The 72,089-nt window shown below is 37.5% G+C and overlaps 1 protein-coding gene across 2 annotated transcripts; it reads right to left on the bottom strand.

Annotated features, from left to right (window-relative positions):
* Positions 1–25,094: 25,094 nt before the first annotated feature.
* PLPPR4 (phospholipid phosphatase related 4) lies at positions 25,095–68,065 on the bottom strand. 2 transcript variants are annotated; one of them, XM_043575650.1, is made up of 7 exons: positions 67,725–68,065; positions 44,934–45,119; positions 36,914–37,043; positions 34,667–34,862; positions 32,983–33,040; positions 32,041–32,214; positions 25,095–28,981 (listed from the first exon to the last, which is right to left on the bottom strand). In XM_043575650.1, exons 1-7 carry the CDS (start codon positions 67,944–67,946, stop codon positions 27,656–27,658), a joined length of 2,292 nt encoding a protein of 763 aa, XP_043431585.1. In that variant the 5' UTR covers positions 67,947–68,065; the 3' UTR covers positions 25,095–27,655. The 2 variants fall into 2 exon arrangements, with proteins under 2 accessions (XP_043431585.1, XP_043431586.1); XM_043575651.1 differs by lacking the exons at positions 36,914–37,043; positions 44,934–45,119; positions 67,725–68,065 and adding an exon at positions 35,557–36,805.
* Between the last annotated feature and the right edge of the window lie 4,024 nt (positions 68,066–72,089).

Here is a 72,089-nt window from a genome sequence, read left to right as displayed (position 1 = left end):
ATTTTTCCAATCCATGAGCAGGGAATGTCTTTCCATTTCTTTAAATCTTCTTCAATTTCCTTCAGAAGCTTTCTATAGTTTTCAGCATACAGATCCTTTACATCTTTGGTTAGATTTATTCCTAGGTATTTGATGCTTCTTGGTGCAATTGTGAATGGGATCAGTTTCTTTATTTGTCTTTCTGTTGCTTCATTGTTAGTGTATAAGAATGCAACTGATTTCTGTACATTGATTTTGTAGCCTGCAACTTTGCTGAATTCCTGTATCAGTTCTAGCAGACTTTTGGTGGAGTCTATCGGATTTTCCATGTATAATATCATGTCATCTGCAAAAAGCGAAAGCTTGACTTCATCTTTGCCAATTTTGATGCCTTTGATTTCCTTTTGTTGTCTGATTGCTGATGCTAGAACTTCCAGCACTATGTTAAACAGCAGCGGTGAGAGTGGGCATCCTTGTCGTGTTCCTGATCTCAGGGAAAAAGCTTTCAGTTTTTCCCCGTTGAGGATGATGTTAGCTGTGGGCTTTTCATAAATGGCTTTTATGATCTTTAAGTATGTTCCTTCTATCCAGACTTTCTCAAGGGTTTTTATTAAGAAAGGGTGCTGGATTTTGTCGAAGGCCTTTTCTGCATCGATTGACAGGAACATATGGTTCTTCTCTCTTTTTTTGTTAATGTGATGTATCACGTTGATTGATTTGCGAATGTTGAACCAGCCCTGCATCCCAGGAATGAATCCCACTTGATCATGGTGAATAATTCTTTTTATATGCCGTTGAATTCGATTTGCTAGTATCTTATTGAGAATTTTTGCATCCATATTCATCAGGGATATTGGCCTGTAGTTCTCTTTTTTTACTGGGTCTCTGTCTGGTTTAGGAATCAAAGTAATACTGGCTTCATAGAATGAGTCTGGAAGTTTTCCTTCCCTTTCTATTTCTTGGAATAGCTTGAGAAGGATAGGTATTATCTCTGCTTTAAACGTCTGGTAGAACTCCCCTGGGAAGCCATCTGGTCCTGGACTCTTATTTGTTGGGAGATTTTTGATAACCGATTCAATTTCTTCGCTGGTTATGGGTCTGTTCAAGCTTTCTATTTCCTCCTGATTGAGTTTTGGAAGAGTGTGGGTGTTCAGGAATTTGTCCATTTCTTCCAGGTTGTCCAATTTGTTGGCATATAAGTTTTCATAGTATTCCCTGATAATTGTTTGTATCTCTGAGGGATTGGTTGTAATAATTCCATTTTCATTCATGATTTTATCTATTTGGGTCATCTCCCTTTTCTTTTTGAGAAGCCTGGCTAGAGGTTTGTCAATTTTGTTTATTTTTTCAAAAAACCAACTCTTGGTTTCGTTGATCTGCTCTACAGTTTTTTTAGATTCTATATTGTTTATTTCTGCTCTGATCTTTATTATTTCTCTTCTTCTGCTGGGTTTAGGCTGCCTTTGCTGTTCTGCTTCTAATTCCTTTAGGTGTGCTGTTAGATTTTGTATTTGGGATTTTTCTTTTTCTTGAGATAGGCCTGGATTGCAATGTATTTTCCTCTCAGGACTGCCTTTGCTGCGTCCCAAAGCGTTTGGATTGTTGTATTTTCATTTTCGTTTGTTTCCATATATTTTTTAATTTCTTCTCTAATTGCCTGGTTGACCCACTCATTCGTTAGTAGGGTGTTCTTTAACCTCCATGCTTTTGGAGGTTTTCCAGACTTTTTCCTGTGGTTGATTTCAAGCTTCATGGCATTGTGGTCTGAAAGTAAGCATGGTATAATTTCAATTCTTGTAAACTTATGAAGGGCTGTTTTGTGACCCAGTATATGATCTATCTTGGAGAATGTTCCATGTGCACTCGAGAAGAAAGTATATTCTGTTGCTTTGCGATGCAGAGTTCTAAATATATCTGTCAAGTCCATCTCATCCAATGTCTCATTCAGGGCCCTTGTTTCTTTATTGACCGTGTGTCTAGATGATCTATCCATTTCTGTAAGTGGTGTATTAAAGTCCCCTGCAATTACCACATTCTTATCAATAAGGTTGCTTATGTTTATGAGTAATTGTTTTATATATTTGGGGGCTCCGGTATTCGGTGCATAGACATTTATAATTGTTAGCTCTTCCTGATGGATAGACCCTGTAACTATTATATAATGTCCTTCTTCATCTCTTGTTACAGCCTTTAATTTAAAGTCTAGTTTGTCTGATATAAGTATGGCTACTCCAGCTTTCTTTTGGCTTCCAGTCGCATGATAAATAGTTCTCCACCCCCTCACTCTCAATCTAAAGGTGTCCTCAGGTCTAAAATGAGTCTCTTGTAGACAGCAAATAGATGGGTCTTGTTTTTTTATCCATTCTGATACCCTATGTCTTTTGGTTGGCGCATTTAATCCATTTACATTCAGTGTTATTATAGAAAGATACGGGTTTAGAGTCATTGTGATGTCTGTATGTTTTATGCTTATAGTGATGTCTCTGGGACTTTGTCTCACAGGGTCCCCCTTAGGATCTCTTGTAGGGCTGGTTTAGTGGTGACAAATTCCTTCAGTTTTTGTTTCTTTGGGAAGACCTTTATCTCTCCTTCTATTCTAAATGACAGACTTGCTGGATAAAGGATTCTCGGCTGCATATTTTTTCTGTCTAGCACCCTGAAAATCTCGTGCCAATTCTTTCTGGCCTGCCAAGTTTCAAAAGAGAGATCAGTCACGAGTCTTATAGGTCTCCCTTTATATGCGAGGGCACATTTACCCCTTGCTGCCTTCAGAATTTTCTCTTTATCCTTGTATTTTGCCAGTTTCACTATGATATGTCGTGCAGAAGATCGATTCAAGTTCCGTCTGAAGGGAGTTCTCTGTGCCTCTTGGATTTCAATGCCTTTTTCCTTCCCCAGTTCAGGGAAGTTCTCAGCTATGATTTCTTCAAGTACCCCTTCAGCACCTTTCCCTCTCTCTTCCTCCTCTGGGATACCAATTATGCGTATATTATTTCTTTTTAGTGTATCACTTAGTTCTCTAATTTTCCCCTCATACTCCTGGATTTTTTTATCTCTCTTTTTCTCAGCTTCCTCTTTTTCCATAACTTTATCTTCTAGTTCACCTATTCTCTCCTCTGCCTCTTCAAGCCGAGCTGTGGTGGTTTCCATTTTGTTATGCATTTCGTTTAAAGCGTTTTTCAGCTCCTCGTGACTGTTCCTTAGTCCCTTGATCTCTGTAGCAAGAGATTCTCTGCTGTCCTGTATACTGTTTTCAAGCCCAGCGATTAATTTTATGACTATTATTCTAAATTCACTTTCTGTTATATTATTTAAATCCTTTTTGATCAGCTCATTAGCTGTTGTTATTTCCTGGAGATTCTTCTGAGGGGAGTTCTTCCGCTTGGTCATTTTGGATAGTCCCTGGCGTGGTGAGGACCTGCAGGGCACTTCCCCTGTGCTGTGGTGTATACCTGGAGTTGGTGGGCGGGGCCGCAGTCAGACCTGATGTCTGCCCCCAGCCCACTGCTGGGGCCACAGTCAGACTGGTGTGTGCCTTCTCTTCCCCTCTCCTAGGGGCGGGATTCACTGTGGGGTGGTGTGGCTCGTCTGGGCTACTTGCAGCCTGCCAGGCTTGTGATGCTGGGGATCTGGCGTATTAGCTGGGGTGGGTAGGCAAGGTGCTCGGGGGCAGGAGGGGCAGGCTTAGATCGCTTCTCCTTAGGTGAACCACTTCAGGAGGGGCCCTGTGGCAGCGGGAGGGAGTCAGATCCGCTGCCGGAGGTTTGGCTCCGCAGAAGCGCAGAGTTGGGTGTTTGCGCGGAGCGAGCAAGTTCCCTGGCAGGAACCGGTTCCCTTTGGGATTTCGGCTGGGGGATGGGCGGGGGAAATGGCGCTGGCGAGCGCCTTTGTTCCCCACCAAACTGAGCTCTGTTGTCAGGGGGCTCAGCAGCTCTCCCTCCCTTCGTCCTCCAGCCTTCCCGCTTTCCGAGCAGAGCCGTCAATTTCTGACCTCCCAGACGCTAAGTCGCGCTTGCTGTCGGAACACAGTCCGCCCGGCCCCTCCGCTTTTGCAAGCCCGACTCGGGGGCTCTGCTTGGCCGGCGAGCCGCCCCTCCGCCCCGGCTCCCTCCCGCCAGTCCGTGGAGCGCGCACCCCCTCGCCGCCCTTCCTACCCTCTTCTGTGGGCCTCTCGTCTGCGTTTGGCTCCGGCGACTCTGTTCTGCTAATCCTCTGGCGGTTTTCTGGGTTATTTAGGCAGGTGTAGATGGAATCCAAGTGATCAGCAGGACGTGCGGTGAGCCCAACGTCCTCCTAAGCCGCCATCTTGCCGCAACTCCCCGAAGCTCTTTTTTTAAAAAGTGCTTCAGTTTTGGATGGATATGAAATTATCCTTTATTTTAAATTCTCTCATTGTGCAGATGAAAATTTCTCAAGCAGCCACAATCAATAGTGCCACACTGTAATTTAAGATTGTCTCATACCTCCAATCTGATAAGGGTTGGGAACAGATTTTCTTTATTTTGTTTGCTTATACCTCTTTCCTGGTAAGATTCCCATATTTTCTTTGTGTTGTAATTTGTATTGTTTTAGATTCTCCCATGGTTTTTACAAATTGTTATTATTACTGGAACTTTCTGATGTAAGCAGTTTCTAATTTTCCCTTATATATAATTTATCTCTGTGCTCTCAGAAGCTTATACAATATGCTGACTCAGATTAGCAGTGGTCAAATTTAAGTAAAATCAGATACCATTTTAGATATTACATCTATAGATAAAGTTTGTATTTAAGTTCTGCTTCTTTCATGCAGTCTAAGAATAGCATATTCAAAAACTCTTCTAGGAACATGAATGTTTACCAGTCTCAAGTACATGATAGTCATACTTAAAAAACTAAAAATTCGGGGCACCTGGGTGGCTCAGTTGGTTGAGCTTCCGACTTCAGCTCAGGTCATGATCTCACAGTTGATGAGTTCGAGCCCTGCATCGGGCTCTGTGCTGACAGCTCAGAGCCTGAAACCTGTGTCTGATTCTGTGTCTCCCTCTTTCTGACTCTCCACCATCATGCTTTGTCTCTCTCTGTCTCAAAAATAAAGATAAACATTAAAAAACAAAACAAAAATTATTGGTTCACATCTCTCCATTTCCTTTTCTGTCATTCCGATTCTTTAAACCTGCATAAATTGGACTTCAGAGTGCTTTGAAGGAAAGACAAGTTTTGAAAAGTTAGCTTCTTGGGCCAGGGCCCATGTCTTTGTATTAAGTACGTTCCAGGTACATGAGCTGCCCAGTAAATTCTTGATGATATAAAGTAAATAGAAAAAGAAATGGGAAAATACTTTGGAAATTGAGGGTGGGAGAATAAAAGTAATTCATAGGTCTGAAAGTAAATCTTAAAAAGCAGAGATGTATGAGCCATGTGACGAGATTCAAAATAGAACTTAGAATGCATCAAAGTTCAGATTATGTAATCAATGTTCTATTCTATAGGGAAATTGGGATCTGGAATATATGCTCAGCAAACCTAGTTGGGTCCACACATTGGCAGAAGCAGAATCCAGGGTTCCAAGACAGAGCCAGGAGACTTCTCTTTTAGAGAAACTGGGAACATCTTGAGAGAAAATAGTGGTCAGGGGACCCAAACTACAAAGAGCCTGGGTGATTGAGAAGGCGATACTGTCATGGAAATAAATAATGCAGAGCAGGGAGAAACATGATGGCAAATTGTATGTGTCAGAGTGAAGCGTGGAGACTGACATTTGTAACATCTCTTCTGTACTTTCTACTCAGACATCTAAGAGGTCAAAGACATCTGTATAATATGATGGATTCTGATGGTCAAGATGGGAAAGCTATCCTGTAGGGGAACACTACCTGAGGAGGGTGAAGAGAACCAAGACTATGAGTGGAATACAAATCGTGGAACAGAAGTTTGGCCTTAGGACAGACACAAATAGGATAAGGCATATAAAGTCTATTCAAGAAAGATGTCCTAAGCTTTCTATGACTTGTGAACCTTATGGGAAGCAAATAGTTTAATATTAAATAAAACCTCACTTTAAAGAGGGTTCCCATAGTACATGACATACTTTTGGGCCAGTGAAAATGCTGTTGTTTTCACTGAGAAGGTAATATTTCTGTACTCTAAAATGCTCAGAGAGATAAAGGGCTGGACCATGTACAGAGAAGAGTATGTCAATCATTAAAAGAAGTCCTAGCAATGCATAGTTACCAAAAGGCCACTTTTACTGGCATATGCACAGACCAAGGAGCAGGGTGCAGCCAGTCAAAAAGCAAACTGGAGAGAAAGTAAATGGGAGCCTTTTGATCTGCCTAGAAGTTGACAACATTGCAAATATGGCATCAGAGATAACATTTACATAACTAGAGCACTAGGGAAATAATCTAATTTACGGTAGGGATATGTCTTGTGATTTCTAGTTTCTAGAACTACTTATTTCCTCACAGATATGAAGGTCTGCTTTGCAGCACAGCCACAACCCATTCTTCTGGTCATTACTCTTCTGATAATTTTCAAATGAAATACTATTTGTATGGAAATAAATGGAATATATTCTGCTGTAGCTATCTACCACTTGTCTGAACAGATCAAGAAATGGACAGCATTGCTAATATTTGATTATTGATACTGTGTTTTCTTTGCCATACTTCCAACAACGATATATTTTAAAAACACTGCTGTAGGCATTCCAAATATTATTGTTTGAATAAATGGCTGAGTTTCTTTAGCACCAGAAATATATATTTAAGCATAAACTACTGAACATCAAAAATAATATCTTTATGATGTAACCAAATCTCATTTTTGTTATAATGAAAGATACTTTGTTTAGTACAAGGTATAATTACTTCACTTATTAGGCATCTGATAAGGTCAGCTTATGCTTTTAAATACGAAGGAAATGAATAGTCTGACAGACATTAAATGTCTGACATACATTTCATTACACAATCTCCCCTGCAATGAATGCAAAATCCATTCATCAATGGAACATTGTCCTGAATGCAATAAAATGAAGTTACTTTCTTGAATCTTCTTTATGTGATTGCAACCATTCTCTGAAGAAACCTCAAAAGAAGTGATTCGTGTGAATCTGAACTTTTAGGAGTAATTTATATGTGTCTATCCTAACACACTGTCAGGAATATCTAACTTACATTTGCTATATTAAAAGGGCACAGACAATACAACTTACTGATTTGTGTCATGAAAACCACCCAGAAAGTACAATGCTAATGATAGTCACAATCAAATTCTAGAAGAAAAGGAAAACTTGACAAGTATTCAGACGATATTAGTGTTTCATTTCAAAGATTCTTTTCTGGAAAAATAGACATTTTTGAGCATAATGTTTTTTTTTTATCTTTCTGTGCCTTTATGTGCAAGATACCTGCAGATTCTGATTAAACTGAAAAGAGCCCCTTTTTCTGTTGAATGCACAATCATTTTTACAAATAAAAAGCATTTAGGAATGAGACCAAATATGGTATAAAATTGCAATATTTTCAAAGCAGAGAAAATTTCATAGGTTTCAATCAAGCTGTAGGCTTTTCTTTGTTGACTAAAAGTAATTAGGGTGTTAAGGATTGATTGATTGATCCAACAACACAGACTGAGTTCACTGGGTGGGCCTGGTGACTGAAAGATATTTTGAATAAGGTGGACCTACAGAATTTAAGGAGCTCATAATTCAATGAAGATTATATCATGTGAAAATTTATAATACATCTTAAATCAAGGAAAAGTTGAAGTTGATAATTTTTGTTTAAAAATATTAATATGTTATTTTGTGGACTTAGAGTCTGCACTCTGTCTCTAGTATTAATGCATTAACTGGGACAGAAATGTACAGACTCATATACATTTATTGTCTCTCCCAAAGATTTGGTACATATTTAGATTATTCCCCAAAGTGTACAAAACTGTATTTATGAGATTTATAAGATATGTGGGTAGAAAATGAAAGCATATATTAGTAAGTCTTTAAATATATATTAAAGAACCAAAAAGCCAATAGAACTAATACAATAGTGCAGGTAGGGGGTTAAATGCTAGATAAATATGCTAGCATTAGCAGCATTAATTACAAGAAGGAAACAGAAAAAAACTGAAAAAATATTCCACATACAATAGCACAAAAACTATAAAATTCTGCATTTTTCTGAGCAGGGAATAAAATGTGACTTTACTGTTAAACATAAAACCGAGCAGAGTAAATGTAGACATTTCCTGTGTTTCTGAACGGGAAGACTAAATGTTATATAGATGTACCTTGTTCCTGAATTAAATAATAAACTAAGTGGAAACAGTAATGGGGATTTTATGGAACTTCAGGCTGATTCTAAAGTTCAAACAGAGGGGTAAATAAACAGAATACTAGCACACACCTGAAATATACTACTATATGTTAAAACAAGCAGATATCAGTGTAGGAATAAAACAAATAAATGAAGGACCATAATACACGGTCCATGTGTAAAATATATCCATGTATATTTGAAATTTAATATTTGATAAATAGGGCATTAAAATTATCAAGGAAATGATAACTACCTATAATTCAATTAACAGTCTATAAAAAATAGAAACTCACCCCACAATAAACACAAAAATAACTTCCAAATAGATTAATAGCATAATATACTTTTAAGATTATTTAAGAATAAAAAAGAAATACAAGGGAATGTTTTTATAATCTTGTAATAGGACAGGCTTCCTAAGTGAGACACAGACTCAGAATCCACAGAAACCACTGACCTATTTTAAATTTTTTGGAGGGGAGGTAAACTTTAGGCCTAATGTGGGGTTCAAACTCGTGGCCCTGAGATCAAGAGTTGCATGCTGTCTTGACTGAGCCAGCCAGGCACCCCGTTTTATAAATTCTTGTTTGAAAACTGACATATTTGACTACATAAATTAAAATACCTGTTTGGCAAATGAAACCATAACATAAAAAACATTAAAAGATAAAAAAAATAGATTGGAAGATATATGAGATGTATATATACATCATATCATATATTAAATTTCAAATATACATGGATCTATTTTACACATGGACCCTGTATATATCTTAAATATATATAAATATAAAAATCTATTATATATATAAATAAAACCAAGGAATAATATCCATAGGTATAATAATAATTTCTACAAAATCATGTTGAAAAGTAGTATAAGAAAAGGAAAGCAGTCTGGGGAGTTTGTATGTGGTTAATAAATGTTATTTAAAAGGTATCATGAATTTTCACTGGAGCCTGAAATGAAAAGTATGTCCCAACTGTACATTTTTCCGTTTAAATATTCGAGTATTCTCTCCTTTTGCCATGTGCTTGCCAGCATGTATTTAACTGAACTTTCAATTTTAGTCATCTATTTTTACACCCTGAAAAGTATAAGATGTCTGTTTTCCTAAATCTTGATTTATATGTTATTATTCTAGAAATTCTCCTTATTGCAGAAGGGTATTCAAAAATTGAACTTTCATGAGCCTATTATAAAATGACTATTTATAGGTAGGCAACTGGCAGAGTTACCATAGAAACTGAAACAGCAATCAATTCAGAAACCATGAAAGTGTAAGTAAAGATGTGAGTATTATGAATAGAAAGCAATAAAACACAAAATATCTCATAATTATTAGGGAAAAATGAAGAATAGGATATTTTTCAAAGACGGTAACAGAGGCAAAAACAATCTACAATTATACTTTATTTAAATTTGTGTAGCTGTAATGAAGCTAGGCATGCTCTCATTTTAAAAGATGCTGTGAAGAAATCAGTTATTTTAAGAAAACTAGATAAATATAAAACTCATGTACTTTGAGAAGCCTGTATAATAAGGCAAACAATATTAAACCTATTTCAAATGCCATGTCCAAATCATTTTGATTTGGTAGATATCTTGACCTAGACCCATGTCTTCCACGACTACCACTGCACAAACTTTGTACACCTTTGGAAGAGTCCAGGAATCATATTATATGACCATCAAAGTGATAAAATCCCTTGACAATTAATTGTGTAGTTATTTTCAGCTGACACATTTGGCGCACTAATGCAGTCATTCCTGAACTCATGATTGTGGCTCACTGATAAGATTACAGTAAGAATTACAGCTAATGCTGGTGGGAATGGAATTTAGTTTTCTTCTTAATCTTTTTTTAAAAAATATGTTTTAATTTATCAAAGATAAAACAAAAGAAAGCAAATATTCCATTGATAAATGTTTTAATGAATGGACTTTTCTCGAAAATCTATAGATATCCAGTGCTTTACAATGAAGTTGTATAAAACGAATGTCAGAAATTTAAGATCCTTCATTCACTAAATTCATATCAGTTATGCACTAAATTCCAAGGCAAATTGCAATTTAACTTAACATAAACCAATGTGAGTAAATGGATATTTTCCTAAACAACAAAAACCATTTATAACTTACTAAGGAACACAAGATAATTCATATTTCTATGAATATTTGTTTAAAGGCTTCTCAAAAGTTTACTTGCAAAACTTGCGAAAAGTTTACTTGTTTTCCTGTATGTCTATTAAAAGAAAAAGAAAATGATTAGAGTGCAAGAAGTAGATTTTAAATTATACCAGATATCTCCAATGGTCCAGAGTAGGAGGATTATGGTTCAATATAGATTTGTTCAGCTTCGGAAAGCAATGCTTTCCATTCCCAAAAGGACATAACTCAAGTAGCTACCACCACTCTCAGGGAGTTGTAAGCCTCACTAGCCTGATTCAAAAAGGATTACATAGGAATACACGGGGATTACATGGTCAATTATTAACCTCAAAAATTATCCTCTTAATGAAACATTAAACTTATTATTTGACTCTGAAAATGTTAATGATATCCCATTCATTTGAACACACAAAGAGTACATAGTAAGTGTGAATGAAGAGTCCAAGCCATTTTAACTAAATGTAAGGAGAAAAAGAACTGTGGCTGGCAATTGTAGGCATAAGAAATCCTGATAGTGAAGATACTTTGGTGATGACTTTCATGAATCAAACTAAAAACCATGGGAAATATTTCTTCTATTTTTATTTGAACTTTTAATTAAAACAAACAGGAAATTTCTGTGAACAAATTCTATGTCTACAACCCAGTGAGTTTTTACCATGTGAACCTTCAAATGTCAGCAGCACACACGAATCAAAGAGTAGAACATTGCCAGCATTCCAAAAGTTAGCTTCATGTCTCTTACCAGTCACCCCCACTCCCCATCCCCCACAGCTAAACATGATTCTGACTTCAACCCCCATGCAATAGTTCTGTCTGTTTTTGAAATTTATATGAATAGAATCATTCTGTATATACTATTTTATCGATGCTGCTCCTTTTATTCCATGTTTCCTTAAAGATATTCATCCTGGGGCGCTTGGGTGGCGCAGTCGGTTGAGCGTCCAACTTCAGCCAGGTCACGATCTCTCGGTCCGTGAGTTCGAGCCCCGCGTCAGGCTCTGGGCTGATGGCTCAGAGCCTGGAGCCTGTTTCCGATTCTGTGTCTCCCTCTCTCTCTGCCCCTCCCCCGTTCATGCTCTGTCTCTCTCTGTCCCAAAAATAAATAAACGTTGAAAAAAAATTTTTTTTAAAGATATTCATCCAAATTTGGCATATATTTGTAGTTTTTCCTATTTTTTGTTATGTAGTATCTAATTATGTGGCTATGTCCCCATTTTAAAAATCTGTTCTACCTTGACAGTCATTTAGGTAGTGTTTATTAGTTTTTATTTACAAATAGCGCTGCTCTGAATATGATTGTACATGGCTTTTGGTCAACATATGTAAGCATTTTTGTTGGGTATATACTAAGGAAAGAAATTTGGATGAGTCATGGAGTTTATACACATTCAGCTTTAGCCATTACTGCCAAACGGTTGTCCGAAGTAGTTTTACCGATTTAAATTCTCACGAACAGTGTGTGAGAGTTCTGGTTGTTCCACATCCTTGCAGCATTTGGCATTTTCTGTCCTTTTTGTTTAGTAATTCTGTTGGGTGTGTAGTGAATTCTCATTGTTTCCAATTAACACTCCCCTAATATGTAATGAAATTGGATTTCTTCATATGTTTGTTAGTGACATGGAAATCCTCATTGTGAAGGACATATTGAAACAGTGATTGCTTCATAAGGGAAACTGTAATTGGGTCTACATTCTAATGATTCTACATTTTAGTAAATATTCCTGGTGGTGATTTTTCATGCTAATATAGGGCAACCATTGCACTAGTCCGTATTCACCATAAGGAGATGGGCAGTGTTTTAGTTACCATTGAATTTCTGGTGTCTAGCCCAGTCCCTTGTTTTAGATCACTGGCTTTGCCATATATATATATATGAACATTTAAAACTATAAATTTCCTTCTAAGTACTGCATCAGCACTACTTTGGATATATCCTGATAGTTTTGGTATGTTGTGTTTTAGGTATCATTTAATAAGCAATATTTTCTAATTTCCCTTGTGATTTCTTCCTTACTCCATCAGTTATTCAGAAATAAGCTGATTAAATTCCAACTATTTGGAGATTTGCTGGATATCTTATTGATTTTTTAATTAAATGCACTTAAGGTATCAAAGCATATGATTTCAAATCCTTTTAAACTTACTGAGACTTGTTTTATGGCACAGCATATCATCTGCATAGGGAGTGTTTCCCAGTGCACTTAAGAAAAATGTGTACTCTTCAGTTGTGTGTAAAGTATAAATATCAGGTCAAGTTTTGATAGTGTTTATCAAAATGTCCATGTTTTTAATACTTTTTTCTGCCTGTTCTATCAACTACAAAGAAAATAATGTTAAAATCACCACCTATGATTGTGGATTTAATTTCTCCTTTCAGTCCTGTTAATTTTGGCTTTACATATTTTGAAGTTCTGTTAATAGGTGCATTTACGTTTAGGACTATTATATCTTCCTGATTCATTGATCTGGGCTGGTTAATCCAGTTGGGCTAATAGCAGTATCTTTAGTTCTTTTCTCCTTGAGCCAGTCAAATTCTCTGAAATGAAGTTTTCTACCATTGACCTGAGATTAGTAGCCTACCTGTCATCATTCTGAGATCCCAATGAACAAAAAGATTGGGTTTTCAAAATTCAGTATGTGACTGATACACTCGCACTGAACTTGAAAGTTTTAATATGGATTTCTGCCCCATTCTGGTGTATGTTTCCAAGGGACAGACCTCTTACCCTCTCAAATAAATCTCTGTCTCATCATTTCAAGGACATATCTTCAGTTTTCTGAAGAGGTAGGGAACGGAGAATGAGGAAGAAAATCTGGAGGTTCTTGTGACTTAAACAGCCTCTTGTTTTTAACCTCATCCTTATTTCCATTTTAAAGGTAATTGGTGCTGCAAATTCAGAATTGTGGGACAGGGTGGTGAAGAATAAATCAGGTAGCTTCTAAGTTTCCAAAATTTTATTGCAGAGCTAATAGTTGTATGTGAAGGAGTTAGTTGTCAAAACTATGCAAATTAAGGGGTGCCTGGGTGGCTCAGTTGGTTAAGCATTGGACTCTTGGCTTCAGCTCAGGTCATGATTTCATGTTTTGTGAGTTTCAGCTCCACATCAGGCTCTGCACTGACAGTGTGGAGTCTGCTTGCGATTCTCTCTCTCTTCCCCTTTCTCTCTCCCCCTCCACCAGTCACACTGTCTCTGTCTCTCTCAAAATAAATAAATAACCTTAAAAAATGTTTTAAAAACTATGCAAATTAAGAGACTGTTGGTGTCTACAGCTGTGTTACTGCTGATGTTCTAACATTATAGATTCATTCTTCTTTTGAGAATTCATTTGTTTACTTAAATTAAAAAAAAATGTTTCTTGGGGCGCCTGGGTGGCGCAGTCGGTTAAGCGTCCGACTTCAGCCAGGTCACGATCTCGCGGTCCGTGAGTTCGAGCCCCGCATCGGGCTCTGGGCTGATGGCTCAGAGCCTGGAGCCTGTTTCCGATTCTGTGTCTCCTTCTCTCTCTGCCCCTCCCCCGTTCATGCTCTGTCTCTCTCTGTCGCAAAAATAAATAAACGTTGAAAAAAAAAATTTAAAAAAAATGTTTCTTCTCATTTCCAAAGGATGTGAATCAACAAATTAATTGTGGGGGATTATCAATTTCCCTTTTGAATGCATATCACTCTGGGAAGTACAACACAGTGACATTTCCATCAGTCACTTACATCATATTGCAAAATAATTTAATCAGACCTTTCTGGCAAACCTCTGAGAAACTTGCCCATTAGGAATGGGAATGTGGACAGGTAAATACAAAAAGGAAGAGTGATTCTGCATTGGAGCACTGGAAGCTTGCAGGGTGGGCACCTAGAGCTTTGGGGGCCAAAGAAGTGCTAGAGTGAGGTCATGGGTAAAGGACAAGAAGTGACAGAACACAGAGTTCTATGATAAAGTGTATGTGGAGAGAGAAGAAATAAGAATTCAAAGATAATAGATTTCTAGAACTTATCTGTTGTTGCTGTTTTAATACTTAAACCCCTTTTCAAAAGCTATAAACAGAAGTCCTAGAGTTTACATGATAATTATGGACTTTATAAAATGGAATTTTTCCTTTGATTCCTTAAAATATAGTGCAGAATAATACTGCTTTCTTATATTGATCATGAGAAGTAATTTGTAAATTACCAATTTTTCTTCTAAGTTGAATTATTTAATATTAATTCATCTTGCAAATTTAGAAAAGTTTTATAAGTTACTTATTACTTTATTATTATTATTTTTGATTCTTAATGCCTTCTGTCAAGTAGCCAGTGTGTTTTAACAGTTATATTTACTACAACTAGTATTTAAGAAAAAGTAATTATTTTGTATTGCCTTAATTTTCTCCTAGGATATTCATGCTTTAGCTGGCTTTTTTCCTCTTATATTCAAATAATACCAATCCAAACAAAAAATATAGCTAATTTTCTGATTTAAAACATTTCTATTTCAGAGGCCAGAGAGTCCATGTTTATAACACTTATTTTACATATTTTATGTTAAGTATAATAATGCAATGTTGTATATTATGATATGGGGGAGTATTTTTAGTGGTTGTTCTCTTACTGGTAAGGCTGCGTTCTGGGTTTATTCCCTAAGAACTTGTCAATATGGACATAGGACAGGATTCAGACTTTGGTGAGTTTATTTCACTTCATGGCTAAAGACATTCAAAAGTCCAGTTTGTAAAAAATAAAGCAAAATGCCTAATGAAAAGGAAAGTTGTAAATACTTATTACTTATGGAAGGATTTTAGAGATGCCTTTGTAGAATGCAATTAAATTAGGGAATTGTGCTGCTCATAACACACTGGTGGTGTGAGTTCAGTTGAGCTGGAGGCAAAGCTCTAGCTCTAACAGGTTTTTCTGTTGTGACACTTGTTCCTATGGAAACTTACCTCTCCTGTACTCTTGTCTCTCTCTTTGTATCACTTAAAAACAGGTTACAGAAGCATTGGCCAGGAGGAAACATGAAATATTCATATAGCCACTACTTGGAAGCTTTGACTAACATACAGTTGTATGTTCTCTCTTATAGTCAGTGTACATAAACCCACATGTCACGCATTATATATGCCTAACAACCTAGAACACAGGAACTGAAAGAATTTCTCCGACTTGGTAATGAGGCCACTCAATGATGATGCTCCAAGGTCTTGCAAGCCATGTGTGAAGTTGACAGAGCAGGGTTAACAGAGCTGAAGGAGGATGGTTGCTTACTGGGAACCTTTTAGATTGGGGACAAAATGAGTATGTAGGCTCCTGCCCCGGTCCTGGTGTCTACTGATTAATAAAAATTTTAGAATACATTAAAAGCTCAGTTTAGAGACAGTAGTCATGACCTAGCTGGTCATGGATTTTGGGAGAGGCCCTTATTTTTTTCTCTAAGATATATCTAAAGTTTCTAAATAAACTATAGTGTTTCTTAAAAAATAATTAAAAAAAAACAGATTTAGTAATTTGATTTACCTTTATCTTAAAAGATAAAGTGAACTCATATTAGAACAAGGCTTCTGATCAAATGTATTATTGAAAAAAAATCAGGGGCGCCTGGGTGGCGCAGTCGGTTAAGCGTCCAACTTCAGCCAGGTCATGATCTCGCGGTCTGTGAGTTCGAGCCCCGCGTCAGGCTCTGGGCTGATGGCTCGGAGCCTGGAGCCTGTTTCCCATTCTGTGTCTCCCTCTCTCTCTGCCCCTCCCCCGTTCATGCTCTGTCTCTCTCTGTCCCAAAAATAAATAAAAACATTGAAAAAAAAAAAGAAAAAAAATCAGTATTTTTTTTGCTGCTGATAAAGAGTTTTCCAGGCTAAATTCCCATGATGGAATTTTGGTGAATTTAACGCATTGTTCCACCTCCCTCCAAATCTGGATGCCTCCTCCAAGCTGAATGAGTGCACATTTTTGAGCCTGATAATTCTCCATGAAGGGGGGAAAATTCCAATTTTTTTTGTGTGGCTCACCATCAAAGATACAGCTGCAATCCAGGAACCCTGGGTATTAAAATCAGGTCTGTCAAGAGCTAGTTAGTGAGCTTGACAAAGTCCTTGAACTTCTTGGAGTTTTTGCCTGTCATTTTTCAAATTGAAATAGTAATATCTAGTAAGTTGGGAGGATTTAATAAAATCATGTAGATAGGTAGTTTTTTTCAATGCCAAGGCCCTGTAGTAAGCACTAGAAATACAATGGTGAGTAAAACACAGTTCCTGTCCACTTGGTGAGTATGGCCTATTGCAATGGTTTCCAAATGGTTTCCAAAATGTTAGTGAGAATAATCATCACCTGAGGTATTTACTAAAAGGTGTAATTGTTAAAGTATGGACCACATTTCATTTCTTATGAAATGATCACTGTTTTATATGAAATTATTTAAAGCCCTTTAACTTAAGCACATGTATTTTTAAAAAATTGATCAAGAGGAGCTTGACTACTTTTGGGGCATCTGGGTGGCTCAGTCAGTTAAGCATCTGACTCTTGATTTTGGCTCAGGTCATGGTCTCAAGATCACAGGGTTTGTGAGATAAAGCCCCACGTCTGGCTCTGAGCTGACAGCGCTGAAGCTGCTTGGGATTCTCTCTCCCTTTCTCTCTGCCCCTCCCCCTCTCATTCTCTCTCTCTCTCTCTCTCTCTCTCTGTCTGTCTCTCTCTCAAATAAACACACATTTAAAAAAAAGAGAAAAGTTTGACGACTTTCAAACAAAATTTCATCAGTAACAGTACATATTTTGGACACAGGTAAAAATTTAAATTTAAGACTGGAAAATTCAAGACATTTGTTAATATACACTGACTAATATAAGCAAAGCAAAAAAAAATTTATAGGGGAGGAAGGATTCATTAGAGAGGCAAGAGAATAAAAGCACCCTTTAATAATATGTCTTATTTCAATAACTGCATTTGTATTGGAAAGTTAATCGGAAGGACACACTTTAAGATCTTAGCAGAGAGATCTCTACTACATTTTTGTTAGTATTTTTCTCTCTTGATCTGGAAGATGAATGATCAATGGTAAAAAGAAGTACCGAAAATCTACGGAAATATATTATAAAACGGTTGCCCACTGATCTTTGTACTCTCTCCATAGTTTTGCCTTTTCCAGAATGTCATATAATTGGAATTATACAGTGAAACCTTTCAGACTGACTTCTTTCACTTAGTAATATGCGTTTAAGTTTATTCCATGTCTTTTCATGCTTGATAGCTTTTTTGTTTAATTGCAGGAAATTAATTTTTAGCACAAAGTTTTAATGTTTTCACCTCCTGTGTTTATCATCTCCTGTGGTTACTTGAATACATCTATATAGATGCATATATGTGGTAGTATGGAGAACAAAAGAAAGGGATAGTAACAAGAACTTTTGACTTTTCTTCATCTTCCTCCTCATTAAATCCATGTGAAAGGAACAGCATCCTATTAAGCTACCATGCCTAATAGTTATTGATGGTGACAAGCAGAGAAGTCAGTGGTGGGCCACTGTGAGACTAGACGAAGCAGATATCAGTACAACATGCTGAGAAGCAGCTGCTGGGTGGAAAACTCAAGATAGGATCTGAGTTAGCAACCTGCCCAGCTTTTCAGGAAGGGTAGGGATGTTGCTCAAGGTCACAGAATTGGTGAGTGATCCAGCCAGGATTGCACTCAAGTGTTCTGCATTTCTAAAATCTGTTTCTGGAAGATAGACATGTTGAATGTAATTGACAAATATTTGCCAACTGAATAAATAAAGGAATTATTTTGGTGTACCAATAATATTAGAGATGACTTTATTTGGATTAATTAAGGTCACTAGACATTCTTAGAGGTCATGGATAATGCCATTGAGGTAGAGATGCAACTGTAGTGGGGTCAATGGTTTACTAAGATGGAAAAATACATCCGGGAATAGAAACCTGGAAATGTATTTTGAAAATGTTAAATTTGAGATAATTATAGATATTTAAGGATAGATATCAATCAAACAGGCAGTTGTGTATTTAGTTCTAGATTTCTAGAGAGGAGTGAAGAATAGAGATAAGGAAGTCATACAACATTTCCCAAGAATAGGAACCAATACATATATACTGCCATACAGTGTTTCAAATGATTTGCCTATATTTATTTATTCATCTCCATAACAACCTTAAACTATTATGCTTATTACACAGGCAAGAAAACTGGGGCACACAGTAGTTGAAGCTAGAATCTGAACACTTGTCAGCCTGATCCCTAAGACTCATTACTCCATAATTCTGGAAATAATTGTGATACCCTAAGTGGCGGATTAGGTGGGAATAAGAGACCAGTGGATATGCATGAAATAAAGAAATTACTAAAGTCCCTGGACCCTAATGTCTGATTTTGAATTTGAAAAATAATTTAGAATGCTGACGATAAAGTGGGCCTTCTTTCTTTTTCCTTCTTTCTTTCTTTCTTTCTTTCTTTCTTTCTTTCTTTCTTTCTTTTCTTTCTTTGTTTTCTTCCTTCCTTCCTTTCTTTCTTTCTTGCTTTCTTGCTTTCTTTCTAAATGATGGAAGAAGTAAGTATTCCTTATTGGCACTTTCCTGCACTGAGATTTCTGTGGAGGTGGGAAACATTTGAACAAACAACTGTTGCAAAATCATATCTATTGTGAGGAGACAGTTTGTTCCAAGAGATCTGGCTTATACAATGTCAACATTTGAAAAAGATGCTTCAAATAATAAAAAGGAGAAAAATATAAATAACATATATTTGGCTTCAGAGTCTTGGAGGCAATTTCTGAGAACTGTAAGATTTCGGGGCACAATCAAATGGACAACCATTTCTTTCTCTTCCAAATCCTCTCATACTTTCCTTCACATGATGAATTCTGTTATTTACTTATTTTCATAATTTTTCACTTATAGTAAATGGAACATACTGTACTCATTCAATGAACCTTATATTTATCAAGCACCTGTTGTGCTAAGAGCTGCTTATAAAAACTTACAATTTAATGTGTAGTAAATATTCAATGCCTCATCAGTCAAATTGATTAATCATACAAACTGTATGATTAATGAATACATTGGTCATGCATAACAAGCATTTATAAGTATAAATATTTCATTCATTCATTCACTCATTTCAAATGTTTACTGAGTGTCCAACCTATATGGTAGGTGATGTGCTAAAGATTAGGGAATAAAAAATGAGCAGGAGGTATTCTTCTCTGCCCTCAGCATCCTTACATCTACAACTTGTGTGATTTTGAGTAAAGTCTTTCTCGTGCATTCTACATTTCTCATGTGTGAAACATAGTAACCACAGTTATTATACCTAGAAGGATGAGTGATATGTCAAGTCCCTTCCAGCCCTAAATTAGAATAAAGGAAAAATTGAAAATAAAGGAATATTGACATTTAGCTTTGAAGGACAAAGGGGATTTTATCTATCTATCTATCTATCTATCTATCTATCTATTATATGAAATTTATTGTCAAATTAGTTTCCATACAACACCCAGTGCTCATCCCAAAAGGTGCCCTCCTCAATGCCCATCACCTACCCTACCCTCCCTCCCACCCCATCAACCCTCAGTTTGTTCTCAGTTTTTAACAGTCTCTTATGCTTTGGCTCTCGCCCACTCTAACCTCTTTTTTTTCTTTTTTTTTTCCTTCCCCTCCCCCATGGGTTTCTGTTAAGTTTCTCAGGATCCACATAAGAGTGAAACCATATGGTATCTGTCTTTCTCTGTATGGCTTATTTCACTTAGCATCACACTCTCCAGTTCCATCCACGTTGCTACAAAGGGCCATGTTTCATTCTTTCTCACTGCCACGTAGTATTCCATTGTGTATATAAACCACAATTTCTTTATCCATTCATCAGTTGATGGACATTTAGGCTTTTTCCACAATTTGTCTATTGTTGAGAGTGCTGCTATAAACATTGGGGTACAAGTACCCCTATGCATCAGTACTCCTGTATCCCTTGGGTAAATTCCTAGCAGTGCTACTCCTGGGTCATAGGGTAGGTCTATTTTTAATTTTTTGAGGAACCTCCACACTGTTTTCCAGAGTGGCTGCACCAATTTGCATTCCCACCAAAAGTGCAAGAGGGTTCCCGTTTCTCTACATCCTCTCCAGCATCTATAGTCTCCTGATTTGTTCATTTTGGCCACTCTGACTGGCGTGAGGTGATATCTGAGTGTGGTTTTGATTTGTATTTCCCTGATGAGGAGCGATGTTGAGCATCTTTTCATGTGCCTGTTGGCCATCTGAATGTCTTCTTTAGAGAAGTGTCTATTCATGTTTTCTGCCCATTTCTTCACTGGGTTATTTGTTTTTCGGGTGTGGAGTTTGGTGAACTCTTTATAGATTTTGGATACTAGCCCTGACGAAGGGGATTTTAAAACGGGGCACAAAGACTTTCCAGAGAGCTAAAAATAAACCACACACACACACTCACACTCAGGTGCCCACCCCTCCACCCCCCCCCCACACACACAAATGAGGAAGCCAGGCCTCATGCAGCAGATAGGTTTGTATGGAGAAGCAGTGATATATAAGGCTCTATAGGTCCTATTGTGAAGGGTCTTGAAGCTGGTATGACAGAACTGATCCTTAGCCCCCAGGAGCCATTCTCGTCCTTTTTCGTCTAATTAGAGAAGACACAAATTTTTAGCTGGGCCGGGGCCTCTCAGCTAGAGACTACATCCCCTGCCTCTCCTCCTGCCAAGGAGATCTAATTTGCACCATTTGGGTAGATTACACATGACATATGAAACTTCTATGTCTTCTTCTTAAAGCTGCTTATCTTTTAATTCCTCCATCCCACCCCACCCCTGCTGGGAATTATGACAAATGGAGACACTATGGAAGTTGTGTGTTACAGATGGCAAAACCATGTCTCCATATATGGGCTACTCAACTCTGTATTGTCTTGTGAGGTGGAATGGTACAGTGTGCAAGCTTTTGGTAGTGGCTTTTTCACTCAGCATAATTCCCTGGAGATTTATTCAAGTAGTGTGCTGTCAATAGTTCGTTTAGTTTTATTGCTGAGTAGTAGTCCATGATTTGTTTAACCATTTACCCATGGTAAAACATCAGAGTTGTTTCCAGGTTTGGGCTATTAGTAATAAAATGAAGATGAATATGTAGGTACCATTTTGTGTGTGCATGTGGACATAAGTTTTTATTTCTGTGGGAAAATGCCCAAGAGTGTAGTTCCTGGGTCGTATAAATGTATACAAAAAAAGTTTTGTTTTTTTTTTAAAGAAATTGACAAATTGTTTCCAGAGTGGTTATACCATTTTACATGTGCACTACCAATGGATAAGTGATCCAATTCTTCCACATTCTCGCCAGCATTTGGTATTCTTACCATTTTTTATTTTAGTCATTCTTATATGTGTATAGTAATATCTCATTGCAGTTTTAATTTCTATTTCCTAAATGACTAATGATGTTGATCACCTATTCATTACTTATTTGTTATCTCTATATCCACTGTGGTAAAATGTCTCTTCATATCCTTTTTGTTAAAGTTTATTTATTTATCTTTGAAAGAGAATGAGAGAGTGGTGGAGGGGCAAAGAGAGAGGGAGAGAGAGAATCCTAAGCAGGCTGCATGCTGTAAGCACAAAGCCTCACATGGGGCTCAAATTCACGAACTGTGAGATCATGACTTGAGCCTAAATCAAGAGTTTGACGTTTAACCAACAGCCACTCAGGAGCCCCTCTCTTCGTATCTTTGTTCATTTTTTTTTATCTTACAGTTTTACTCTTTTGGTCTTTAATATTTACTGTTGTTATTTTACTGTTGTTTAATTTTTACTGTGTTTATTATTATTTGTTGAGTTCTGAGGATTTATTATATATCCTAGATTTGACTCTAAAAACATGGCCCATAAAGGGAGAGGATACATTGGACCTCATTAAAATGTGAAACATTTGGTCCTTGAAAGATCCTATTAAGAGGATGAAAAGATAAACTATAGGCTGAAAGAGATATTTGCAAGCCACATACCTAACCAAGGACTGGTAGCCTGATCCTAGTCCTAGGTCCTGAAGATTTTCTCCTATATTTTTTGCTAAAAGTTTTACAGTTTTACATTTACACTTAAGTCTTTGACCCATTTTGAGTTAATTTTTTAAAAGACTTTTTATACTTCCAGAAGTATCTGTGGAAATATCTGCAACTTTAGATGCAGATTGGGAAAGATTGAGCTGAGAGTGGAGTGAATTAGATTTTCCTACTACTCAAAGATGGAGCATCTTTTCTCAGAGGGGCATCTCAAGCTAGAAGGTATAAACCACAACATGGAGGGAAGGGGGGAGAGAGAGTTCCTAGAACAGAAAATAAATATCTAGCTTTCTTCCTAAAAGGCAGTACCTGGGTGCAAAATGTCCTGAAGTGATTAAGGGAAAAAGGAGATTTTATGGGAATACAATTCTCATACTTTGTCTTTTTCAAATTCATTTCCCATTTGTCAATTGTACTATTTTGTAAAGCTAACATTAAAGTTTAGATAGGGTTTTCTCAAAGTCAATGGCTGAGATTCTTAAGGTAGGGGGAGTAAAGGAGATAAAATGGGCATTCAACAAATTCGTTAAATGGAATTTTACTCAGTTCTCCCTCATTATCATGGACTACAGCACACAATCACACACAATTAAGAGCTTTCATTGACTAACAACTGTATGGACAGTGAAATAAAAGTCATTTCTAGATCAAGGGACCTATTTAGATATTCTTTTGCAATTAGAAAGCATGGTCACTGGGGATTTCCTGTAACTGGATCTTATCTGAAATATCATACTGTTACTGAAAGCTATATTTTCATCCAACTGGAGCATTTGATCTGAGAACATTTTAGAAGCTTTCTACAGATTAAAGTCAGGAGACACATTTAATAAACAGAGGAAATGAAATGTACAGTCAGAAATAGACTATTATCCATTTTCCAGGTTATATTTTCCTTTTAGAGTAAACCATTTTAATTCCTTTTGATTTCCTTATAATTAAATTACTATCTGAACCATGCATGTATTTTTTATATTTCCTTTGAACTGTAACATGGAATGACCCATAGATATCAAGTAAGTATCTGTAAAAGACAGAAATGATATACCCCCTATTGATAGCTTCTTATGTATATAATCCAGAATGCACTCACCTGATACCTGATGAGAAAGGTACTAGGATCAGGGGTACAAATCACCTATTTTGACATATTATATATTGTTAACATATTATGAAATGTTGATGTAGACTCTTAGCAACCCCATTGTATTGCTTATTTTAGCTTTATGATTAAAGATGACAATTCTCATTAGTTAGTCATGTTAAACCAGCAAGTTATTTCCTATTCTCTTGTCATTAGTTTTTGCTCTCTAGATAAAATACTTAATAATAATCCATAGAAATTTAGAAAATACTGTAGGATATCTTTTAGAAGGGATAATAGAGCTGAACATCCCCATATTAGAGGTAAAAAATCAAGACCTAGAGAATATTAACATTGCATTTCAACTATTATAAGATGCACATTGTAATTCATATGATCATCTCTAAAATCAATGTGTTTTCTGTCCATCAACTGATGAATGGATAAAGAAATTGTGGTTTATATACACAATGGAATATTACGTGGGAATGAGAAAAAATGAAATATGGCCTTTTGTAGCACCGTGGATGGAACTGGAGGGTGTGATGCTAAGTGAAATAAGCCATACAGAGAAAGACAGATACCATATGGTTTCACTCTTATGTGGATCCTGAGAAACTTAACAGGAACCCATGGGGGAGGGGAAGGAAAAAAAAAAAAAGAGGTTAGAGTGGGAGAGAGCCAAAGCATAAGAGACTGTTAAAAACTGAGAACAAACTGAGGGTTGATGGGGGGTGGGAGGGAGAAGGTGGGTGATGGGTATTGAGGAGGGCACCTTTTGGGATGAGCACTGGGTGTTGTATGGAAACCAATTTGTCAATAAATTTCATTAAAAAAATAAATAAATAAATAAAAAATCAATGTGTTTTCTATAATGAATAGTGTCTTACCATGGTTGTTTGCCAGGTGGAAATCATGATGTAGTTGCTTGTTTATGCATGAACTTGTAGGCATTACTGAACAACTGTAACTTCACTTCAGTAAGTGGGCCACTTCAAGATCATTTGACTAAAGCATGAGTCCTATTGTGGCCTAAAAACTTTTGTTAATACCTTCTAGTGAAACATATAAAGTATCAGCAGTAAAACTCATAAAACAGATGCTAGGAAAAACAATCCTGGAATTAATAGTAGAGCATTCTTTTAGAGAAAATCTGGCACGGGGGGTAATAATATGGAAGAAAAGAGGCACATCAACTACTCTTAGTCAAAAATTGATTCAGAGCAATTGGCCCTGACGTATTTTTGTTTTCATACTTTATAACATTGATATGTAAAATATCTATGCCTAAGTAAATCTAAAAGAGCTCCTTTAATAAGCATAAAATAAAAATTCTAAATGATGAGGGAAAATTATGGCATAGTTTGACCAACTTTTGTTAGTCAACTCTCTTTCTTCTAAACAGTTATGAATATAATCAGTTCTGATTCATTCTTATTTCTTCAGATGTTTTCCTATAAGCCAAGTTATTATCCATTCATACTCTGAAGTAAAAAATCAAAATGTTCCAATTTTGATGAAGAAATCTAATCTTTATTTCTATGATGTTAGCACAGTATACTCACACAATAGCTTTAATCTGTACTTAACAAAATACATTATAGCACTTTACAAACTTTATCAGTTTGGAAAACATTGCATAACATTTTATTAAACACAATACTTTATATATATTATATATATTTTCATAATTTTATTTACTTTAAAAAGATAATTACTCTCTTTATTCAATACTTGGTTTTATCAGTAAAGCACAGCCTAACAAAGGAAGAAGTGCTCTCATTAGCAAATCAGATAAATAGAACACTAAGAAGAGATACCACCTGTTAGTCTCATTTATTTTAAATTAAGGTACCAGTGGAATGTAAACAAATATTTTTGTAATTTTTTTTTACAAAAGATGTATTATCAAATATACATGCAGAGGTCTGAGTTCTAGCGACTATCATTATATTTCCTTAACAATGTGGTACAATTTGTTCAGTCATTAAAAACTGTAGCCTTTGGCACTTTGAGTAGAAAAAGAATATATCAATATTTATGTAAAGAAAAAAAAACCTTCAATGACTAGAGAAGTACTTTAAAATCTTTTGTTAAGAAATAGGAAAGATTAGGAAATATCATACTGCACCTGAAATGCTGCAGCTTTATTATTTTTTCTTCAGAGTACTAAAACCAGTCCACCTTCCTCTCTATGAAATGGCAAAAGCCAGTAGGAGTGCCGTGATGGTGGCGGTGGTGAGAAGTGGGGAAGGCAACATTTTACTCCTACTCCCCTCTCTGAGAAGGAAATTGCCAGAAGGGATATAGTTGAATCATATTTTATTGCCAGAGTTTTCAATTCTGCTGGTTTCAGCTAAATCCCTAATGCTCTTAGGAGGTTGGTTAACTCTAGAAAGCTTTGCCCTTTTCCTGTAGAAGTTGATAATGATGTGATAGTCTTTATCTCTTAACAACCCCTTCCTTCTGTTCTCACTGAAAACAGATCAGATCAACCAGCTTTGTTGTTACCTTTTATCCCCTTGGCAATCATCAAGTGTATATTAGAATTCTTAAGAAATGGTGTAAAAAAGGTTTGATACTAAATTCCAAGAACCAAATATTTCTCCACAGTTAAATTTTTAAGTTGGAAAACACCTCCGAATGTTTGGTTTTATCTTCTTCTTATTGATAATATTTGTTTCCTTTGATTTAGGCTGAAGGCTTTATTCAGGATAGGTAGCAAAATTGTTGTTTGCATATTAAGCACAAAAACTGTGTCTATTTAGATATTTTGAAGAAATACATTCTTAATTTATATTGTGAGATATTTTCACTTATCAATTTGCATTTTTTTTCCAGATTCTTCCTGTTGATGTCCAATTGACAAAAATATCTTAGGGAAGAAGGTAAAACCTAACTACTGTTGCTCTGATTTACTGGTTATTAGAATACAAAAAATTACTAATCTGGAACAAAACAGAGTTTTTGGATTACTGATTAAGATAGCAACCTAAGCCAGCTGGTTGGAGATGTCCAAGGGTAGACTCAACCAACATTGCTGGCAATGTAACCCACAATGTCAAGTGTTGGTTCAGATTTCTTGTTAATAAATTCACAGCAGTATATTTTGCTCAAGGAATGTCAACTGTTATTCTTGCTTTAAAAATAGAAAAACATATCTATGACATCAAAAAAAATAATTAATAAATAAAGGAGCCATAAAATGCAAAATATGATCACAACAATTTTGAAAAACTCTAAAACAATGTATTTTTTAAGTTATGCAAATTTACTCACTAAAAAACAGAATCATTAGTAGTACCTACACTTAAATAAAAAGTAAGCAGCAAGAAAAAAAAACTATGTAGAAAAGTACTAGTTATTCCCTTTCACTGAAAATATTCCTACACATTTTTTGTTGTTGAAGAAAGCATAATTTTGAGGAAATGCACAAAACTTTTTCATTTTTTGACTGTGACAGAGCCACTACAGAGAAGCTGCGGGGTGTCCTATTCTAACACAAAGCAGCCAGCATCTTCTTAATACAGTAGCATTTCTTTGACAAGGAATTGCACGCCACTATTTCACAGCTAAATAGAATTTGAGAGTTTACATGGTATGTGTACTATAATAATCAGCACCACCCTTACTGGGCTGTAGGCGCAGATTCTGCAAAATGAATATATAATACTGCATGGCCTCTGCTGTAGGGAACCGTGTTCTGGATTCCCACAGCTAATTATAAAGAAAAATCCCTAAAGTTGGCACATTCAGGAAGTAAAATAGTATACACTGAAGGAAACCACTTTCTTCTGATACTGCCTTCTGCAAACCTTTTGAGTTTGAAGATAGGTCTTAAGATTCTTCACCTTATCATATTAATTAGGTTCTTGCATTGTGCTTTTCCCTCCCCTTGATGTGAAATCTACAAGCTTTGCTGTAGTAGTTCTCAAGAGTCTTTGAGCTGGGGCTGATGGTAAGATGACCCAGTTTGATGAGAAGGCTTCCCAATCCACTGAAAACAGAGCACAGAGGGAGAATCAAGACATGGTCTTCTGGGGGGGTCGCTCAAGGGATTGAATCCCATAACTCAATCCTTATAAGCCCGTGTTGGGGAGGTTCCCTTGTAGAAGATATTTCTAGTGTTTTCTGGGCTGTTACTTCTTTCAGGGATTAAGATGATGTTGCCCTTTCTCCGCAGGGTAGAGTCGCGGGAAGAAGAAACAGACAGCGTCTCTGAACCAATTTCGCTGCCCTCTACTGGGGTGACACGGATAGTGGTGATTCCATGGTGGTGATGCTCATTGTTATCTATGTTGCTTCTCTTGCGATCTCCAGAGCCAAAACTGTCTTTCAGGGACTCACAGCTTTCTGAGTCCCTGTTGAGATCGTTGAGCTCGTACGTTTGGCGAAGGCTGCCCTTTTCAGGGGCTTTCCATTTCCAGGAGCCGCTACCTTCGCCTTCGGTAGATGGGATCTGTATGATGGGCCTGTTGTTCTCCGGGTGAGCCTCAACTCTTACGATCCCACTGGGTTCGTGGTCTGTCAAGGTTTTGTAGCGGATGGAGCCAGTGCAGGAGACAGTGCTGCCTTCGGTGTTCTTGGGGCTGCTTTGCAGGACACCCTGCTGCTTGGACATTGCTATTACTTGCATTATTCGGGGCTGGCTGTTGCTTCTATTACAGGCCACGGTCTTCTCTGCAGCTTTCAACCACTTGGCCCGAGCAGAGCTGCTTTTGGGAGAGGTGCTTATGTTTTCCTGCGTCTCCTCGGGGATGTGCACTAACTGCGAGGACCCAGGGCGGGACTGGATGGACACTCTTGGTCCTCCAGGCATGCTATTGTTACATCCGGGGACAGTGCCAGGCTGGATCTTGAGGTACTGATTGCTGGGAGGATGGTGGTCTCCATTCACCCCTACTCTGGAGGGCTCTGAGCTTGACCTCATTTCTATGGATCTGGGTGGTGACTGTCCAGGCTCAGTCTCTATAACTTGCAGGGACAACTTGCGGCTTTCATTCTTATTCTTCCACTGGGTGAGAAGCTGCTTTGATCGAGCAGAATCCATAGAGGCATGAATGGTGGCATTTCGTCTGACAGGGTCTTCTACGGATGGGGTGTTGGCTCTAGGTAGGGTATTGCTAAAGGTAACCATGTTCTCCTTCCCCATGGGACTCCGTGGAGTGATGATTTCTACATCAGCGTTTGCCCTTTTGAGGTTTGTCAGTGAGCTGGCATCTCTGTGATTTCGGTTGAGGATGCCTTCTGTGTGAGCAATTCCATCACTGCTGCTGCCATTTTTAGCAGATAATACTCTGCTGGGGTCTTGGTTGAGGTCTGTCAGAGACCTGAGGGCTTCTCTGTGCTGGAACATACTCTCTTCACTAGGCAGAAAATTTCCCACAGCATACAGGCCCTGGTATTGGAAAGAAACAAGAACATCATGCACTAGAAGACATGGTTACTAAGAGTTTGTCTTAGAGGACCCACTGACGCAATAAATAAGGTATATGCTGTCTATACACCGCTGACTAATACAAATAACAAAAAACCAAAAGTACAATTACTCAGGAAGTAGTTTGTAAGTTATATCATAAATCGCTGAACTAACTGTTCAGAAATAAGGAGCCCGTTATTTTTTATTAGTTGGATTTCCTCTCCTTTCTCCATCCCACTGGATGTTTTTGTGAATCTTATCTATCCTCTGTATGTTTTGAGAGAAAACAAAAAGACAGACAATGAGAGAAATAAGACATTCTTCTGCTTTTCAAAGCATTTCATTTTTCTGGATTTAGGAACCTCTTGTTGAGCGACACCTTGAATAGCTTAACTGATTTATTTTACCTTCCTTTTTAATCACACCTTATGATGGAAAGCAGGAGAGGTGTGAAAAATATGAAACACCAAATCATTCATAAAACATGTCATCAGGTTTTGCAGTGAGGTCAGATACAAATGTTGTTATGACTCAGATCGAGCACAGCCCTGTGTGTTCAGTATTGTGCAGAATTCTCAGAAGACAGGGCAGAAATTGTCACTAGTTTGGGGCACCCACATTCTTTTTTTTAACTTGGTCTCAAGTTTGGAAGTGTATATTTGGTCAACTTAGTGCTAGGACACTAAATTTGAGCTAAATTTTATTTAATCTTGCTTTCATACTTAACCTACCAATTTTTTGTTATTTTAGATTTGGGGGATACAAATTTGGATAAAGTAAAAATTCAGATTCAGAATTTTTACTTTTTACACGTAGAAGACCAAATCCCTGATGGATTTTCAATTTCTAAGATGCTTAGTTTGGAGATAAGAGCAAGGAACAGATACCTATTTGGGTATTAATTTCCATGAATGGTAGCCACTGTCTACCATTTCAAATCAAGCCAAAAGAATCCCATGGAATCAACATTTTATAGAATGCTTAACAATTTAAAACAGCATTGGCTTAGAATTGATGAATATGCAACCTCAGGGCATAGCATGCAAACAGAAATTAAATAAAGTCAAGCTTCTGCCTATCCAACCACTTTAATTCCCGGTTGAAATTTTCTTCTAAATAATATCTATCTATGCTCTCGCTGCCAGATTTCCCAGGATGAGCAGGCCTACCTAATGTTGTATTAATAATTGTAATAATTGTTGTAAGTTTAGGAAAATCATCCACTAGACTGCAAATAACCTCTGACCGTATTGTTCAACATTCAGTGCCTAGCATTGTGCTTAATAAATATAGTTGTTTCATCCTTGTTATAACATGAAGTAAGTAGTTATTATTCTCATTTCATAGGTGAAGAAACAAGCTTCTTAGAGACTATGTAACTTGGCCAAATGTCAAGGATATTTGAGATTCAAGCCCAAATTCTTCAGACTATGGAGCCCATGCTAATTCCAGGACACCATGAAATCACACACGTGTGAAGGCAATTCTTGAACTACGGGGATGCAGTTCTCAGTCTTCTTATTCTGTAACACACATCACCAATCAACATTTGCATGAGAAACCCAAGCTTATGCCCAATTCTTGGAATACTATCTTTACCTGAATCATATTCTCTGCCACGGAAGAAAGCATGTGAGTAAGCATGAGATTTGAAGTAACAATCCTGACCATGCTAGTTTATAAAAATGAAAATTAATCACTGCTTGCCTCAGCACTTTTACTGTTTTTTTGTAATCATTTTCTTGTAACACCTTCCACAGTGCACCAAGATCACGTGATTGAACTGCTGCTATAGATGATTTTCATTTCTCTACCAGCCTCTCTCAGTTTCCTGAGAAACTGAGTAAACAGAAAGTTTACTGTTCTTTATTGCCTCTTCCTCTCTGTGCTGTTTGTATGTTGGTGTCTCTTGGCTTTTATTCTTGTTACCTAACAATTTTATATACCCCTATAACGATAATGGTGCTTCCTCCAGTAATATCCATGACTTCCAAGTCTATCTCTCCACTATCAATTGCTCTTTTGAGCTCCAGACCCAAATCTTCAACTGCCTGTCGATCCTTAAATTGAGCTGCTTCGACCAACCTGCTCCCTCCATTGTTTACCTGGTCTGCTAGACCAGAAGTCACCATCTGCCCAGTCTTCCAAGCTGGAAACTGGCCATTATCTCTCATACTTCCTGTTCCCTCACCTTCCATTTATACTTGCTTTTTCATGCGTCCATCTTTTTGCCTGTGTAGTTTCTTCTGCTTGAAAGTCCTTCCTCCTTTTCTTACCCTAAGAAAAAAATTTCTTATTTCTTAAAAACCACATCATGTCTCTGAAGGCTTCCCTAACTTCCTTCTTCAGTCTGCTATTCCAAAGCATCTTGTTCACACCCTATTATATCATTTAACATATAGTAACCATCTGTATTTTTATTAGTCTTTACACTGAAGACTTCTTAAGACTATATATTCTCACTGTTCTGATGCTCAGTATAGTACCTAGCACAGATCATATACTGAATAAATGTAAAATGAATGAGTGAAAGAATTAATGCATGAAATGGATAATCTCAGTTTCCTTATGCTGAGAATATTTCCTTTGAAAGAAGATCAGGCTTGAAAATAGAATACTGCTAAAAAAATTCAGTATTAGTTGGTGCCTATATATCCAGATGCTACATTTGTGTTGTTGGGCAAATTATATAAACTTCTACTAAACCTTCACTGTCATGAACCTTACTTTCACTAATATTTACTTTCCTCATCTATAAAATTATACTAGCAAAAGTAATCCTTGATTCTTTTCGGGGTGTGTGTGGATGAGGATAAAATGCAATAATCCTAAAAGGGGAGTTTCTAGTCCATGGTAAAAGTTAAAAAAATTATTTTGCTGAAAGTAGGATGTGTGTTTTGGCTTAGAATGGAGAGGCACCCAAACATTTTCTCATGAATATAAACTATATTGCAAGTAAATTATTACAGTACAAAATGTTCAGTGCAAGTTTTCCATTTAAACTGTGGTTAATCAAGTAAGAATAATAAATTATTTACCAAGTACAGAGCAATTCCTCCTCCTATTAAAAAGCCACAATAGACATCAACTGGGTGGTTCTTATACTGAGTTATCCGTGTTAGCCCACAGATGATCCCACAGATGATAAACGTGAAGACCAAGAGAGGTTTCAGAAGCTTAGAGGAATCCGTTAATGTGGAATTGAAGTACATCTTAAAAATGAAAGAGATATGTTAAGTATGTTAGGTCATTTTACTATTAAATTGTAATCAAATAAAAACTTAAACTCAAAGCCTAACTGGTACACTCAACATCAATTTTACTGTTCCATTTGCCCTGTAATGGTTATGTTCTATACCTGAAAAAAAGGAAATACATGGCAAACTCATCTAGTAAAAAACAGACTTACATGAAACTTTGAAAAATAAATTGAAGCCGTAAAATTAGCCAGATAACTGTTTAGTTTCCACGTTACTTGTCACATAATTTCAGTCTACTTTTCTCACATAAGACCTGATGGATTATTGTATTAATCAGATATGATGATGATTCATTGCATATCATTTATCAAATTTACACTGACTTTGAACTGTTACATAAATGCTGAAAGTAAAGCATGTGTGTGTGTGTGTGTGTGTGTGTGTGTGTGTGTGTGTGTTGTGCTTAACACAATTCTTTCAGTTTCAGATTTATAACATTCATGTAGCTCACGGTACCCTGCCATGAGGTACAATATTACATTGAAGGAATACTGGGATGAATAAATATTATGACTGTGTAGAAAAGTTCTTTTACTGTAATATTGTTTCCAGTATCACCCAGTTTCTGCTCTCGATGCAATTGTGTTGCAGGACTGCTGTACTAAAGTTTACTGTTCTTTTATTACATGGCTATATAATCTAATTAGTCACTTGGACACCGCACTCATTTCTCTAATTTTCTCTAGGACACAGATTGATGAAAAAGAGCCAGTGACTTACCGAAACGTACACAGCAGCAAAGGCAGCGAGGGTCGCATGTTGAGAAGGGAATGATTTTCTGAGAAAGGAAGACAGTCAAATTATGTCTTCTGTCTCAGATCCACTGCTAACAATCATCTTGAGAACACTGGGTGGTTAAAACATTCAACTTAAAAGCCTCAAGGCAATAAGTGATAACTTTAATTTCTGTTTAGTTTTCTGGAGAAAGATCTGAATGATAAACACTGCTAATCACCATTAGAATGAAAGAATAGTAGTAATACACTTTTCAATATCAAGTGCCAGCTTTGGAGATGATCACTTTGTTACACCACTGGAATGATGGTCGAGAGTTGAAATGGATTGGAAAACATTATATTTGTTCTTTGGTATTAGAATTATGTCAGTTTAGAGTAAAGGTCCATAAAACATAGGACTTTAAAGCTTTTAAACTTTTTCTATGCTCCTAAATATATGGTTTAATTTACATAAAACTTTAAAAGGCAAAATTATTTTCTCACAGCAGTGAATCTAAGTGTATTTTTTATACTCTAGAAAACACAAGAAGTCCAATCTTAACAAAACGTTTCCCTGCATTTTCCACTTTAAAATAATTATCATCTCAAGAATTGCTGAGAATCTAGTTAAATTTAAGAAGCAAGGTGAGAGAGGAGGAACACAGGATATGAGAGACACTGAAAAGGACAGGTGAAGAAAAAAATAGAGATTTATTTTAATGGATAAAAAAAATTAAAGATAAAATTCAGTTATATTTAAATCCTCCTAATTATTTGGTACCCAATAAAAAGGATTACCATTTAATACAGACAAGATATGTAAAAAAGGATTGAGAAAGAATAGAAGAAGACACAGGTCTTAAAAGCAGCTTCAAAATTACTGAATGGGCCATGAGAACCTGAATGTATATAATTACATAATATCAGGCTGTGTTCTTCAAGAGTACTTACTAGCTTATTTTTGACTCTTAAATTGATCTTAGGAACTCACTAAATGACATGAAATTCTTAGAGCAAAATCGTTCATTGCCCTTTGTCCTTCTGCAATTTATTTCTTTTGAACTTCCAAAACATTATCTCTTGCCAAAAAGCTTAATTTTTACTTTATTCACTGAAAAAAAAAAAACCTTAATGCATTGGTATTTTCTTGAGGTTTCCTGTCTTTTATTTTCTAAAATGCAAGGTTAGGAGCTATAGTGATCTTTTGGGTTTATTCAAAGAAGATGTATGTATAAAACTCTACCAAACAGAAAATTCACATAGTTTTTAAAAACTAAAACATATAAGGGAGATGTAAATATAGATATTTAGTCTACCACATAAGTCAATACAGGACACGTATTAACTGTAAATCATGACTAACTATAATATCCTCAAATAAACCAACTGTGATAACCTAAAACCATAATGAGTAAAGGGTAGATCACAAAATGTGAGTAGAATTTGGTGATATGAATATTAGTGGCAGCAATGTGAGGCTGAAATCTGGAGACAGACGGAGGATTTGGAAAGAACCACCAATGGGTTTTCTATGGTATAACCACTAAAGAAATCACAGAATTGAAAAAAGTAAATAAATAAAACCAAAGTCATTATGACTGAAAAACGTGGGCCTAAAATGATACCCCACACTATTAATGAACAATGAAAACACTGACATGGAAAGTTTTTAAGTCTCAATTTCTAACCTGCCACTGTTGATCACTGTGAGGTCAGATCCTGAGCAAATATCTTCCACAATGTAGGAATTTTCTTTGCAAGACACATTCAGGGAGGTGTAGTTTGGCTTGCACACGGTTAGAAAGTATGGCGCCTGATAGCCTGTGGAGAGCTGTATGATATCTGTAATGAGAGCTGTAGAGCACAGTCCAAACACATGAACGCCTACAAGCAGAGGGAAAGAAATTGTTACCAAGTTAGCGCCTAATGCTGATATTGTGCCATCATCAGCCATGTTTATCACACATTAGTGTGGCAACCTTCAAATCTGTTGTGATTATTTTCTCTGAGTTAATTTGGAGAAAACAGTATAGAAAATTCCTAAACCTTTAAACCAGATACTTGCTGCTAAAATAAGGGCAATTAAGATCTCCAAGTTAGTCATTTGAGGTATTTTTGTCATTTGGGTTAAGCAGGACCTATTCTCAATATCATTGCCATTGGTGTCTTGTAAGACCCCCGGACATATTAAGGTGGCCAACTGTGTGATTTGAGAAGGATTAAATACAGGGGATGAAGCAGAATTCAAAATGATTTAAAATTGCTTCACATGTTTGAGCTTTCAGGGCTCGCTCTCTCCAGTAGTTCCTAAACCCTACAGAACGGGTTCCAACTCCCTACAAGCTGTAGTCATATCAGGAATGCTAATTAAAACAGAGAAGAGGGCAGGTGGGTCCTGTCATATCTTGGGTCCGGGGCTATGGGAGCCTTCCTGCGTGTTTGGAATTCAGAAATGATGTTCTTGTATCTCCCCACCCAAATCCTATCTTTCTTTTGTGTCCTGTGGCCAGTCTCAAACCATAAACTCACAAATTCTGATGCAGGTCCCTTGCCTGGGAGTCTAGCTCTGCTCACTCACCTGCTTCCTCTACATGGTCTTGACACCCTGGATTCACTCTGAATTGACATCCTGGATTCTTATTCGTGATTTTCTCATAGAAATCATTGCAAGAGGCAGCTGGGCAATTCATCAGTAGACTCCTCCAGACCACGGTCACTGGCCTGCACGTTACCTTGTTTTCCACTTTCCTTTTCTGCTTATCCCCATCTAGCAACTACTCTCCCAATTCCTTCTCCACCCTCTCGACTGGGGTTCATGACACAACCTTAATTTCTACATTCTAATTCCCAGAAGTATGCAAGGTCTTAGAGAGGAGTTCGCTTCAGTGGAGAAGCCCATCCATGTCTGCCTTAGGAGAATAAGAATCTCCTAACCCATGGAGGATGACGTTGCTGACTCTGGGCACTGTTCTCTAGGGAAGGATGGGCCATCCTCAAAGGCATGAGGCTTTTCACAGAGGTCATATGCCCCCTTGTCCACAGAATTTTGTTACATTACAAAAATTTATTTTTCTCAGATCAGCTATGTGTCCTTAAGATTTCTGTACTTGCCTCAGTTTGTGACCCTGCTAAAGGGCCTTTTTTTGTCTTACTATCTCCAAGTGCCTTGCTTAGTGGAGCAAGTCTAGGGCATGACTTAGACTGGACTTTTCTTCTAGTGGGGAAGAAGGTTGTACTTCATTATCTTCTAGCTATTAAATGAAATGACCTATTCCTTTGAGCTGAGAGGTTACAGGTAAATTTTTTACTGACCTATTGGAGAACAAAAAGGCCTGTGACTCAAACATTAGGATAGTCTCATGCTAATCAGAAGAGATGAAGGTTTAGATACTGGTTAGATTCAGATGTTGATTTTCTATAGGCCTTATAAAAAATAAGAGGCAAAGTTAGAGGATATAACCAAGGATAAATAGCCATGATTCAGCTCTCTCTATGGTGACATTTCCATGTGCAGTAACTTCTGGATGAAAACACTCCAGGAGAATTGAAATGGAATCACTGATGTGGCTAAACTAATTTCTGAAGAGTTATCTATTCATAATGGCCTGCTGACATTTATTCTCCACTTTAAAAAACGAACACAGATCCAGAAAAACCATTTTAAGGTAAATATATGCTTCAGCCACAGCTAAGACAAAAATATACTGAAATGTATGGCATGTTAGCTCTCAGAACAAGCACTATAACTGTAAATAACCCATTACAGATACAAAGCCCAAATCTTAGTGTTTTAACAGTTTTTTCGTATAATGTAAAACTCATCATGGACCCGAAATTATACATCTAAATTATAGCTTTAAAGACTTAATATCTGTAATTAAATATAACATTTCTATTTGAAAAAAATTCCTTTCTTTGTGGTTCCCCACACTCACCAACAAATCTGACGGCTCTTCTAAGGAAGGAGTTGAAGTTGCAGCCTCCGGCATTAATGTTGGGCTCCAGTCCAACCCCATTTCTTCTTTTGGACAGGCAACAGTAGAGAATTCCTTCCCCTACCATAATCTGTAAAGACAGGGCAGTGTTCGGAATGGACTCAGTGGGTACAAATGAATTCTACCTTATCTCTTAACACATCATCAGTTCAACAAGGTAAAGATGTAGTTTTCTTAAAAGCTTTAGAGATGTGAGCAGGTTCTCTTGAGTAGTTGAGGGAGCAGTGAGAAGAAGCAATCAGGGCACTGTAAAGAGCTCTGGTTGGATCTTCTGGGTGCCTATGTACCAGTCAAGGCTGTGGTAGCATCCTGGCATTTTCATGCAGTTGGAGCACTCAGTCTTTAGCCTTTTTGCTCAATGACACCCAGGGACGATACCTAATTGATTAATTGCATGACTGATCCTGCCCTAACCCTTTGAGTCTTGGCATTTCATTGCTAAAAGCACAAAAACAAGATGACTGGTGGGGATGACGAGGAACAAAATAAGTACCAAAGTTAGGATTAGGAAATTTTACTGGCATATTATTTCAATAAACCAATTTGGGATTGAGTAGAAGGTTCAATCCCTGGAAAGTATGCACAGGGTTAGAAAGGTGCTATCTAAAGCCGAGCAGCGTAATAAAAATGTCTGTGATGATGGAAATATTTTCCATCCTGTCCAGTAGGGTAGCCACTACCCACATGTGGCTACTGGGCCTTGAAATTTAGCTACCACAGCTGAGGAACCAAATTTTTAGTTTCATTACCTTGTATTTAATTCAGTATTTAAAATTTAAATCAATTTAGATTTAACATAAAATAGCCAGATGTGGCTGGTAGCTACTTTATTGGAGAATGCAGATTACAAGAGAATTTAGGTGAGGAGGGTGTTATTCCCTAGGTATAAGATTGCAAAATGTGTTTACAATGGACAGTGAGCCATGCTGTAGTATCAGAAGGATTAGGTTAAGATAAAGAAAAGTATACTTGCTGTAGGATTCCAAGACATAGGACATCAGGGAAGGTACCCAATGCATTTAGGCATCATTTCCTTTAAGAAGCTTTCCTTGAAATATCCCACAGCATCCTAAACTGAATTAGGTCCCCTTCTTTGTGGCTTCCTCAGCACCTCATCCTTCCCTCTTAGCAAAGCTTGGTTAAAATGCACTTGAACAGTTCATTTTTTTGTCTTTTACCTGACTACAAGTCTCTGAGGGATGAGACATTTCTTATTTACCTTTAATTCTCATTGTCTAGCACAATGCCTGGCATTGTGGGATTTGCATTTGTTACCCTCATTGTGGGATTCTTGTTGGCTAATTACCCTGGGCATTCAGGTCATTGGTTATTCTATACAAGAGAAGTAAGATTTGAGGGGCGCCTGGGTGGCTCAGTCAGTTGAGCATCTGACTTCAGCTCAGGTCATGATCTCACAGCTCGTGAGTTCAAGCCCCGCATCCGGCCCTGTGCTGACTGCTCAGAGCCTGGATCCTGCTTTGGATTCTGTGTGTGTGTCTCTCTCTGCCCCTAACCCACTTGCATTCTGTCTCTGTCTCTCTCAAAAATAAATAAAAGCATTAAATAAATTTAAAAAAAAAGAGAAGACTTGAAATTATGAGTTTTATTTATGAAAAAAAATTTCAAATATTTAAGATTATTGTGCCTAAGAGATTATTATGAAATGCGATATTGATTTGTAGATATGTGTGGAGCTGAGGAAAGTTGAGTTACATGAGACACCAGAAGTCTCTTAGATACAAGTGATGGTGTCACTTTAAAAGTCATGGTCATGATTAGGGGCTCAAACAGATTTCCCAAGGGAAACTTCTCAGTTTTCATTACTAGTGTAACATTTATTTTATGAAGTTTTTAAAACTATAGTTTTTTTTTAAAACTAATGACAGTAAGCCTACGACCTTCTGCTTTGAATGTTCAATCTGCTATATTTAATTCTTTAGGTATTATGGTATGTGTACAATTACAAAGAATCTTAATTTGTATAAAAATAATTTTCTTAATGGAACTCTACCAATAATCACACATGTGTGAAGATCATGTGGCATACATGATAAACATCTTTAAAATAAATCTTACAGAAATCATCAAAAGGAGGGTTTTTTTTCCTCAAATAATTGAACAGTGAGTTAATTATACTTCTTGAAAAATGTCATCCTACATTATCACTGTAAGTTAGACACAGAAACACAATAAGTTCTATATTCCGCACAGATAGATGTGACATGATATTCCACACACAAAGCATAAGATAATGGGTATCTCAAATTCATCATTTCAAGAACATTAACCACTCATTCCTGAAGTGCATTATTGTATGGTTAAAAAATACTGATTTCATCTTCACTTTCTCAACAATAATTCTGTGAGTAATTTTCCCCTATTTTCAATTATATGTAATGATTCACATTTTGCCCAAGAAAGCTAAATTATACACACATTTATTTGTATAGTGCTATTAGGGAAATGTATCTTATCATACAACACAATAGTCATTATCTCAAATGACCTTGAGATTTCAGGGGTTTTATTTTAGTTGTGTAATATGCTCAAAACTCGTATGTCAAGAGAGTACTTTAATACTCTTTGGCTTGATTATGGATAGAGGTTTCTTGTCATTATTTTGACATCACCCACTGGTCCTCTCTAAGAAACACATCAATTTTCTCCTCATACTTCTATTCATTTAACCTTGAGCTGTATGTCATTGCATGAATTTTCAAAGTGGTTCAATTCTGTTTAAAGATGGAATTCTCCTCAGGGGGAGGGGAGATGCTTCTTGATTTATTTCTAAATGCACCTACTTGTTTCCTCATTCTGAATGGCATGCTGTTGTGCTAAAATATGGTTTCAGAGTTTAGCCTTTGACAGTAAAATTATTTGTTGCTTTTGTCATTTGTAAATAGAAAACAATTTGTGACAAGCGTCTTTTCGCAATATTCTGTTTAGCCTGTACACAAGCCAAAAAAGAAATGATAATTTTTTTGGCTTGTCCAATATCAAGGGCAGGTTTTTGGAAAAGATTCTGAAGTGACTCTACTTCAGAAAAGGCATAGTGAGAAATATATTGCTTTTTATTAATCATATGGGCAGTGCCCTAAGAATAGCCACCAGAGGAAGCACTCCAATCAAAGAAGTCTTCCTTGTGAAAAAAACAAAGCACAATGACAAAAATACAATATTTATCATAGTATCTTCAGTGTTTAAATTTGCAGTGAATGTCTTTTGGAAACCCTAATACATTTAATATTCTATCTTTTGATTGTATAGTCTCCCAAAGCTAAGGTTACCCTCTAGGAACATAATCCAATTCCAATAGAATTCTTCTATAAAGTTAGATATACTTATCCTTTAAGAATATGTAATAAAATTTTACTTCCAGGGAAGTGAAAATATACATCCTTTTCTTTTCATATAGATTTCATGAAGATTTATGGTACTCTCTGTTGTTTTCCCTGGGACACAGTCTCCAAAGGACTGAACAAAATGCTGGCTTCATTATCACTTTAAAGTAAACGAAAAGTGAATATTAAGGATGAAATTTTCCAATTTAAGGGCAATTTCAGAGACATAAAATGTATTTCACAGACATGAAAGGAACTTTTACAGTTTCTCATTCAACATCATGAAGCCAAGTTATTTTTAAAACCTCTCAAAGCATTTTAAAAAATCTGAAAAGCAAACACTAAAAGATTTATAGTTGAATGCCTATATAAGAACATCTGTCGATCTTCTTTTGTTTATATAAAGATTCTTTTAAAGAATATTGTGGGGGTGCCTGGAGTGGCTCAGTCAGTTGAAGGTCCGACTTCAGCTCAGGTCATGAACTTGGCAATTGGTGAGTTTGAGCCCCGCGTCGTGCTCTGTGCTGACAGCTCAGAGCCTGGAGATTGCTTTGGATTCTGTGTCTCCCTCTCTTTCTGTTACTCCCCCACTTGCACTCTCTCTCTCTCTCTCTGTCAAAAATAAATAAAGATTAAAAAATTAAAAAAAAAGAATATTGTGGACATGAGTTTTGGGTTTGTTTTTTGTTTTTTGTTTTTGTTTTTGTTTTTGTTTTTTTTTTGTTTTAAAGAGAGAGAGAATGTGCGTGTGCAAGAGCAGGAGAGGGCAGAGAGAGAGGGAGAAAGAGAATCCCAAGCAGGATCTGTGCTATCAGGGCAGCCCTACTTGCATCTTTATCCCACGACCCCCGAGATCATGACCTGAGCTGAAATCAAAAGTTAGACGCTTAACTGACTGAGCCACCCAAGGCGCCCCTGTATAAAAAAATCAGTCGATCTTCTTTTGTTCATATAAAGATTCTTTTGAAGAATATCAAGGACATGAGGTCTTTGTTTTTCTTGATCTTCTCTCCAGGTGAATGGGTGAAAACAAGAAGTGCTTCTCTTCACAGAAGTGGGCTTTAAAAGCCATTTTCAAATGAAAGATTGCTCTTGCCTCCCCTCCTGTGCTCACCACCGCATTTGCAACAGGTTTACGCTACCATAGAGGTAAACGGAGAACAGCATCCTTGAGAGTTGGTGGTTACAGTCTACTTGTTATTTTTCACCTTCAGGAAAAGAGGGGAAGGAGGTTACAATTGTTAACTATGTAGGAAGATTAGAGGCAGAATTATGAGTCTAGAACAAGATGACTATAGACATAAGACCAATGTTGAGAAAATGAATGTTTAGGGAGAAGGCCCTAAAAATAGAGAAGGGAAAATGAACTTGAAATAAATCTAGAAGAAGCATGATATTTGAAAAGAAAGGTGTGAAAACAATATTTGATGTCAGCAAAGTCAAGATTTGTTTTACCTTTGAGTGTTTACACAAAGCTATGAAACCATGTGTAAGAATCACTGACACCCTGGAATCATGGAACTCCAAGTGATATGGGGGTATTTAGGGACCCCAGGGTATAAATATTGCCCTAGTTTGCCTCTTGTTCCATTAAGAGGCATGCAGCCACTAGAGAGGCCCTGTGAAGACCCCCAGATCCAGTGGGTTCTTTGTGGGAGGAACTGGCACTGGGTTCCCCAGGTCAACTTTGGTGGGAGGCAGCCATGACAGATTTGCCCTGTCATTTCTCAGGGCTCAAGAAAGCAAGCTTTGGCTTAGAATCCCCAGAAAGCATCTCTAAATTGCATATGGAGAATTTATTATGGGAAATGAAGGAGTCACAGATGCAGGGACACCATGATGAGGCCAAGGTCATTGTCCTTAGGACATGTAACAGTGTCAACAAAGGGATCAATGTGGGCTAAACGGTGCCAGCAGCAAGTGCCAGAGTTAGACTTGCTTTCTTAGCAACTTAATAAAATACCCTGGGGAAGGAAGACTTCTGGATATATAAAAAACAAATTATTTCAATGACTGAATATCAACACAATCTTTTCAGCAGAGTCCTGAACATTTGTACAGAATTTAATTTCAAATATTCTATTATAATAAACTTGGGGATTATACCCTAACTGGGAGAAATGCTTCCTGGTGTAATAGTGTAAAGCATATATCCATTTTGCTCTTATCAAATGACTGATGATAGGAATTTTTTAATAAGTCGTTAGAGAAATGACAGGAAAATGCTATTATTCTGAGTAATACTGCACTTTAAATATGTTTTATTAGTTTGAGTCTCAGCTATTTCTAAGCACATCATGAATAGTTCCAATTACCCTGGCATTACTAGAGTTCAAATAATTCATTAACTTACAAAGTATTTTGAGTATGACAAAGTTCTATGGAGTACTAATTTCGGATTCTACCTTACCTTCTGAGAATATTTTGTATAATTTATTTAGAATGTAAACATATGCTATGATTTTTATTTTTTATTTATTTTTTTAAATTTTTTTTTCAACGTTTATTTATTTTTGGGACAGAGAGAGACAGAGCATGAACGGGGGAGGGGCAGAGAGAGAGGGAGACACAGAATCGGAAACAGGCTCCAGGCTCTGAGCCATCAGCCCAGAGCCCGACGCGGGGCTCGAACTCACGGACCGCAAGATCGTGACCTGGCTGAAGTCGGACGCTTAACGGACTGCGCCACCCAGGCGCCCCTATGCTATGATTTTTAATATAGGGGAAAAATTTTAAAGCAAATTCATGGCTACATAAAAGTACAGACTTTGGAAGGTTTATGCATAGATTCTTTTTCTAAAATTGCTGATGTGCTGAACCAGAATAGGTCAGTTCATTCGGGAATCCTATAAAAACTCCATTCAAATACAGCTTGTCATTCAAAAACCACTTCCTCTGATATTCATGGGCATGATAAAGGCAAATTAAAAGTTCCTACTGGTAGAAATAAATATTATTAACCTTGAAACCTGTTTTTTGTTCTTTATGTAGGATTCTAGGGGCAGAATCTTCTTCCAGAAGAAGGCTTCTGGAAAAGCTTGCCTAGTCTTATTTATTTATTTATTTATTTATTTATTTATTTATTTATTTATTTATAAATTAATTAATTTTTTAATTTACATCCAAGTTAGTTAGCATATAGTGCAACAATAATTTCAGGAATAGATTCCAGCGATTCATCCCCTATGTATAATACCCAGTGCTCACCCCAACAAGTGTCCTCCTTAATGCTCCTTACCCATTTAACCTATCCCCCCCTCCCAAAACCCCTCCATCAACCCTCTGTTCTCTATATTTAAGGGTCTCTTCTGTTTTGTCTCCCTCCCTTTTTTTATGTTATTTTGCTTCCCTTCCCTTATGTTCATTTGTTTTGTACCTTAAATTCCTCATGTGGGTGAAATCATATATTTGTCTTTCTCTGTCTAGTATTATGTATTAATGAATTAAGAAAAAGTGTGTTGGGGCACCTGGGTGGCTCAGTTGGTTAAGCCTCCGACTTCAGCTCAAGTCATCATCTCACAGCTCATGGGTTCAGGCCCTGTGTCGGACTCTGTGTTGATAGCTCAGAGCCTGGATCCTGCTTTGGATTCTGTGTCTCCCTCTCTCTCTGCCCTCTCCTGCTCACGCTCTTTCTGTCTTTCTCTCTCTCAAAAGTAAATAAACTTAAAAAAAAAAAGGTTTTTTTAAAAAAGAAAAAGTGTGTTTATTCATAATGTGTAAGTTAGCAAACTAAAAATAACTATGTTTTTAATTCAATTCCAGTAGGTTAGGGCATTATTTTATATTACATGTTTAAAAATGCAAATGCCTGTTTTGAATCTAAAGTATTTTTTTTTAACATTTATTTATTTTTGGGACAGAGAGAGACAGAGCATGAATGGGGGAGGGGCAGAGAGAGAGGGAGACACAGAATTGGAAACAGGCTCCAGGCTCTGAGCCATCAGCCCAGAGCCCGACGCGGGGCTCGAACTCCCGGACCGCGAGATCGTGACCTGGCTGAAGTCGGACGCTTAACCGACTGCGCCACCCAGGCGCCCCAAATCTAAAGTATTTTATTTGTCTCTGTGTATGCATGTGTGTGTGTGCATGTGTGCATGAGCCAGTATGCCAGAAGTGTGAGTTGTGACCTTTTTACTTTACAATTGCTAGTGCTCAATGCTCCTAATCAATAGAAAGTGCTAACCCAGGAAACATGGAACTGTAAGCGATATCTACATGCATTTTGAGAAGAAAGTCTCTTGGCTGTATAATTATTTGGTTTTCCCCTCCAGTTTTCCAGACTTCAGATACCAAAAGAACACATTAATTAGGAGGTATATCAGAAACATCATATTAGCCATTCAAGAGGAATTATACAGTTATTAACATTTTTAGAATCATTTATAAAATTAAACATTAGAGACCCATCAATTTTGCAATCATATAATCTTCTATAACTTTGAATGCCAGTAATTTTCAACTATTAAGTCCCATGATATTTTCAAAATATGTCAAAGACATGATCTCTCTGTTCCAAGATTTAGAGTTCACCTTTTGTTTATTTTTAACACATTTATTACACAAATGTGGCCATTCTTAATTTTGGGGACTGACAAACATAATTTGGGGGCAATTCTTACCGTAATCGCAGGTCCGGCGAAAGCCAAGCTAAGCAACATGAGGAATGGAATTGCCTCTTGGGTTGGTTCAATATATGGCATGCTAAGACTCCGATCATAGCAGCTAAATCCAGAGTGCACAGGTTTGAAGACATCTGTGAGTTCAAGGAAATACAGGCTAACCACCGATGATGCCAATATAGGCAACTGAGAAAGAAGGATATAGAAGAGTAGTTTATTATTGTGCATGGGTCATACATAGGATCAGTGCATCTTTAAGTGGAAACAAATGGCTATCTTCTCTCACCACTCTTTTCCGGTCTCAGAGTCAAAGCCCTTCATGAGTGTTCTTGCTTCCTCCTTCAAAACATATCTCCAATTCACCTACCTCTGTCACCAGCCTATGAGCCTGTGTTGTCCCTCACTTTTGCTCTTGGACTGCCTCCTGGTCTTGTACTCTCACTCTTCCCCTCCACACCCCATCTATCCATTTTCCCCCCAGCAAACCAACAGGTCTTTTGAAAATACTTTTGATCATATCACTCCCTATTTCAACCACTCTGGTGCTTTCCATTCTACTCAAATACCATCTGAATGTCACATCATGGAATATAAGTTTCTGCATGAACTGGCTCTTGCTTCAGTTTCTTACCTCTTCTTGTACAATGTTTATACAACTCCCCAAGCCCCTGCCCACCACATTCTAATTCGTTTTCACACTTTTCTTGAAACAGTCCAATTCATTTCTACTTAGGGTCTTTACATTTGCTCTTCCTCTGGCTCTTTGTACAACTGGCCTCTTCTCATCATTTAATGATGACTTCCTGTACTTTCTTACTAAGGTAGCCCTTGATCCATCCTTCTCTCTTGACCCTTATCATCTTGCTTGATTTTCTTCATGGCGCCAATCATTAACTGAAATTACCTTGTCAATTTAATACTTCACTTATGTATTTTTCATCATCCCTCCCTCCATTTGTGCTGAAATACACGCTCCATGAAGTGAGAGTCTGCCAGTATTATTTATTTATTGCTGAGTCAGGGCACAGAATTGTTCCTGGCACAGGGTGGGCCTGTAGTACATCATTTAATAATTTAATACAGCAATAAATACTTGTTGATGAATGACTAATTGAATAAATTAATAAATCTTAATTTATTATAATAACTAGACTAGAGTTACCAGATTTAGCAAATGAAATTACATGTCACCCAGTGAGATTATAATTTCAGATAATCATTGAGCGATTTTTAGTATAAGTATGTCCCATGCAATATTTGGAAGATACTTATACTAAAAATTGTTGTTTACCTGAAATTCTAATTTCACTGGATACCCTTTAGTTTGTCTGGTAAACCTAAATTACACACAATTTACTTTCTAGACTTTGTGTTAGGGATTCAACTATTAATTCACTCAACCTACAATATGCCAAGTACTATGTCGATGCTAACTACAATATGGTGAACAGGACATGGGCTTGGCCAGCAAGGATCAAAGATTAAGAGAAAATACTGCATGTATATTGATGCTAGACCTTTCAGAATCTGAAAATTCAGTTTATGTCACATTATTATTAAGAACTGTTTAGAGCACACGGGTGGCTCAGTCAGGTAAGCATCCACTTCAGCTCAGGTCATCATCTCCCAGTTCGTGAATTTGAGCCCTGCTTTGGATCCTTTGTCTCCCACACCGCACCCCCCCCCCCCCGCCGCCTCTCTCTCTCTCAAAAATAAATAAACATTTTTTAAAAAGAACTGTTTAGCTTAAGGCTTTGTTACTTGTAGAAGACACAATAATTATTTGACTAAACAGGGCAGATTTTTGATAAAGACATTATTGATCATCCATTATTTCTGGTTGTCCAGTTAAAAATATAAGTGTAGAAAATAGCATTATGCCTTCTTTTCCCAAGGGTCTTTTTGTAATGAGGTGAGAATTAGGTTTATTGGAACAACTAATTATGTATAGAGATTTACCTGGCATTGTCCTCCTGTTTTTCAGATTGATGCTTTTCAGTAGAGAGAACAAAAAGTACATCAAATCACTTCTATTTCTTGCATTAGAACACATGATCATTTGATCACTCCAAATATGTGATCATTTCTCCTCACCACTCCCCTCTCCCATAATGCATGAATGGTAGCTTCAGTCTTGACCAATAAAGCAGTGCTTCATGTGCATATGTGTGATTGAGATTTTCCACTTAAATCCACGTAAATATATTTTAGTTTTAACTTAACAGTATTTCATATAGTGCTTACTATGTGCCAGTCACTTTTTTGTTTTAGAAATCTTAAGTAATTTTATTAATTAATTTTAACTCATTTAACTTAAGACTTTTTATTATTATATAACATGGGTGCTATTATTATCTTTGTTTTTCAGGTGAAGAAGTCCAGTCTCCTTTGGTAAGTGGCAGAGGTTGATTCTGAGCCCAGGAATCATAGCTCCGGTCTTATTTCTTAACCACTATTCTATGCTTTTTTTCCCAAAAATGGTAATAAAGTTTTAGGATAATGAAACTTTAGGTCTCATACAGATATTTTGTAAATGGGAATCAGGTCTGAAACCTTTGACACTTACCTAAATAACATTTGATTTTCTCAGTTTAATATACTAATGACCCAGTAAAGTGAATTTGATGATGTCTTCTGCAGAAAGGTGAACAAAACTTAACATGTCCAATCTGAAAATTAAGTAAATCTTCTCTACTACAGATATTATTTGCCATTGAATTTTGTGGATGATTACTTTAGAGTCTGCTTAACTGTACCAGTGAAGACATAACCATGAAATGTACTATTCCTATAGTGTGTGTGTGTCTGTGTGTGTACCTGTGTGTGTGTAAATAGTGTGGACACTCTGAATTCAACATACTGTGGTCAAACCCAATGGGGTCATATGGTTTTCAAGGCACCTAGGAGGTTCTAGTATCCATTCTTCCACTCATTACTACCAATAGGACCTTGGAAATGTTTTTCTTAAATCTCAGTATTTTTTTCTATGAAATAGGTACACTGATAGTAGCCATCATCACAGGAAGTTGTAACAATTAAATGAAGTATTGAAAGTAATTTTCAATAATATATGGAATGAAGAACATTTTATAAATGTTAGTATTATTATTGTTGTTGTTGTTATACTTACCAAATGTCACCTTTTCCATAATGCCTTACATGGTAATATTTTTGAGAGTAATTTCCTCATTCTTAATTCCCCAGTACTTCTTTTTAGGAAATTTGTATGTGTTCTTCTTTATTACAGTTATCTGCTATAGGTTAATTGGAGCCTTTGCTCTGCTTCCCCAATGAAAAGCTTTTTGTTTTTAAATTTTTTTAACATTTATTTATTTTTGAGAGACAGAGAGAGACAGAACATGCGTGGGGGAGGGGCAGAGAGACAGGGAGACACAGAATCTGACGCAGGCTCCAGGCTCTGAGCTGTCAGCACAGAGCCCGACATGGGGGCCCATGAACTGTAAGATCATGACCTGAGCTGAAGTCAGATGCCTAACTGACCGAGCCACCCAGGTGCCCCCCAAATGAAAATCTTAAAGTGGGGGTCTAATCTTACTCACCTCTGTATTTCCACTAATAATATATATCAGAGTGAGTTCCAAATATATATGTATATATATGAATATAATAAATTCATTTTTTGAGTGAAAATAATTTCCTTCAGTAATGTTATGTACCTTAGTCATTTCAGACATTAGCCTTCTTGAAACTACCAATTTTTCCAGTGACTCCATTTTTCTCCCCATGTATTAATATTGTTTACAGTTCTATAGAAACATGTTTCAAGACCCTCATCTGTTTTCAAAATATTGATAGTCATATTTTTCTTCTTTTTGGTGTTTCTTTCTCTTTGTATTCTACTTCAATTTTGTATTCTTTGTATTTTATTTATTCTTTGTATTCTACTTCAAATTTGTTTTTAAGAAAGAGTGATTTGAACAAAATATTTGTATTTGAGGAAATAGTAATTTTATGCATTGTTGTCCCATATGGTATTTTACTGCCAGACAATGTAATGAATTAAATTAAAATCATTACTTCTTTTTTTATAATGCTCACTTTTAAATACTTGTCTTCAGAGGTATCCTTCATCTCTTGAAATACTCATCAACAAAACTTCTTTTTGAATGGAAGAACTTTAGCAGATGGTATGTACTAATTTGGGCATAGATGCAGAGTTGATATATAAAAGCATAGGCATCCTCTGATTGCATTTAAAATGAGATTTAAAAAGATATTTTAAAAGATCTGTATAAGCAGGCATTAGGAATTTTATTCACTAGTTATTATGTAGCGAAGAAAAAAAAGCATGAACTTGCTATTTTTATGCAGCAATACAGAGAAGGGAAATTACCTGACGATTAGCAAAATGGTTTTTAAAAAATAAGAGATTCATTCTTATAATTGCCATCTGCTAAGGAACTTTCAGTAAAAATAATAGAAGCAATTTTTAAGAGTAAATTATAACAGTTTTAGAAGACAAGGCAAACAAAAGAACTGTGTTTCAAAAGATTACAGTTGCTAGATAATATTGATTTTTTCGGGTCAATTTAAAAAATACAAATTGACAGTCTATCAATTTTAGCAAAACACTTTATGGAATCTATCATGACATTTTATCTAGTTCAGATAACTTACTTGCTTTTAGCATGTTGATCATAAGAACCAACAACTTTCCTTCTTATTTGGGAAAATTTACTTTGCTCTTGGCCTAGAGTAATACAGGTCAGTTCCATTCTTTTCCTTTTTTCGTGGCCATTGTGAGTGCAGTCTCAAGAGATCCTCTTAAACTAGTGGAATTATAGTCACAAAGGGCCAATTAACATACAATATGTTATTGTATGTTTATTTATTTTATTTATATTTTAAATGTTTATTTATTTATTTATTTATTTATTTATTTATTCAACAAATAGCTACTGAGAGCCTCCTAGCGCTTAGGCCTTGTCCTGTGTCCTGGAATATGGATGGAATGAAACAAAGTCCTTGTTTTTTTTCTTTTTTTTTTAATGTTTATTTATTTTTGAGAGAGAGAGAGAGAGAGAGATCGAGAGAGACAGAGTGCGAGTGAGGGAGGGACAGAGAGAGAGGGAGACACAGAATCCGAAGCAAGCTCCAGGCTCTGAGCTGTCAGTACAGAGCTGGACGCGGGGTTTGAACTCACGAATTGGGAGATCATGACCTGAGCCAAAATCTGACACTTAACGACAGAGCCACCCAGGCACCCCCAAAGTCCTTGTTCTGATGGAGATTTCATTCTAGCTGAGGAAGGAAGATAAGAATTTAAAAATTACAATATGAGAAAGAACATATACTCTAAAGAAGATAAAAGAGAAGGCTGTGGTAACTCAGTGCCTGGATTGCTATTTTAGATCAGAGAAGATCTACCTATGTAGGTGCCATTTAAGCAGAGGCTTGACGGGGCAAGAAAGAACTAATCGTATAAAAACCAGGTAAAAGCAGAGTCAACAGGGAAAAGTGATATAAGAAGTCAGAGAGGTGCATTTGGGGCCACACTCTGCAGAGAATTGAAGGCTGTGGGTAGAGTTAATACTTACTTTATCCAAAGTACATTTGGAAATGCTTTAGAGAATTTAAGCAAAGGTGTAATATGCCGTAAAATATTATTTTACGAACATCACTCTGGCTATTGGGTTGAGGATGGATTGAGGTGGGTCAAAAGTAGAAGCAGGGTGCAAATTTAGAAGGCTCACCAAAACTCAGCAAATACTTATTGAATACCTAGTACATGCTAGACACTGCTCTGAATGTAAGGAAAATAGCAGTCAACAAAACAGAAAACTCCCTGCACTCATGAAGCTTCCATATGCTAGTGGACGTGTGGCACTTGCAGTAACCCAGGCAAGAAACAATGGCACATTTCCTCAGGTGTAGTGGTGGAGATACACAGAAGTTGCCAGATCTGGATATGATTCTGGAGACACACAAGACTTGTTGATGGTCTGGTCACTGAAGAAAAAACAATAAAGGCCGAATTCAAGGATTTAAGGCTTGAGCAATTGGGTCAGTAGCATCATTTACTAGAAGAGGGAAAGGTGGAAGAAGCTTAAGTAGGAGAGAGATAAAGTTCTGTTTGGGGAATACGAGAGTTAAGATCCCTCTTAGTTATCAAAATGTAGCTGTCAGAAAAGAATAAGATGCCTATCTAGACCAAGGCTGCAGGTAGAAAGGTGCATGTCATTGATACAGGATGCTTTAAACATCACACTCACTTTTGAACACTTGCACAAGAAATTTCAGCGCTAAATTACTTTGGTTTTAATATGACCAATGGCACAAGAAGTCAAAGAATGTATTGTGTATATTCCTACCACTCATATGCAGGACATAATCCACAAGAAAAGAAACATTTTCTTGTGTGAATAACAAATTTTAAGTGGGAGGCTGGGAACCAATTCTGGTAAAGTATCTCAAAATCATATAAAATGTGAAAATTAAAACATTAATAAATATATTGAAATCAAGTTAAAACTGAAGAAATACTAGCAGATCAAAGGAAGTTTACTAAAGCTTGTGCCACAAAGGAGGTTGTCATAGGTCAACATGGTGATAGTGGAATTTTTCACTTCCTACAGTATATGTATACATATACATATACATATATACATATACATATATATATGTATAATGATATTCCTTAGTAACTTTTGCCTTGTAGGTAATACAGATAAATGTCTCCTTCAAATACTGACAATAATAATAACTAATAATATATACTATAATATAGTATAGGGCTTCATAGTTTATAAAACTATCTTTTTTTAAAAATTTTTTTAACATTTATTTATTTTTGAGACAGAGAGAGACAGAGCATGAGCAGGGGAGGGTCAGAGAGAGAGGGAGACACAGAATCTGAAACAGGCTCCAGGCTCTGAGCTGTCAGCACAGAGCCCGATGCGGGGCTCGAACTCACGGACCAAGAGATCATGACCTGAGCCGAAGTCGGACGCTTAACCGACCGAGCCACCCAGGCGCCCCAAAACTATCTTAATTGTAGCATATTCAGATGAACTACAATGAATCTCCAAAACATGAATTATGAAAAAACACACTAACACATAGTGTTGTTAAAGGAAGGAATAGGTCAAGAATGAGTCTACAGTGTCATTCAAGGTCTAGGTATCTAAGCTAGTTTTCACAGATAAAATGCTGTGGTTTAAATGGCATGCATAGGTACAAATTCAAACAGGGCAGCGTGACAGAGGCAAACCAAGGCCAGTCTCACCACCGGGAGAAACCAGCCTCTCCGCATTTATTCCACTAGCTTCTGGGATTTGGGGCAAGTCACTTAACCTCTCTGGATCTCTTCTGTTCTCAGTGAATTGAGGGTCTGTTTACATTGCCATCTAGTTCTAGAACTCTCTACATCCTGGCATGATTTCAGAAACATTCCAACCATTTCTTTTACATGGTCACTACCCTCTATAAAGTATTATGTCTTCTGCCTCTGGTCTCTGCACGATTCATTTCATCCTGCACGATTCATTTCATCCTGCACAATGCTTCTAGGCTGATTTTCTAGAGTTCACGTCTGATCATGCCTTTCAGAGTGTCCCACTAATAATAGAATAAAGTGCAAAATTTTTTTTAGAATGGCACTTATGACCTTTTATCTTATAGCCTAATCTGCTTTCTTGTTTAATTTTGCTCCATACCTACTCTTCCCTCTCCCAACCCACGAAAAACCTTTGTTTCCATTACACTTTTATCTCAAAGGACATGTTCCGGTCTCTGCTTTATCTTACATTTCACGTTTGTGTCCCATAAAAATTTTCCTCATAAAGGTCGAGATGACCTTCCTCATAAACGTCTCCATGCTCTTCATTCAGAACTGAAGACTCTGACTTATGTACTCCATATCTAGTTCATTTTAGGACCTGTGTGTCTGCCTTGAATTACAATGCTTGTATGTTGCCAGCCCTAATTTTAAGATTAGGTACTTAAAAGTGAGATCTCTGTATTCACACAGTGCTTTCAGTGTTTTAGGTGTCCAGTAAATGTTCACTGAATTTAATCAAAAGAAATCAGGACATTAGTATTAAATAAACATGAAGCATGGCCAATTTATTAACAATCACATAGCATATATGTTGAGGATGTAGGTGCCAGTTATTGTGCTAAGTTCTCTTATAGTTCTTTTATAGATAGTTTCCATTCAGTCCACACCTTGTAAAGTATCTATTGGTATTCCTAATTTACAGATGAGAAAACTGAGACAGAGTAGGTTACATAAACTGTCCAGGGGTCACAAAGCTGGTAATGGGAGTACCCACATTCCTTCCCAGGTGCCTAAGTCCAGGAAACATGCTATATATACAACTTCTTTGCTAATGCGTCACAAATTGCTTTCCCACTCAACATTGCTACCATGGCTGCAATTGGCAAACGGGAGGAGGGTGTTGCAGGAAATAGGTGCCTTTTGAAAAAAAAGTCACCCAGTTCTTAACCCTTACCTCTTAAACAGTTTCTCTACCAGTTTCTTTACCACTCAAACACGAAAATTGCCTCTTATGCTCAAATCTACTATTCATCCTTTCTAGAACTCAGTTCGCTTTCAGTTACTAAAAATAGAATTTATGGAGTAGCAACACATATCTAAGAAGACAAGAACATCTCTTGGGTTTTTATTTAGGCAATTCCCCATAAATTATCTAATATAATACTCATAACCTCTTTGAGAATTTTAAGATAAGTTTTAAGAAAAGACCCCGCCCTAGATAAGCCAAACAGCATGCCTGGCTTCTAAGTACAAAGCCAGAGTGGGGAACCTAATCTGTTAAATTCCTAGATGCACACGCCCCACTACACCCTGCTGCCATCCTGGCACATGTCACCATCTGGCATTAGTCTAGTGCTTTTCAGGAAAGAATAGCCCCAGGCTTCAGTGGAAATGCCACTTAAGGACAGAGGCCAGAGATGGCCATGTGTACAAGGGGTTTAAATGGCACCAAGAGTGAAAGGTGGGAGGCACTTTTCAAATCACGCTCTTGATCATATGATATTCCAGGGTCTTAAATGTTCTTCCCTGTGAAGTTTCTCTGATATAATTTTAATTTTTTTTTTTTGGCAGTATCTTAAGAACCTTTAATTGTATCTTGGATGTTGCCTGCTTTTATCTTCACTTTTGTTTTCCCTTGTAAGTAACTTCTAGTATAAAATTCCAGGAATTGGGCACCTTTAAAGCTCTAGATGCTTTCCTGTCTTTAATGTTTCCTTTGGATCTCTTTTGCTAACTGCTTCTGTCACAGTGATTATCTTATGGGATAGCAGTTGTTCCTTCACTTTTCTCTTTTATTCAATGATAAGACCCTTGAGAACAGAGAAATGTTCTTATTCACTTCTTTATCCCCAGGGCCTAGCATAGCAAAGGACATATTCAGTAGCCTCAATGTAGAATAAATACATACATGTATGGGTGGTATGAAAGAGATGTTAGTGTTTACATAGATCTTGTCATGTGGCTAATACAATAAAAGAAAAATCCCCATGTTCAAAGATCCTTGCCTACCTCTACCACAGAACATGCTCCTACTGCAAATTTCTAGCATTCTAATGATTTTTTTAAACATTAAAGAGCACAAGAAAATTAAACTAAGTCCTTCAACTAGCAACCACAGTTAATAGGGAAGAGCAACCAGACCCAATATATATGTTAGGTTTAATGGGAAAACTCTGTCTTATGTCTTTTTTTTTTTTAATTTTTTTTTTCAACGTTTATTTATTTTTGGGACAGAGAGAGACAGAGCATGAATGGGGGAGGGGCAGAGAGAGAGGGAGACACAGAATCGGAAGCAGGCTCCAGGCTCTGAGCCATCAGCCCAGAGCCTGACGCGGGGCTCGAACTCACGGACCGCGAGATCGTGACCTGGCTGAAGTCGGACGCTTAACCGACTGCGCCACCCAGGCGCCCCTGTCTTATGTCTTTATATCCAAATATAAATTACATCTTTATAGCTCTAAAAGCACTAATTACAATCATTCAGTGATCAATTAGTAAAGTTTAAAATAATAATACATGTCTGTTTCATTACCTGAATATTGATTCAGCATTAGGCTTGGGGCAGTAAGCTTTGTAATCACCGATTTTAACCTTAGGTTTTGAAGATTTGTTCCCCTTACATAATTAGACAGTGAAGTATGTGCATTGTCTTGGAAAGCATTTTGTCTTTTAAACCAAATTAGACTAAGACCTGAGGCTGGAGACCTGTATTTCAATTGTTAAAAGTAATTGCTTTTAAATCTTTCTACAGTTGTAATTTCTTTTCCCTTAGAACATATACCTGACTTTTAGAAATATGGATACAAGTAGCAATTTAATGCTACTAATATTTTCCAGGTACCATTTAAAGTAGTTTAAATTTCTGAACTCATGCAATCTTCACAAAACCTGTTAGGCACTATTACTGACCCCACCATACAGATGAGAGAACTGAGGCACAGATTACAAGACTTGTGCAAGATTATACAGCTGTTTAGCTAGATTATAAACTCAAGAAACATAGCACCTTAGTTCATGTTTGCAACCTAATTATACCCACTGCCTTTTGCTAAAACTACCACCTCTGACCTTTGCCTTCACAAAGATGTTTAGAAATCAAAAAAAATACATTAATATAAAGTACATCTTATCTTTATATACTATGGATGCCACCTTACAATTTCTGCTGGGAATTGTGCATGTATTTTTTGATGTCTCCTTGAAAAATTAAAATCTTAATATACTTACATTAAATGATATTTTTACTATTACTTATTTTATTCATATAGAAAAGCATACCTATTTTCACCTGAACAGTCTTACAAAAGAAGTACATAGTACATTTAGGGTCCAATAAATACTTCCTAATATGAAACAACACAGGGTAAAAGAAAAATATATAAATATTGTCATGCAATAATGTCAGGGAAATGAAATGTAACTAAAAATGACACATTTGAGATATGGAATAATAAAACCAAAATTCTGATTTGGAGATCTAAATTGACATATAATTTTACTGACATACAATTTTATGTTATATACATAGACATTATTGAATTAGAGATATCAGTATTTTGAAAAAAAATTTTTAGTTGCTTACTAAATTGAGGTATCAATTTATCATTAAACCATTTTATTTAAGCACTATAAAAGTTTATATTTTCTATTATGTAATAATTATTTGATCTATTTAACAAACATTTATTGAGTGTATACTATGTGCTTGATATGTTTTATTTGATGTATCAATTATCCAGCAAAGGGATTTCCAATCTATTTTTTTAGATTCGAACTTAACAATGTCTCATGAGACTCTCTCTCCTTCAAGCTTGTCTCTTACATACTTAGATGCATACTTAGTTGCACATTATGAGTCAACCTTCAAGTTTAAAGATTTTCCAAAGCTGCTAAAGATTTTATTTACTTTAATGTACCTGTGAAAGACACCAATGAATATAAAAGAAATACTGAAGGTGCTTTGTTAATGTGAGACAGAACACTGATAAGTTTTATCTTCCAACCTTCTAAGGCTGTGATTAAATTAAATGTAATTGTATCATGTGCTTCTTTTTAGATGCATGGAAAGCCAAATACATTGTAACATGGGATACAAGTACATCTGACAAAGAGGCACATTTTATTACTAAACTTGGAAATGAATTAATCTAATTACTGCTGAATTGCTTGACCAACACGAAAACCTAGGAAGGTAAGTGGTTTGCACCAAAAGTCAAAAAGCAAATGAGATCATTTGTGTGTGTGTGTGTGTACATGTTTGTGTGCCCTTTTGCAGACTTACAGAGTTTCACCTGATAACCATGCACAGATCTTTTGAAGGTGGCCCAGGAGGATGGAAATGTCTCTGAGCTGGAGGGATCTTGAAGCAGTGTTGTGGCTAATGGCATTTTTAAGCAACCTCCCCACCCATTTTGAGAAGTAGCCATCCATTAGAGATTTGTTTAACCCTACTCATATGCCAAGATTTGAGCAGCCTCTGATTATGGCAACCCAGCCATCTGTGATGTGTAGCTAAGCAGCCCTATCATGCTGTTGCCTCACTGCCCAAACTCAGTCTCTGCCCCTCTGTTATGCTTAACAGCCTCTGCTTAGATTAGAAATTGCTGTGCTTACTATGATTTTTCATGTGGCCCGGAAAATGAAGAAACAACACAGAAAAGAATGTGAGACTGCAGCACAGCTCACTAAGGTATTTGTGCTTGTTGGGGTCATCTCCTATTACCCATCTTTCCTCTCCTCTGCTGTGTTGACCTCTGCAATCTTAAAGTGAAAGGGTGGTGGTGGAGGAAGGGACACAGCCTGTTGAGTCAGGTGGGCTGGGGGTTTTGGAATGAGCACTCTGTAGTCTTATAGCCCCACAGAGCAGGCATCTTCTGGGAGGTGCTGCCCTGGGTCCTTCTTAGACATGTTGGAACACATATTTGAGCAATGAAGTCTTAGCAATTTCTTCCCTGTTTCGAACTAGACCTAAAGGACCATTAGCCTTCCAAATCAGCCAGAGAAGCCTGAGGCCAAGGCTAAGATCAAAGCTGAGGCTCCGTACAGTCTCTATTTCTCTATCTCCATTAATTAAGTTGACAGACTTCTTGACCAATGTAACATTAATACAGCACAAATTTATTAAGAGCCTTATTATCTGCTCCTTGCTATTTCTATTACTCTAGATGGTGGAGTTAAAAAAAAATGAAAAAAAATTATCTTAATTATCTCCTGGTTTAACTATCTAAAGTGTCACTAGAACCAATATTGTCCATGAGACTTAAACATCATTGAATCTAGCATCAGTGAATAAATTTCTTTCCTACATGTATGAACTTCAACTAGAGGCTAGACACCTAATGAGAACCTAGGGTGGAAAAGCTTCAAGTGTTTGTCTCTCTAGTATACATTACCCAATAGGTAACTACTTATCTTTCTATGTTTTCCTGAGAACCCCAAATCTTTACAGTTGGAAGCTTTTTATATTTGAAGCATCCAAATCTCAGTTGCTACAATGCAAGTGTCTCTGGATCATTGTACAGGAGGCAAAAACACTTATTAATACTTTAAGGCATACCCAACTGTCTCAATAAAAATTCCAATGAATTTCACCCTAATAGTCTAAATGAGGTCACTTATTTCCAAAGATTGGATTATCCTTTGATTCATCTTTTCTTGTAGGAAATGATTTTTTTAAATTTCATATATGGCCTAATTGAAACATGGGAAGATGTATAATTTGCACCCGATAGCTGCTGCTGCTGAGTTCATATATGGTACCATAGCATTCCGAAAAGTCAAGAATGGCAGGGTCTCAGAGAGTGTGGACTGACCAACATCCTTAGAGAAAGGACTTGCAATAGAGTGTTAAACTAGTATATAGAAGTTGTTCAGTAAATGTGAATTTTCTTCCACTGACAAGGTTAAGTAAGGGTAATCAAAGCAAATGCTTTCCATTTTGTGTGTGTATGTGTTGTGTGTGTGTGTGTGTGTGCCTCTATCAATAAAAATGAGTGTGCAATCCAATAAGCATACGTTTTATGTATTTATGCATTGAAACAAATTATTACTGTATGCACATTATAAAATATACCAAAATATGTGGTGTGAAAAATCAGAAAAATAAATTCCTTCCAAGGAATCTAGTAATGTCTGAAGCTACATAGAAAGTTTACTTTAGATAAGATGATGAGTTGATAGGTGTTGGCAAATGGGAAAGAGAAAGCTCATGTACTAAGCATTGCATTTCTATTAGAAATTGTTAGCCATATTATATAATTTGTACATAACCAAACAGTCACAAAAACTAACATTTCCACAGTATTTTCACCATTTTACAAAGGTGGAAACTGAGGCTTGGAGGAAGTGAATTACTGGCCCAATCTTTGCTAGCATGGGTACCTTATGTAACTAAAAGTGTTTTCTCTGAAAATTAAAACAATGAATTCTTTGTTTAAATATCACCTCTCCTTGAAGTCTCAAATCTTAAAAAATCCATAGGTATGCCTTAGATCACAAAATGAGTATAATTAAGAGATGAGGACTCATAGACCTTGGAGACTGATTTAATCCTTCCCTGTTCAAAAATCCATGAGACAGGGCAACATATTGATGCGACATTCATCAGCACTTACTTTACAAATAAAAATGTCTCCCCTAGCAGGAAAGAGAAAGTTAAAGATGAATTTATGTTCATATTAATGCTGTTTTATTCCATCTATTCAGTGAAAATTTATTGAAATTCTACTATGGCCTAGGAAGTATGCCAATAATGGTTCCATATTATTTCCCCTAATTTAACTAAAAGGCACATAACAAGCAATCAATAAATATTTATTAAATTAATAAATGTCATGAAGGCACAGATTACACCCTGGTATTTCATTGTAGCTCCCCTTTTTGGAGAGTAGTTGTTCTAAGATCGGTCTCTTTGGATTCTGTGTATGTGGACCTGGTTTCTGAAGCATGATTAAGACTTTATAAAATGGCAGTTTTACTGCTAAGGCAATTGAACAGCCCAGGCTTTGGGTGAGGACATTATATCATAGACAACATATTCACACATAGTTCTGTTATTCCCACTCCCAAACAATACTCTATTAAATGAACTGATACCTCATTTACCTTTTCCTTAAAATACACTGATTTTAATTACCTAGATTTCTTCTTCGCTTTATTCTATACCTAAGGGGTCTAATGTCAGTTCTAGAAAAATGTACAGAAGCCATCTTGTTACAGCAAATAAGAAAGCAATTATTCCCCTTTATGTTAATTAACATAAATGCTTTGCGATTTAAAAACAAGGAAAGAGTAATGGACCTATAGGGCAATTGATTCAGTATCTAATTACTGATCAGGAAAAACACCTCCACCTTAACTGTGTCAAAATTAGCATCTTTATCCTTGGCTTTCACATTCCAAAACCCATGACCATGAGGAGATTATTCCATTGCATAGTTACCTGGAAGTACATTTCTCGGCTAGTTAATCCTAGAAGAAACCATAGAAAGCTAAGATGCTCATAATTAGACATTTCATACTTTATTTTTTTCCAATGTTTATTGTTTATTTTTGAGAGAGAGAGAGAGAGAGAGAGCGAGCATGAGCAGGTAAGGGACAGAGAGAGGGAGACACAGAATCTCAAGCAGGCTCCAGGCTCTGAGTTGTCAGCACACAGTCCGAGGCAGGACTCAAACTCATGAATCATGATATTGTGACCTGATCTGAAGCCAGACACTTAACCGACTGAGCCACCCAGGCACCCCAGACATTTCACACTTTAAATACAAACTATCTTTTCTTTTCTTGTGGCCAGCGTAGGAGAATAGGACTACTTGGGTTTCAGGCACATTCTTGGACCTTCTTGAGTCTCAGTTACTTAATTTGTAGAACAGAGTTAATATCTACTCCTCAGTTGGATTTAAAGGATCAAATGAGACAATATATGTGAAAAATTACATTACGCTATAATAGAAAATTCAAAGTTACTTTGTTATTGATGATATAGATTATATTCTTACTCTTCAATGTATCCTCTTTCCTTTTCTGTCTGTCAGAGACCTCATGTAAAGCAAGTAATTGTGAAATTATCAGTGGGGAGTTAGGCAATGAGAAGGAAAAATATCACTTCCAATCTTATGATCTATAGCTGTAACCATGCTTTTATTTTTCTTAAATGTCCATATTCTTTTCTTTTAAGTTTTATTTATTTGAGAGAGACAGCATGAATGGAGGAGGGGCAGAAAGAGAGAAAGAGGAAGAGAGAGACTCCCAAGCAGGCTCCACACCATCAGCACTGAACCCAATTCTGGGCTTGATCCCGTGGACTGTGAGATCATCACCTGAGCTAAAACCAAGAGTTGGATGTTTAACCAACTGAGCCACCCAGATGCCTCTAGCTATAAACGTGCTTCTCAAAGAGGCTAACAATTTGAAAAAAGCAGAAGATCCATCATCCATAATGGCTTTAACATATTGATTATTGCAATGCAGTATCATGAAATGTGTGCCCTAAGTATTTAGGTACAACTTTCAAACAGCTAGCACAATTTGCTCAGATGCAGAATTAGAATGACCTGTATTTTAAGTGTTATAATCCAGGGGGAAATTTTCTAATATGAGGAATTCTAGAAATAGTAATAATTAGGACTGAGCACTAGAACAGGAGTCAGGAGACTCACATTCTATTCCTGACCTTACATTAACCAAAGCGTGTCTTTAGGTAACTCAGTTAACCTTTTAAAGCCACAATGTTCTCCTCTGTGATAGAGGAATCAAACCAGATGTTCTTGGAGTGCATGATTATTAGACTTAATTCTGTAATACAACATTGCTTTAACTTTGTTTTTTAAAGAGAGGTTGCCTGAAAAAAAGCCTGTGCTGTGCATAATATTTGTAATACATTCCCAACATAAATAGTAACAACTGTGCCTTAAATGCTTTTTGTTAACAAGCCAGTTTAGACAACCCAAATGCCTAAAGGAGTCTCCATGATTTGCTCACAGATTGGATCTCCATTAGCCTCACGTGCACTTCACTCCTACCGTCTATATTTTCTCCTAATCCCCCTTGGCCTGGCCTCTCTGTGTTTCTGTTCTCTTTTGGGGATCCCTTCTTCCAAAGAACTGCATACTCTCCTTTTCTAAGCTTTATTTCAGTTCCAACTCCTCCCTGTCACTCCATCCACAGCTGCTTGTACGGTCTCCACAGGAGACTCATGGATGTCCTCTGTGCCTTCCCAAAGGAAGCACCTTTATAGGTGGACAGATACTGTGTCATCTACACCTCCATGTATGGATGAAATAACTTACTATGAGAAGGAGATAGCACTAACGGAGCCAAGTGTAGGAGATGAATAAAGAGAACAACTTTATTCTACAACTCAAAGGGAACCCCAACCAGACATCTTCCAAGTACCTGCCTTCAGACACCATGAAGCTAGCCCAGGCATCACAGAGCCCAGTATCCCCATCCCATTGCATTTTCACATTTAGCCTTATCATGAGAGCAGGTGTGAGAGAGGGCGGTGTGATGGCAATGTGAGAGTGAGATGGACCAGCACTCAAATCCTGGCTGCTTCACTTCACTGCTGTGTGTCTCCAGAAATATTTAGCTCTCTGAGCTATGGTTTGCTGATTTTAAAAATAGGGATAACAGGGGTGCCTGGGTGGCTCAGTCGGTTAGGTGTCTGACTCTTGATTTTGGCTCAGGTCATGATCTCACTGTTCATGAGTTCGAGACCCGTGCTGTGCTCTATGCTGACAACACAGCCTTTTTGGGATTGTCTCTCTTCCTCTCTCTCTCTCTCTCTCTCTCTGCCCCTCCCCAACTCGCTCTTTCTCTCTCTATCAAAATAAATAAGCTTTAAAAAAAATTAAAAATAGGGATAATAATACTTTCTTGGCACTACCTTAATACAATATTAATACTACCTTCTAGGGTACTTCTCAGTATTTTTTTAAAATGTTTATTTATTTTTGAGAGAGAGAGAGAGCACAAGTGGGGGAGGGACAGAGAGAGAGCGAGACACAGAATCAAAAACAGGCTCTAGGCTCTGAGCTGTCAGCACACAGTCCGACGCAGGGCCTGAACCCAGGAACCATGAGATCATGACCTGAGCCAAAGTCGAACACTTAACCGACTGAGCCACCCAGGAACCCCTAGGGTAGTTCTCAGTATTAAAGGTATCATATGGACAGGGTCTGTCACATAAAGGAGGTTTGAAGTTGATTATTCTGTTTTATTATTATTTTCAATCTCCTTTGAGGTTTGTAGAAGCCAAATATTTTTTTTTCTTGTTAGAGAAAAGTAGGGCAAAGAACATTATGAGTGACTTGGCCATGGAGACACAGTAGGATGGCATTGGTGCTTAGGAATAGCACAGATTTTCCTAATAGCAGGTTCTGCCTATTTCCAAATACTTGGTATTTGTGGGAATGTCCTCATTTAATCTCTCTAAAACTTAGGAATCTATTATGTTCTCCATTTCCTTCTTGTTTCTCATCAAAAGACTTTGCACGTTGTGACTCTAAAAGAGGAGGAACGATTTGTCAGCTCATCTCTGTTGGCAATGTTTGCAGTACTTTTTTGAGCAGACTCTCTCTCCATGCCATCTAGAAAAGGGAGAAACCTACAGCTACTATTTTGGTATGTGCAATGCACAAATGTGATTTTGTACTTCTTACGGATGCCAAAGTTTATGTAGAAGAAAGTAAGCTAGCTATATTTCTCAGCAAGAGGATCAAATGAGTTATATAATTTTCACATAGATCATGAGCTAGAACAGAAATCTTGTGAATTAAGGTTTGCTACAACTAAGAATCTGTGGACACTCTCCAGTGGGCAGGAAAAAAAATCAGATTAATGTTTTGTCAGGACACGAGAATATCTGCACATGGTGTTCAGACTGACCATGGTGTTCTGACTGATACAGGGTATCTGTGCTCAAACAAAGGCTTTTGGAACTTCTCCAGGTAGGACAGCCACTGAGAAACAATGGCTTTTACTCCTGAACACATTGTCTGGTTACCAGCCCTATAGTAATTAGCCTACATTAACAAAATCCTGAAACATACCCATTGTTAAGTACAACATTCAAACTAGTGAAAACTATCCATACAGTTTCAAGTTTGCAATGTTTAAAATATTCGAATATGTAAGGCTTCAGATACTATTACTTTATGCTTAATGGAGAGAGATGATATTTTCACTCCACCTATGTTTGTGCATGACTATGTGTGTAGGTGTGTGTGTGTGTGTGTGTGTGTGTGTGTACAAAGAACAAGAATTTGAAACTATGTGTATCTGTAGCCCTATAAAAATATCTTTGCATGTTGGTTAAACATAGCTCTTCTATCTCCATAAAATAAACATTAATTAATAATAAAAATGTATGTCATAAAACAGAACTTTTAAATGAAAAGAATCTCTTTCCCATTTACTTATTAAGAAATATACTTTGTGGGCTTAGAAGTATTTGTCATTTGTTGCCATTACATGCTGAATGGATGTGAACCCATTTCTTTAAATAGGATGACTAATGAGAACAAAATGGTGAGTCTGAGCATAGGTACAGCCATTATGATGGCTTGCTTAAAGAAAATGCATTAGGCACACACTCAGCTTTATCACATGTACTACTGGGTGATGAAGCCTGAAAGACCTTTTACTAATTCTAGGTATGCTGTGGCTGCAATTGTCATCGTAAGTGATACAACCACCAGTTGGAGAGTGCTTTGGAACTTTAAAGGTAAAGGAAACCTATTCTTCAGTGGAACATTCTCTTTTAACCTGCTTTTCTGTTGAACCTGATAAGGCTTTGGATGTGCTTGTTTGAGAGTTCCTTTCAAAGCTGAACAATGCCAAACCGAATAAACAAACTTGTTCATAAAGTGAGGTATCCTGCTGGAAATCATCATGTGTTTTTAAAGTCATCATGTAATATTCATGTATTTAGTTACCGTCAACCATAAACTCCTTTATCAGCAGACAATTGGCAGTATAAACCAAAGGTGTACAAAAAATTAATGCTCTCCAGTAATTTAATGTTTGCTTAACACTGAGTTTGGTGGTGATGTTAGAGGTTGAACACCTCAAGCCAGCACCCACGGGATATAATCTCCATGCTCTGACACTCTGCACATAGTCTGCCAGGGTCTCCACTCTTTCCCCTGTTGTGGGGACACTAGCCACTAATTAGTGAGTCAGTGTGGGGAGTATACACTGTCCATCAACCCTTTGCACCTAGAGGCAGCCTGAGCTGGGAAAGCTGGTCTGTTATCAGGAAAAACTGTCATCTTTATCAACATGCCGTTACTTTAAACTACATGTTCCGATGTTTACTAGTGGGAGACCATAGGCCATAACTTTACCTATGTGAATATTCTTTCAACATGTTGAGAGAGACAGGTGGTGCAGTGGTTAGGAGCACGTGTTTTGAATCAACACTCAGCTCTACCTTTGACCTTGCTTTTAAACCCTGGCATGTTGTTGAATGTCCTGAGTTTCTGTTTCTTCTTCTCTGAAACAGACATAATAATGGCATCTTTCTTAATGAGAACCTTTAAAAATTGAATGAGATGGTGCACGTAAAGCATTTAGCTTTCTTTATTTTTAGTGTCTATTAAGGGCTTCGTAAATGGTTGCCATCATCCTTGTACAAACTGTAAATAGCACTCAGTTAGTTACTCCCTCCATTCAGGCAGGTCAATTTCAGGAATGCTCTGGAATCCAAACCAGCTCTGGAAATTGGCAAAGAGGTGGCTTAAATTTTTGTCTGAAGTAACAGAGAAAGGCTTGAAATAAGTGCTTTGGGCTGATCTGTGATGGAAGATTCACTCATGTTTCACTTTTCTATTTTAATTACTAAGGTCCTGGGAAACTATGTTGTAAAACAAAGTGTCATTATTCTAGAGCATTTTACTGATATATTAATTTGTGCTATTTATTCATCCTCCAAAGGAGATATAAAGCTCATTCTCACTGGTTTCAAAATGAGTCATTCCAAAGAAGCCTGGTAGGGCATCCTGTCAACCCCTTAAATAATTGGTGTACTAATGTCTTCTCCCATTTTCTAGAGGCTCTTTAGTGGTTCATCATGCATTGAAGTTTCAGGGAGATAATTTGCAATCCAATTTTGTGGCTCTCCCTTTGAAATCTGTTACCCCCAAGATGTAATGTCATTAATGCTCAGTCAAACTCCATGCGTAGTCTTCAAGTAATTGTTTTATAGCTTGCCTTGCTAAGGAATTTGTAGAGGGTATCTGAATAGGTCAAAGGGAATGTAATGATTTGGGGGCTATTTCCATTCATAGAAAAAAAGTAACAATTGTGAGATGTTTGTTCCTAGAGACAAACTTCATTTTCAGGTTTTGGTTTTTTGTTTGTTTGTTTTTTAGTAGGCTTCGCACCTAATGTGGGGCCTGAACTCAGGACCCTGAGATCAAGAGTGATCTCTACCAACTGAGCCAGCCAGCTGTCCCAATAGACACATTTCAAATGCATTAGTGCACACACAGACTCTTTAAAGGCATATTCTTAATTCTCTGGTTTGCATCCTCTTTCAAAGAAGTATTTTCCTTGAAGCCATACAGCCGCAATCCGTATGTAGTCAGCTGTAGCTGACCTCAGGTGTGCTCCATCCTGAAGGTAGAACCCAGAAATGAACTGATTTCTCCTAGAACACATAAGGGGTTCAGACGTGAATGAAAGTGCTTTAAACCACAATGGATTAGCAATGCGACAAGTGGCCTGACATGATTTAGCTTAAAGTCAGTTATCCCATTTTCTATTTATTTTCCCTTTTCATCATGGAATCCTCTGCTGCCCACATTTTTCTTGAGAAAACTCTCTGTTATATTTCAACAAAATTGTCTAAACCATGGCCTCAAAATCCCTTGTGAAAGAGAAAGGGCAAAAATAAATGACTCAACTAATTACTTTAAATAAACAAGATATCTTTTTTCCCCCCCTATGGATCATGGATGAAGGAGTCACCCATCATTTTTTTGAGACTTATGCAAGTCACATACATCTTTCTGATAACTGAAACCATTTTTAAAATTTAGGACACCCAAGACAAATTTGCAAATATACTGTTCTGTACAAGAAACAATCTGACAGTGTCCCTTCCCCCAAGTTTCAAGGCTGTGGCTGTCCCTCAATATAGATAAGCCTCACAATCATCAAATACAGAGTCTACTGTCTGTACTTGGAAGTGCTAAACCTCCATATTTGGCTGAAAAGACAGCCAATGAAGGATTTTTTTTAATTCAGCAACAGTCTTATAATTCTCTATGCAATCAGGCTTCAATTACAGAACATACATTTGTGCCTAAAACCATCTAATTTCCCTAAACCTACCCAATGCATCTCTTTTTTTACCTATGACTTAATAAACCTCTTGTTTAAAAAATGTCTTCCTAATGCAATGGACCATCGTGCATGGAATCACTGTACCTGTCAATCTTTATAACCCTCCCATAAATTGTTCCTTTCTTAAATACTGCATTTGGGTAAGTTAGAGGTTCGTTATCACTACAGCTCCATGTCAATCGCTTATCTGTAATACTGCTCAGTACAGAAAAAGTGCACATGTACAAATCATGCAAAATCAGATGATGATTTTAAAAATACTACAGATATATATACACACATATAGTATATACATAATACGTATATACACGTATATGTGTAATTTTTGTTAACCATGGAAAAGGGCTGATAGGTTGATCCCTAGGGATGCAGACCCAATTTTAGAAGCAGATGTGAGCACCATAGAAATCATAACAGGGGAACGTTTGTTTGTTTTTTAATAAAGCAATCAGTGATTCTAATGCTCTATAAACATCCCCAGACCTCATACATTCTGAGCATGGCTGTGTGCATTTGCATTCTTAGCAAAAGCTCACAGAGTTCTAGATACGTACTTGCAGACGCAAAACACACATCCCAAAATATCGGCATCATGGCCCCTGTGGGCCGCGGACGCTATGCACACAGGCGCTACAGGAGGGCCAGGGAACTAGCCCCACATTCACTCACACAGGTATCTCTTCCCTGCAGGCCACCTAGCAGCGACACCGCTAGTGATAATCACCCCCGGCTGGCAGACACTCACAGGGACACTCGGGGGAGCTCCGGAGAAACCTAGGGGAAGGGGGAGGGTCGGGCATTTTAGGGCAGCGGCGCGCACCCCGGCACAGTGTCCGCGCCTCCAGCACCGTCCAGGACCCGAATTCGCTCCGGAGCTGCCAGCGAGATCTGCATTACGCCAAGGCGCTGCACCAACTCACCTCCACGAAATAGAAGCAGGGCAAGAGGGTCACGCTGTCCTTGATCACTTTGCCCTTTGGCCTCTCCTTCGCCGACATCCCGGCCGCCTGCCGGAGTCCGCGTCCTCCCCCGGGCGAGGTGTGCACCGCGCAGCCGAGGCGAGCTGCCTTCTCCAGCCGCAAGCGCCCGGCGCCGCTGATGTCACATTCCCCGCGGGCACCGCTGGAGCCAGCGCGTTGCATGCAGCGCCCCCGCCTCTCCCCGCCCCTCTTTGCAGCAAGAGGCTCCCTAAACCGGCAGGTCTCCTTCCTCCCCTACTCTGGCCCTCGCTCCCGGTTTTTCTCCACCTAGAGACGTCCAGCTCCCTCCCACAAGCTGTTGCTGCAATGGCTTCCCCTCCCTGCCACCCTCCCTCTGCTCTCCACCGCCCTTGCGAGGCTTCGCGCTGTCAGAGCTTGACGTCAAGAATCGGAAAAGGGGGGACGCACCCCTGGATATTGCAGCAGAGAGGCTGAGGAGCTCAGACACCCACACCCGCCTGGAAAGCCCCCTGGGCTACTCAAGGAACGCTTACTTAAGGATTGCTGGAGAGCAGAAGCCCAGCTCTTGCGCACTGGCCCACGGCATCAACACAGACCTCTACCTGCGTGAAACTAAAACTTGGATCCCATACTGAAAAGTAGGCCGTGGTGGAAACTTATTGAAGGCTGGCTGCTATCAAGGAAGGACGGCACGACCCCTTTTGAGGATTCTCTGCTTTGGAGATTCCCTGGCTCCCTGCAACAGCGACTCTTCCTACTGATGAACACCATCACCTGTCTGGGGATGGTGAGGGTTCCCTGCAACGATGGGGCAGATGTGTGGGCATACCCATTGAGCCCAGAGGCCAGGACATGTTCTGACCTCAGCATCACACCTCCCCAACAAAGCCAGCATCACAAAGGCACCTCTTCAGACATCAACAATCTAAAATAAGTCCTTCACCTTGTTGGCAGTGTGCCTGGCTGGTCTCAATTTTGTGATGATTCTGACAACTTAGAAGGGTCAAGTAATACAGAGGGGGGGAAACACACAGCAAATAAAAAACACTGTATTATGTAATAAGAAAGATAGCTCACTTCCATGACGATGTGCCTCTGGTCATTTCCAATATCTTATAAGTCTCTATTTGAAGCATCTGACCACCAATGCCAACATTCTCAGTCCAATTCCTATTCTCTCATGACCTCACCTGAACAGTTCCTTCTCAAATGTCCCCTCCAAATACCATCACATGGGGTGGGGGGTAGGGTTTCAGCATAGGAGTTTCGAGGGGACACAGATATTTAGTCTATAGCACACTCCAGTAGATCTTTGACATGTGGAGACAGTCTGATTTTCTTTTTCTTTTTTTCATTTTCTTCTGTCGGGCTTGGGTTCCAGAGCCCCACTGTACAAAACTCCATTTCCACCTCCCTATGCACCACACTTCACTTGCAGAATCCCAGCCCAAACTAAACCCAATTACCTGCCCTCACCGGAACAACTGAAGGTGGGTAGGGAAGAACACACAGCCATGTGGTCTTGCCTCACATTAGACTGATGACCACAAACTTCAAACAGGCCCTAATATCCCACAATCCTAGTATTTTTCCATAGTCTGTTCACTTTCTACTCTCCGAGGAACAACTCACACCTTCTCCTCTTTATTCAAATCTTGTCATTCTCAGCTCATGACTTAACTCATTTCACTCAGAAAGCAGAAGTAATCAGAAGAGAGCTGTGTTATCTTCCGAAGCTGATGAATTGCCCCATCCCTCACCCTCCACAACTACAACCATCTTTTTCCTGGACTGGCACAACAGCCTCTTAAGTGTTCTACCAGCTTCTACTCTTGCTAGCCCTATGTCCTACAAATCATTTCCTTTACAGGAGCTGGAATGATCTTTTGAAAAGTAAATCCAATTGTGTCATTCTTCTGCCCAAACCCTCTAAGAACTCTCCATCACACCCAGGAGAAAAATCTAAATTCCTCACATTTTTCTTAAAGCCCTATCCAGGGGCCCTGCCTGATTCATGGACCTTACTGATGTTGCTTTATGCCTTAATGGTCTGATAGTCCCAGTCTAGCTTTGTACTCCCTCAGGGACTTTGCACTTCCTGTTTCTTCATCCAGGAATGCTCTTCTGTCAACACTGTGTGGTTTAACCTCTTACTTAATTCATACCTTTGCCCAAATTTAAACTCCTTAGGACTACTCACTCCACCTATATAGCACTAATCACCTCAGGCCTCCATTACTCTTTATCCTTACTCATTATGTTGTTTTTCTTCATAGGACTTACCACTATCTGGTAGTTTAGCAAGTATTTATTCGTCAATTTTTATTGACTTTATCTCCCACTAGAGTGTAAGCTCTAAAAGATTAATATGTCCTGTCTGGTAACTGGAATTGTGCCTGGCAAATAACTGTTCAGTAAATATTTGTTGAAGGAATGCATGAACCAATTAAATTAAATGATGGAGGTGAGTGCGGGTATGGTGAAAAGAAATAAACAATGCATATAAAACCATCTAACATGGTTTCATCCACATACTAAATGTTCAATAATTGTTAGTTGATCCTGTTTACCAGTCATCTTGCTATTAATCAGTGACTATACTTCTCATTACTACCAAAATTCTCCTGCGTGTGTTTTCTGTTTTCAACTTTCTTAGTACCTCAACAGAATTTGCAATTTGTGGTGGCGGTAAAAAAATAAGTTGGAAGATTTTTTAATTTATCATCCTGGAAACTCAGCTCTTCTATATAAAGAGGAGGTAAAACTGAAGGCTAAAACGATAGCCCCCTATTTTTATTCGCCAAGAACTGAAAGCGTGTGAGAAAATGTCAGAGATGCATGCTGACCACACCTCAATAATTCAATAAATTATTGAAACATTAGGAAGGTACTTTCCTTCTCCTCTAGGTTGTCGGACCAGCTTGATCTGACCACTTGGTACAGGATCAGGAAATGCTTCAGAATTCAAAGCCAATTCCTATTGTAAATCCTTTATCCCTCCCTTGACCAGATGCTCTTTTCTTCTATCCCACTTCTTTTAAAATATTTTCTTTCCCCTCTAAAATCATTTCACAAAACAATCCAGCTACCTCATACAATCCCTCAAATACTAAACACAATAATAATTTTACATTGAAGTAAGAGTGTGATGTATTTTTTTTAAATGTCTTTTACGTACTTTAACTTTTGATGTTGAAAACAATGCAATGAACAAGGCAAATTCTTTTATAGAATAATCTTGTAGAGAGGATTCAGAGATGGAAAACATTAAGTAGTAAAAGGTCGAACCAGAAGAAAATGAGATTTGGAGTCAGAGACCTGAGCTCAAGTCCAGGATTTATAGTTGAAGTCTGCTCTCAAGCAAGTCACTCCAAGTTTCAGTTTCCTAATACATAAAATGAGAGATGTGTTGGTGCCACCTGACAGCAGCACTTGGGAGCTCAAATGTGACAATATATGTGAGAGCACTTGGGATGTTATCAAACTGGTCCATCCATTCATCTGTCCATTCATTCAACCTACAAATATTGATTAATCCCTCCCCACCACTATGCAAGAGGCACTTTTCTTCCTGGATACCCACTGGATAAAATAATAGAATACGGTTCCTGCCCTCACAGAAACCAGAGTCTAATGCACGTGAAAAGGGAGAAGACACAGGATAATAAATTCGCCAAAACAATAGAAAGCACTTACATGATGCTCACTACAGACAAGTCACTGTTAAAAATGCTTTGCACCTTTTACCTCATTTAAAGCTTACAACATCTTTAAGAACTGGATACCATTGTGTCATATTTTTCGGTTATAAGACCTGAGACTCAGAGAGGTTAGCTATTATATTTAAGAGCAATGACTGAAATTAGCTGAGTTTTTGAACCCAGTAGATTGCCCCAAGCTCTGTGATCTTAAGGGCCACACACTCTGCCTCTGGTAACAAGCATATAAATTACCTCTTGTGATGTACACTACTGAAGAAACAATTAGGGTGCGGTTATAATTACTATGGAGAAACTTCTTAAGTGTGGTGGCCAAGGAAGGCTTTGGGAAGAATGGACCTTGGAGCCACTTCCAGCATTGAGGCTACTAGAGGTGATTGGACCTCCAGCTGCTAGAGGACAATCCCGAACTAAAGAATGCTCTATTCCACATTCACCATGTACGTCCATATTTGGGCCAAGTGCAGAACTTGTGTGTTGAATGTTGCTAGTTGTAAGTCTTCATGATAATGGCGGCATTAAAAACAATTTAACATGCCTCACAGAACTTGAATATTTTTCATTGGAAATCCTATTTCAGTGCATTCAGATGAAAAACGGCACCCATTGAACATGCAGCGCTCTG

Source organism: Prionailurus bengalensis, chromosome C1, assembly GCF_016509475.1.
Source record: "Prionailurus bengalensis isolate Pbe53 chromosome C1, Fcat_Pben_1.1_paternal_pri, whole genome shotgun sequence".
In the NCBI taxonomy this organism is placed as follows: domain Eukaryota; kingdom Metazoa; phylum Chordata; class Mammalia; order Carnivora; family Felidae; genus Prionailurus; species Prionailurus bengalensis.
The sequence above is the reverse complement of the archived record's forward strand: the minus strand, read 5'-3'. Positions and strand labels throughout refer to the sequence as shown.

What these genes read in the sequence shown, in the direction of transcription:
- PLPPR4 (XM_043575650.1), bottom strand. Translation starts at nt 67,946, where the DNA reads ATGCAACGCGCTGGCTCCAGCGGTGCCCGCGGGGAATGTGACATCAGC. An exon ending in TCGCCGGACCTGCGATTACG is followed by an intron (nt 37,044 to 44,933) that starts GTAAGAATTGCC and finishes CTGTCTTTACAG; the next exon opens with ATTATGGTAGGGGAAGGAAT. An exon ending in ACAGTGATCAACAGTGGCAG is followed by an intron (nt 33,041 to 34,666) that starts GTTAGAAATTGA and finishes TTCCTTTCTCAG; the next exon opens with AAAATCATTCCCTTCTCAAC.